Source organism: Trachurus japonicus, chromosome 5 (assembly GCF_045865225.1).
Source record: "Trachurus japonicus isolate A0001 chromosome 5, Traja_1.0".
Classification (NCBI taxonomy): Eukaryota; Metazoa; Chordata; class Actinopteri; order Carangiformes; family Carangidae; genus Trachurus; species Trachurus japonicus.
Genome location: NC_140911.1, coordinates 29,785,385 through 29,842,178, shown reverse-complemented (window position 1 = coordinate 29,842,178; position 56,794 = coordinate 29,785,385). Strand labels below are relative to the sequence as shown.

The 56,794-nt window shown below is 40.6% G+C and overlaps 6 protein-coding genes across 7 annotated transcripts; 4 read left to right on the top strand and 2 right to left on the bottom strand.

Moving 5' to 3' along the window:
- Positions 1 to 12,353: 12,353 nt before the first annotated feature.
- On the top strand, positions 12,354 to 20,305 carry p4htmb (prolyl 4-hydroxylase, transmembrane b). Its single transcript, XM_085777299.1, has 9 exons — positions 12,354 to 13,314; positions 13,402 to 13,483; positions 14,966 to 15,156; positions 15,243 to 15,339; positions 17,682 to 17,844; positions 18,023 to 18,208; positions 18,457 to 18,547; positions 18,713 to 18,836; positions 20,074 to 20,305. Exons 1-9 carry the CDS (start codon positions 12,979 to 12,981, stop codon positions 20,289 to 20,291), a joined length of 1,488 nt encoding a protein of 495 aa, XP_085633425.1. The 5' UTR covers positions 12,354 to 12,978; the 3' UTR covers positions 20,292 to 20,305.
- A 551-nt stretch (positions 20,306 to 20,856) lies between these two features.
- Positions 20,857 to 28,122, bottom strand: slc26a6l1 (solute carrier family 26 member 6, like 1). Of its 2 annotated transcripts, none has more exons than XM_085777297.1 (19): positions 27,925 to 28,122; positions 27,610 to 27,749; positions 27,306 to 27,416; positions 27,054 to 27,232; positions 26,804 to 26,968; positions 25,894 to 26,046; positions 25,512 to 25,594; positions 25,276 to 25,423; positions 25,052 to 25,165; positions 24,528 to 24,605; positions 24,302 to 24,397; positions 23,315 to 23,421; positions 23,107 to 23,176; positions 22,932 to 23,024; positions 22,548 to 22,658; positions 21,941 to 22,363; positions 21,416 to 21,470; positions 21,191 to 21,336; positions 20,857 to 21,096 (listed from the first exon to the last, which is right to left on the bottom strand). In XM_085777297.1, the coding sequence occupies exons 1-19, from the start codon at positions 28,062 to 28,064 to the stop codon at positions 21,070 to 21,072; spliced, it is 2,439 nt and encodes an 812-aa protein (XP_085633423.1). In that variant the 5' UTR covers positions 28,065 to 28,122; the 3' UTR covers positions 20,857 to 21,069. The 2 variants fall into 2 exon arrangements, with proteins under 2 accessions (XP_085633423.1, XP_085633424.1); XM_085777298.1 differs by having other exon boundaries at positions 21,191 to 21,225.
- An 830-nt stretch (positions 28,123 to 28,952) lies between these two features.
- On the top strand, positions 28,953 to 33,721 carry kbtbd12 (kelch repeat and BTB (POZ) domain containing 12). The gene is made up of 6 exons (XM_085777296.1): positions 28,953 to 29,084; positions 30,167 to 31,330; positions 31,402 to 31,672; positions 31,853 to 32,003; positions 32,123 to 32,320; positions 32,423 to 33,721. The coding sequence occupies exons 2-6, from the start codon at positions 30,258 to 30,260 to the stop codon at positions 32,590 to 32,592; spliced, it is 1,863 nt and encodes a 620-aa protein (XP_085633422.1). The 5' UTR covers positions 28,953 to 29,084; positions 30,167 to 30,257; the 3' UTR covers positions 32,593 to 33,721.
- Positions 33,722 to 34,175: 454 nt separating this feature from the next.
- On the bottom strand, positions 34,176 to 37,362 carry iho1 (interactor of HORMAD1 1). Its single transcript, XM_085777946.1, has 8 exons — positions 37,252 to 37,362; positions 37,025 to 37,090; positions 36,422 to 36,560; positions 35,826 to 35,962; positions 35,540 to 35,588; positions 35,361 to 35,445; positions 35,008 to 35,123; positions 34,176 to 34,916 (listed from the first exon to the last, which is right to left on the bottom strand). The coding sequence occupies exons 2-8, from the start codon at positions 37,075 to 37,077 to the stop codon at positions 34,176 to 34,178; spliced, it is 1,320 nt and encodes a 439-aa protein (XP_085634072.1). The 5' UTR covers positions 37,078 to 37,090; positions 37,252 to 37,362.
- A 1,375-nt stretch (positions 37,363 to 38,737) lies between these two features.
- Positions 38,738 to 45,935, top strand: c5h1orf159 (chromosome 5 C1orf159 homolog). Its single transcript, XM_085777295.1, has 9 exons — positions 38,738 to 38,901; positions 40,231 to 40,311; positions 40,405 to 40,489; positions 41,007 to 41,096; positions 41,221 to 41,277; positions 42,133 to 42,267; positions 42,434 to 42,459; positions 42,773 to 42,797; positions 43,099 to 45,935. The coding sequence occupies exons 2-9, from the start codon at positions 40,240 to 40,242 to the stop codon at positions 43,200 to 43,202; spliced, it is 594 nt and encodes a 197-aa protein (XP_085633421.1). The 5' UTR covers positions 38,738 to 38,901; positions 40,231 to 40,239; the 3' UTR covers positions 43,203 to 45,935.
- A 2,014-nt stretch (positions 45,936 to 47,949) lies between these two features.
- On the top strand, positions 47,950 to 55,056 carry perm1b (PPARGC1 and ESRR induced regulator, muscle 1b). The gene is made up of 4 exons (XM_085777294.1): positions 47,950 to 48,055; positions 50,826 to 53,455; positions 53,558 to 53,674; positions 54,618 to 55,056. Exons 2-4 carry the CDS (start codon positions 50,851 to 50,853, stop codon positions 54,695 to 54,697), a joined length of 2,802 nt encoding a protein of 933 aa, XP_085633420.1. The 5' UTR covers positions 47,950 to 48,055; positions 50,826 to 50,850; the 3' UTR covers positions 54,698 to 55,056.
- The last annotated feature ends 1,738 nt before the right edge of the window (positions 55,057 to 56,794 follow it).

Sequence of the window (56,794 nt, the reverse complement as noted above, 5' to 3'; positions counted from 1 at the left end):
TATGACTGAATATTGAACCACTGTTAAGGACCTGATTGTTGCTGCGATGCCTCTGACAATTGTGTTAGCAAGCAAGATTAAGTATTCATATTGGCACTGTGGACTGGCATAATCATGGCAACAGGTGAGCCAAGAGGAAAGAACAGGGTCATCCTTTGCAAGTAACTTTACATGGTGGAACAAATTCCCTTCATTTGCCTACTCCCTGCCTAGGAAGATACCTGACAGCACCCATTATTTTCTCCAGACAATACTGTGCTTCTTTCTGCTGTTTAGCCAATGCACTTGATATTTGTGTGTGAATTGGAGTTTGCCCCTGCGCATTGATTGTGACTGCATGATGGTGTGCTTTGCTGGCTTGGTGACGACTAAAGCAAACTGTAACATTCTTCCAGTTATTGAAACCTTTCATACAGAAGGCAGGGTCATTCTCACTGTCAAGGTCAGGGTCACTGTTTTTTTTATGGTGTAGGCTTTAACACATTCAAAACACAGAACCTTTTTCAAAGCTGGACTGTAGTGAAGCCAGGAGTACTGACTGTACCAGCTTGTCTGAAACCACAACACCTTGTTTGGGAGATGCTGTACTTCTGAATTTTGGATTATGCTGGTATGGCTTACCCCCCATGGTGCTGCTACAGCGACTTGCTTAGGGTCAGATTCCACTCACTGTCTCCTAAAGAGAAAGCAAATCAATATTAGCAATTTCAGAACGTATTTTATTTTCATCATGTTATAATAACTTACAACTAAGTGAACATGTGAGTTGCTAATTTACAATTAATCCACCAGAGCATATGTTTAATTGTAGTAGAATTTTAAGACCTCACCTGAAGCCCTGAGTTTCCAGCTGCTTCTCCGTCAACCTGCCCTGAGTTTCCAGCTGCTTCTCCCTCAATCTGCCCTGCCACATCCTCTCTGGATTTCTTCTGATTTTCCTTTTGGTGATAAATGATTCATGGATGAAAAATATAAATGTTTCGTTGGACCTGGTCCGTGTACGAAGTATAATTCAATTGCGTTGTTCACTTCGAACCATGAGAAATGTCATTTTTAGGGGTATTTCCTATTTCATTGACGTAAGACGTACAACGCAATTCAGCGCACCGAAGTGCCCGCTTGTTCCTTTCTCCAACTTGTACAATGAAAATTGAAAAAGGAAGTCGAGAGCCGGAACCAGCCTTCAAAATAAAAGCTCCGCGTTTTGAAGCATGTTGGCTACAGCGCCGGACAATTTAAAAGAAAAAAAAAAAACCCGAAACGAATTAAATACAAACTCACAACAAATCGCCTAAACGATTATCATTTCATAAATGATATAAAGTGATATTTCGGCTACTTTCCCCACAACTGTCAGGATCCCTGGGGATTTTCACAATAAGGGCACTGGATTGCACTGAGATGCTGTCAACGACGTGAGGTGAGTGAGTCAAACTTTGTTGTGGTTGATGACTTCATCACTGCTGCACTCATGAAGTAGGTCACACGTTATGTTGTTTTTAATTTTTTCGACCTAACTTCAAGTTGTTGACCTGTAGCTAACGGTTAGCTCCAGAAGATAATCAACGCTAGCAATGCTAATTGTTTACAGGTAAACTAGCTAGCGGTTGTAGCTAAGTAACAGCTGTTGGATGCTAACGTTACGTCTTTTGTTATTATCAGCTCTTTAACGCCACCTCATTTGAATATTTTCTTCTCTAAGTCTGTGAGAAATGTCCTCATTTATGGTAGAAGTGAATAAATACGCGTTTTTGATTTATTAAATGCTAGTTGTGTTCACAACTGTGTAACATAACTTATTACCAGCATCATGTTTGTCCACGCAGACTACTAAGCAGTCTAAACTAAGTCTAAATGAAATATGAAATGTCATGTGTGTCTCTATTTGGCAGATGTGGGTCCACCGTGAGCTGATGCATGAACTCATCCTATGACAGCACCAGGATCAGCTTGAAAACAGCTGGTAAGTTGAGAGTAACCAGTGAGTAGAGTCCATCATTTAGACACATTTTTAGGGCATTTTGATCATCACATTTCCACGGACATGACTCCCTGTCATCATTTCATCAATTTATAATGTTTAAAGTTTGAATTCAGTGGGGAAGCTTTTAGTCTTCTTCTTTGATGTGGTGCATTTGTGTGGCAGCGTTATAGCGCCACGCCAGCTCCACACAGGCCTGGCACAATACTACAGTATTTTGAGTCGTGTATACACAGTCTGAAAGACCTCATCATTCCTTACTGTCCAACCAGAGTACTCTGCTCCCAGAATGCAGGTCTGTTAGTGACTCCCAGTATCTCTAAAACAGACTGGGAGGTAGAGCCTTCAGTGACCGGGCTCCTTTACTGTGGAACCAGCTCTCTCCATGGGTCAAAGAGACAGTCAGACACTCTAACTACATTTAAGTCTAGACTTAAGACCCTCCTCTATGACAGAGCTTGTAGTTAGTTCTGGTTCAGGTAGCTCTGAACCATTTTATAGCTACACAGCTACAGTATAGGCTTAAACTGCTGGGGGACACATCATGTTACAGGAAGCCCTCTCCTCTCCTCTCTTTTTGTGTTGTCATTATCTGTTGTACTTTGGCCTTGGTCTTACACCCTCTCTGTGTTTTCCACAGATTTCTCTAGAGCTCCACCAGCAGCGCCTGCTTTCCTCTGCCCCTACACCAACCAGCCTGCCCATCAGTACTCCTGCTCTCCTGTGGATGGAGTGTCACTCACCTCAGATGCTTTTGAAGGAGCTTCAACATGTCTGCTTTCTGAGTCCCAAACTGTACCTACTAAGAATGGCTTTCACAGCAAAACACAGCCTGCTTTCTAGTGCAAAGGATAGTACTAAGACACAGACATGCTGGGTGCTAGGATTTTACAAATGTTGAACAATTAATAAATTAATTTGGAATGTATATTACCTCCAGAACTTCCATTGGCTCACAACTCCTTATCACATTCAGTTCAAAGTCCTTCTCCTCACCTTCAAAGCCCTCCAGAACCAGGCCCCATCCTACCTCACTGACCTTGTTGGACCATCACACCCCTCCCACTGCCTCCACTCCTCCCAGTACCAAGCACAAAACCTGGGGTTACAAAGCCTTCACTATCGCTGCCCCCTCCCTTTTGAACTCTCTCCTCAACACATCTGTGACTGTACGGGCTGAAATGCTCTCAAATATTTGCTCAAAACCCACCTTTTCAAACTTGCTTTTTATTTTTAAGTGTAATAAGCTTCTGTGTTTCATTGTTCATGTATTGATCATCTTCTTTGTTGTATTTATTTCATGTATTCTTTTATCTTGTTTGTTTTACTATGTAAAGGTGACTTTGAGTAAATAAATAAATAGAATGTTTTTATTATTTTTATTAATCAGTGATTGACACAGTGCTTCAGACAAGAGGCTCATGAGGTCAGCAGAAACAATCATAGGGTCACACTACCCATCTACTTCAGAGTTGGCACAACAATGCTGTTTGTCAAGTGCAGAAGCATCGTTAGAGACTCCTCTCACCTTTTGAACAGCCTCTCCCAACTCCTTCCATCTAATCAGAGATATTGCAGTTGGAGACGCAGTACTGTAAGACTCAAGTCACAGTATGTAAAGTGTCTGATGACAATAAAGAGAACCTTCACTTTAACCATAACACATCATAACTTAATTCTTCTGTAGCAAAAGAGTTCGAGAGCATGACAAGATATCTCATATGTGTGAACAATTGTAAAAAAAGAAGTAAGAAATCCAATGCATTTTGAGTGTACAGCAATATGAACAAAGGCTCCCGCACACTGTCTTTACCTGCATAGGTTTATTAAACAACGTTTCGGTCCCGAGACCTTTGTCAGGTTCACAAGGACGGTCTCAGGACCAAATGTTGTTTAATGAACCTATGCAAGTGAAGACAGTGTGCGGGAGCCTTTGTTCATGTTTCTCAACCACACAGGTCTTCTCCGACGCACCTGTCCGTCTGTGCCGGTGTGCATGAGTTTCAGCTCAGCTTTGAGTGTACAGCAATAGAAGTTATAGTTGTAGTAGGGTACATTGATTCATTTTCATATGTAAACACTGCCTTTTAATTTACTGGATGATGATAAGAGAAGATATGGTTATTCTTTGCCCAGTGCCCAGATGAAACATGCACAGTAGCTCATACGGGTCACAAAAATCAAAGTCATCATAAATCATTGTGGTATTTTTGTTGTTTGTATTCATCAGTGATGGTGTACACAACATGGCCTAATTCTGTCAGTAAAGCAATGCAACAGTTCTTGAAGATGAGATCATTTTACTTGTGCAATTGTCCCCTTTCTTGCCACACTCAAAAGCCTATCATAATGCTAAATGTCTCCAATAATTGGAGGGTGCTATAAAATATCCACTAACCTAAAGAAATGGTGTGTTGTAGGATGGGTACATACTGTTATGAATCATGGGTGGTAATTAAATGAAATACATTTACAGTAAATTGATGTATAAATGTATTACAATAAGTGACAAGATGCTAAGAAATCTGAATAATAAGTCTGTTATACAGCCTCTCCAGTGCAGGTCAGTGAGGTTAGGACTGAGCAAAGTTTCATGCTTCATACTGTAGTTGTAAAAAATAAAATGTCAGTACAATGCAGTTAACAAACACATCAGAGTCAGGTTGTGAGTTCCAACTTACAACATTTAATTCATGAACACAATGTATCAAAACAATAGAAAGTAACTCATTTCCAAAAACAAGAAGAAGAAGAAGAAAAAAAAAAGAAAGATTCAGTAAGTTCCCCTGATGACTTGCATGCTCCTGACTGGATGGGGCCTGGTTCTGGAGGGCTTTGAAGGTGAGGAGAAGGACTTTGAACTGAATGTGATAAGGAGTTGTGAGCCAATGGAAGTTCTGGAGGTAATATACATTCCAAATTAATTTATTAATTGTTCAACATTTGTAAAATCCTAGCACCCAGCATGTCTGTGTCTTAGTACTATCCTTTGCACTAGAAAGCAGGCTGTGTTTTGCTGTGAAAGCCATTCTTAGTAGGTACAGTTTGGGACTCAGAAAGCAGACATGTTGAAGCTCCTTCAAAAGCATCTGAGGTGAGTGACACTCCATCCACAGGAGAGCAGGAGTACTGATGGGCAGGCTGGTTGGTGTAGGGGCAGAGGAAAGCAGGCGCTGCTGGTGGAGCTCTAGAGAAATCTGTGGAAAACACAGAGAGGGTGTAAGACCAAGGCCAAAGTACAACAGATAATGACAACACAAAAAGAGAGGAGAGGAGAGGGCTTCCTGTAACATGATGTGTCCCCCAGCAGTTTAAGCCTATACTGTAGCTGTGTAGCTATAAAATGGTTCAGAGCTACCTGAACCAGCCCTAACTACAAGCTCTGTCATAGAGGAGGGTCTTAAGTCTAGACTTAAATGTAGTTAGAGTGTCTGACTGCCTCTTTGACCCATGGAGAGAGCTGGTTCCACAGTAAAGGAGCCCGGTCACTGAAGGCTCTACCTCCCAGTCTGTTTTAGAGATACTGGGAGTCACTAACAGACCTGCATTCTGGGAGCAGAGTACTCTGGTTGGACAGTAAGGAATGATGAGGTCTTTCAGACTGTGTATACACGACTCAAAATACTGTAGTATTGTGCCAGGCCTGTGTGGAGCTGGCGTGGCGCTATAACGCTGCCACACAAATGCACCACATCAAAGAAGAAGACTAAAAGCTTCCCCACTGAATTCAAACTTTAAACATTATAAATTGATGAAATGATGACAGGGAGTCATGTCCGTGGAAATGTGATGATCAAAATGCCCTAAAAATGTGTCTAAATGATGGACTCTACTCACTGGTTACTCTCAACTTACCAGCTGTTTTCAAGCTGATCCTGGTGCTGTCATAGGATGAGTTCATGCATCAGCTCACGGTGGACCCACATCTGCCAAATAGAGACACACATGACATTTCATATTTCATTTAGACTTAGTTTAGACTGCTTAGTAGTCTGCGTGGACAAACATGATGCTGGTAATAAGTTATGTTACACAGTTGTGAACACAACTAGCATTTAATAAATCAAAAACGCGTATTTATTCACTTCTACCATAAATGAGGACATTTCTCACAGACTTAGAGAAGAAAATATTCAAATGAGGTGGCGTTAAAGAGCTGATAATAACAAAAGACGTAACGTTAGCATCCAACAGCTGTTACTTAGCTACAACCGCTAGCTAGTTTACCTGTAAACAATTAGCATTGCTAGCGTTGATTATCTTCTGGAGCTAACCGTTAGCTACAGGTCAACAACTTGAAGTTAGGTCGAAAAAATTAAAAACAACATAACGTGTGACCTACTTCATGAGTGCAGCAGTGATGAAGTCATCAACCACAACAAAGTTTGACTCACTCACCTCACGTCGTTGACAGCATCTCAGTGCAATCCAGTGCCCTTATTGTGAAAATCCCCAGGGATCCTGACAGTTGTGGGGAAAGTAGCCGAAATATCACTTTATATCATTTATGAAATGATAATCGTTTAGGCGATTTGTTGTGAGTTTGTATTTAATTCGTTTCGGGGTTTTTTTTTCTTTTAAATTGTCCGGCGCTGTAGCCAACATGCTTCAAAACGCGGAGCTTTTATTTTGAAGGCTGGTTCCGGCTCTCGACTTCCTTTTTCAATTTTCATTGTACAAGTTGGAGAAAGGAACAAGCGGGCACTTCGGTGCGCTGAATTGCGTTGTACGTCTTACGTCAATGAAATAGGAAATACCCCTAAAAATGACATTTCTCATGGTTCGAAGTGAACAACGCAATTGAATTATACTTCGTACACGGACCAAACCTGAGGTTATTTTTTGAGCTGATGAGTAAACAGAATTATGAAACCAACTTGTTCTGCTATAATATTTTTACCCCAAAATAAAGTCGTTATCAATTATCAGGTTTTTTTCTATCATATAAGACTTAGGTGCAACACCGAAGTATTTCCACACAGCACCTAAGCAAAATGAAAAAAAAAAGGCTTAACTAAACTAAAACTATATAATCCATTCATTTTATTCCAAGCCTACAGCGGTTAGCTTGTAAATGCAAGATAAGTTACAATTACATTGTTAACCAACATCAGTTAACATTACTCTCCACAGTTAGGTTACGTGAGGTAGCTTGTACCTTTTCATATTAAATCTAATTGGCTATACTGGCTTGTTAGTTCACTAGCTACCTATTCACCTACTCTCTGGGCAGTGAAGAAACTTCTTATGTGCACTGACTCCGTACCCCTTTTTGGTGGCATTTTACAGCATATCTACATTACAAAGTGGAAAATATACCGACAAGTTATGCACAAGGTTACATTGTGTGCTGTGCAGTGAATTATGAATTGATGACTTACGATTTTCAGCCACATATATCACTTCAATTCTCCTCCAACCGTTGCTGCCTCAGTCTGAAATCGTGTATGTAAGCGCTCTCCCTTTTAACCAATAAAATGTTAGCATAGGGCTCTTTCTTCCGGGGCAGTTTAACTAGACGGGTGGAGGATCAGAGCCCAGAAGCAAGCCCCAACCCGCTGTGACGCACGTGAAGGTGTACCTGTATATCAAACTGATCCCGCTGCACCTACAGAGCTGAGCGATTGTTTTTTTGTTGACTTCTTTAAATTTGTAGGACTTTGCAGACATTATTGATGAAAAAGTAAACAAAACATTTAAATACTGTCACAGGTACTGTGCTAGTCAATAAGTTTTATTATAGTTATAGGCAACTGACCAAACATATAGTTTGAATGCTGAATATAACTTTTGCATTTCAATAGTTTGATACTTTATACCTCGTTCACAAACTCCTTCTCCTGATCAGTTAAAATGTGCTTGGGCACTTCAAACTGATAAATCTTCAGAACGCGTTGGGACATTTCGGCATTTTTTGACTTCAGTGAATATGCCTGTGGCCACTGCACAATACATACGTATGTACTGGTACATTTTTGTAATATTGTTGTTGTGTCATTGATGCATGTGCTGTGCATGTATTGACAGACAGCTCAACACTTCACTCTCATCAAAACACCGATTGCAATTTTTCCTGGCAGATGATGCAGGCTAATAACAACAAAAAGCTGCCACAAAACATTACCTGCCGCACCAAAAAGAGTCAGTAGGTGGCAGTGTTGCCCTTATAATGTTCATATACAGTGTGCGAAATACCCATCAATATTCGGGGGGGTCCCTAACTCGCGATTGTTGCGCAGTACCGTTATTTTTTTTTCTTTTTATAAAGTAGGACTATAACATTACAATAAGCCAAGAAAATTAGCCTATAGCCTAAAAAGGAGAGGCAAAGTTGTGCATTACAATGCAGAAAGTAATTGATAATAAATAGACGATAATTCAATAAATAAAAGACAATAATTGGCACCACACTGGCGCACTTGAACAATGAATAAATGCCAGGTATAGGAGACTGGCGCGCGATCAGGGCAATGCAGAAACGAATAGACAATAAATAAAATACAACAATTAAAATGAATGAAAGACACCAAACTCGTGCACTCAAATAACCAACTGTATAAATCTGGAGATCGGAGACTGACGTGCAATTATGTGCACGACGAGATCCTCAGCCTGCAACTATGACCGATCATGTAGCCTTATCTAACCATCCATCTGGCAAATACGTTTAAACACAGCATTGAACACATCCACAAATCACATTCGTATAACGGGCCATCATGAAAATTGAAAAAGCACAGACAAATAGCTCACAACAGGCGCCTGGCCAAACAACACCACTGGGGGTTCAGGCCATAGTATGCTGAAGCAGGCTAGCCTCTTACCTTAAGTTATTTTCCTGCCTTAATGTCAAGCCAAGGGTTGCGGTATTTCCATTACCCCACCTGCTTAGGTGTAAAAAAAAAAGAAAAGAAAAGAAAAGCGGCCAATCACCAGTGCTAGCAGCAGGGGCTGCGGCTACGTCTTCAGAGCACTCGGCCTCAACTTCACTTTCTTCGGCAGAGGGTGGGAGAGGAACGGGATCCTCTGTTCTGATAGCGAGTGGGCTCGACTCCTGGCTGGGCTGGCGCACATGGCTAATTTGCATAATGCGGAGGTGACACGGTTCAGCTTAATGTTAAACGAATAAATGTTTTGAATTATGAATACTGGACATGGTGATCTTAAACACATTTAATTGACCACAATAAAATTATTGTATCATATTATATTATTTATTTTTTTGACAAGATTGAGACCCCCCTCAGATTTTGCTTTTGAGTCTTTCAGGGGGTCTCAAGGGGTTAATCGGGGGGGTCCGACCCCCCCAAACCCCCCCGTATTTCGCACTATGTTCATATATCTACAAAATGCAATGAAATTAACTCCATCAAATGCTCTTTCTTAAAGCAGAAGTAAGCGGAATATTTGTGTTAATATAAGTCTTAAATAGTTACAGTAGGCTATATCTTCAGACAGCAATCACTTAGTGTTTGGTCCGAAACATGGGTCTGTCAGTCACTCTGCTCTGCTGTAAAACGAGGAGAAAACTTTCCTTGTATCTAGAGCACTGGAAAAAAGAGTAACGACACGCATTGGTTCAATGGAAGCGCCTCCTGATGGCAGAATATGGGTATTGCAAAAACGCCCAAGAACTGACATCTCTGCATTGTTGGTGAATGAGCAAGTGTGGTATTTTCAATAATTTAAGGACATTTATAGATCACCCACGTTAAAAGCATCATTGAGGATCCTTTACAGATAAACATGAACACATAGGCGAGTAAAAAACAAAACAAAAACAAAACAGTTGTCTACATTAATGTTTCAATCTACATTTTGTAATAAACAAATTATAAGTGCAATTTGATATGACCAAGACACCTAAAAACAAAAACACGGCCGTTTTCATCAATTTACAAGCAAGTGGGCAACACACATTGGAGTGAATGGGTTTTCTGGGCGCTTTTGCCATACCCATATCCTGCCACTAGGGGCGCAAAACCCTTACCACGGGAGTCTATGGTGGTGTCGTTACTCTCTTTTCCAGTGCTCTACTACTTGTATCCTACAACCTTTATCCAATGAGGAGAGAGAACGGCATAAAGGGGCGGTCCTCTCTGTGTGTGCAGCCAAGGGATGCACGTGAATGTGGTGACGTAGGGACGAGGGCGGGGACTGCTAACTCCATCGGCTGACAAGAAGTTAACTTAGCCAAAGAGATCGGATCGCTTACTTCTGCTTTAATTCAAACATCAAATCTTGTAACAACCAGAACAGTAGGCTATAGAACAATTGTCTTAAGTATTTTGATCTCTGTCAATAAATATTTTTGTCTACAAGTTAGATAACACAAAAACAACATTGTGTAGTCCACCTCATATTGGAACTTGCCTGGCACTGCATACACTGACTCATCTGACTGAAAAATGTATTAATTTGAATACTGTTATGTAGAGCTCATGCAAGTTTCTCTTATCATTCCAATGAAATGTGTTTGGGTTTTCAGCATTGCATCACATATAAGCTAAATAGCAAAACTTTAGTAGGCCTATAAGCAGAATTTTTTAAGGAAGAAAGGCAACATTTTTTGTGACCAACAGAAAAAATAGAGAAACGTGCTCATAAATAAACCAAATAAAAGACAGAATGAAATTTAAAGGAGTAGGAAATAGCAGACATACTGTATTGTAAAATGGTTTAGATCTTCACCTCATCGGTCCATGTTCCTGAAATACTCCCAGTCGTGGTAAACAAGTTTTTTGTCCTAGGAGGCCACTGCCACCATCACTTTGTCGACGAGAGGGGTGGAGACTTTATAGGAGGGGTGAGCGCTGTAATATAGAATCTGAACGCTGGATGTCACGGTTTCCCCCCGTTTTACACACTGGACCTTTAAGCACCTCAGTGGATTCCTGCTGGACCGAGAGTTGTGGCTGGACCAGGGCTACCCAGACTGAAAAGTAGCGCGGGCTGCCCTCTAGCCACGGATAGCGGCTGTAGCTGCTAGCTTGAAATGTGCCTGCTAGCTCAAGTTAGCTTGCACCAGGTGATTTCAAGTGTCTCCCGAAAAGGTAATAATCCAGCAACCACACGGGTTTCTTCACTAACGTCCACCACTTCTCTATGTCGTTTAATTTGGTCTTTTTTTTTATTTATTTATTTTTAAATCCTAGCTCACTCTATCTCTGACTTTAGCAGTTTTTTTGTTTTTTTTTCCGCTTACCTGGTGCCGCAAAATTATTCCGCCCACAATTTAACGAAATATGATTGGCTAAGACACCTGTCAATATCAAATTCAGGTCCACATTCACTTGAAATACACAGGCCTTCGTTACAACTACTGCTTCGTTACTAGCTACTAAAAGCCCTGCCTGGCGTCAGATTAACCCAGATACCTCTAGAAGAAAAATTGTGATCCAAAAGTCAAGTCAAAGTAGCCTACTTGTTTCCCATAGGAGAGATTTTGCTTAAAAGGGAACCACTGCATGGACGAGAAACATAAAAAAATAGAAAAAATAAATAAAAAACAAGATCACAGAAATCTAGAAACATATGGCACTGTACAAAAGTTTCTAAAAAAAAAAAAAAAAAATTAAGACAGTAAAACACAACAGAAACACTTGAGACAGGAAAAACATTGAAACAATAAGAAACAATGTAAACTCAACCAAAATTGATTTTAAAAAAAAAATCAGTGTGCAAAGAGAATGCTAAGAGGCTGTGCAAAAAAGTAGCTATAGCTACATTCATTCAGGTAAAGTGCTTGTGCACTTCATGGTATGAATGACCATTGTGTTTACACGGGGGAACCCTGTACCTCCTCCCTAGTTCAACAATACTTAGGACATGAGACCTGTCAGTCAAGATGTTCTTTGCCTGTAAGATGACTGCCTGGTCAAAAAGCTCTTTCTGATCCATATGGTCCATTTTCCCTCTAAGGTTATAACAATAACCTAGAAGTGATTACTGTTTATTTAATGAGTAAAAACAAACAAATAAATAAGACAATTTAGATTACAAAGATTCTGACAATAGTTTTACACCACACACACACACACACACACACACACACACACACACACACACACACACACACACACACACACACAGTCACAGAGGCAGTATGCCTACTGAGATTGAGGATTGAGGATCTGTTAAACGAGGCAGAATTTCTCCCAGCTTCTCTGTTATTCCATAATAAAGGATAAACAACTTGGAGAACAGGGAAATCAGACGAGCATCATGGAAAAGTAGGCTACACAAATAATAAGAACTTTTAAATGATGAAATCCGGATATTAGTGCATTGATTCAGTTTCGATTTTTCCTGGCGTATCCCGGCCAATAGTGAAGGTCTAATGTTAACCTAGGGAATGGGATGTGTTATTGTTGCAGGTCACCAGAGGTCAGCATTGCACAGCAGGCAGGCTGTTGACTGTCAACTGGGAATGACGTTTTTAAACAGACGGATAAAGCGCACACATCAGTACTGTTGATATGTCCACGAATGCATCACTCATTTTAAATGCTCACAGTTTTAAGTAGTGGACACTGCATCAGGTTTATGGTCCAGTTTTTTTTCCTCTGAAAGTGGTTCCGCTCGCGGTGGTTTGTGATGCGCAGTGCGCTTCGCTGCTGCCGCTCACTGGTGCTGCTGCAGTGTAAACAACCCCGACCGAGGCTGCAGCGCTGCTGCGGTCTGTGGGTGAAAGGAGAGTGATACGGCTGCGATCTAACTTCACATCTTAAACGAGGACAGTCTCACTATGCATCATCGGTGGTCTTTTTTCAATGCGCAACGACCTCAGTGTCATTTCTGCCGCAAAGAAGCTGGCCTGAGTGACCTGTGAGGATTTCTCTCCTTTTTTTTTTCTTTTTTAATCAAACCGGACATCAGTCAGTCAGCACATCTGACACTAATGAACATCCAGCAGACGTTCATCTTGTGGTTTGATTAGATCAGATGGACTTTGCGGCGGAGGAAAGCCTCAGCTCCTTGTTGAATCTCTCAGGATTATGAGTGACAAGCAGGAAAGCCCAGATTCTGATTCTGAGGACACGACACCGTCCGGGAGCGCGACCTTGCCGCTCCAGCCACCGTGCGAGCGCCTCTCTCACAAGGGCAGCGTGTGTTCCCGCTCCTACTTCGTGGTAGTAATGGTGTTCTTTCACGTTTACATCATTAATGTTATAGCACTGCTGTTTTACGTGCACTACATCAGTGGGCAGGAGGATGCGAGCCAGAGTCGTGATGCTCCCAGCGGGAACCAGCAGCGCCCCGAGCCGCGACGTCCGCCATCGAAACCCGAGTTTCAGCGCGAGCTTTTCCTCACAAGGATCGAGGGAATACGGGTGAGTGACGTGATGATGAATCAGAAACAGTGGCACTTTTTTTTCCATTTACAACCTCTGTTTGTAACCACACCATCACTCCACCAGGTGGGACATGTCCAGAGGGTGTCACTAGTGCCAGGCAAAGTGCATGAAATGAGGACTCTGAGTCTGAAACCTCTGCTGTTTGGTAAGAACCAAAACACCCGTGGAGCAAAACAAACGTACACCACACCCGCAGAAGCCTCTAGTGGCCAAGCAGGTCTTTTCATTTGGTGAAAACAAACATATGTTACATTCACCATCACCATACACATCCAGTGTTAGATCCTCAGCTCCAGCATCCCCCAAATATAAAGCATGTGTGCTGAGATTGATCAGAAAGGACCAAGAAGATGTCCTGAGGCAACTGCTCTCAGCTCTGCACTTCTGGTCCAACTAAAGCAGTGTTTTTCAACCTTGGGGTTGCCACTCCACGTGCGGTCGCCTCGAATTCAAATGGGGTCGCCTGAAATGTCTAGTAATTGATAAAAAAAAAAATTCTGATAATTTTTTTTTAGAGGAACTATGCAGGACTTGTATCTTAACTCTTATCTTAACTAACCCTTACCCTATCTTGCGTAACTCCAGCTCCATTTGTACCTTAATGAAGCAGCTTCAGAGTAATAGTGCTGGTTAAATAAATGACTTCTAACTTGTTCCAGGGAGAATGGAGGCTCTCCTTCCACCTAGCGTCTCTTGGCAGAAAACCTTCAGAGCCTCCGACCCGGTGTCCCAGCTCTCGTCTTGGTGGCACCGCGACACAAACGTGCCCCATAACCCGTAATCTCTTGTTCATGACAGATAAGACTACGCAAATATACACATCGTATGTGATAAATAACGTTATCCACCGCTCCATGGATTAATTTCTCGACGGTTTTGTTGAAAACAAACTCACATGGGGGAGAGGAGGGTTAGCAACACAGAGGAGAAGAGACCGGATAGTTCCTCTTTAACTAATTATTCTTTTTAAAATTAGGATTAAAAACACCAAACACAATCTTAAACAACTGTATCTATACTTTCACTTTCCCGATTGTAAATCGAGTTCAAATAAAATGCAGCATATAAAAATATCTGAGCTGGTGCATCTTAAAGCAGAAGTAAGCAGAATGTTTGTGTTAATATAAGTCTTAAATAGTTATATCTTCCGACGGCAATCACTTATACAGAGTGTTTGGTCCGAAACACGGGTCTGACTGTCAGTCACTCTGCTCTGCTGAGTGACTGACGAGGGTCGAGGGCGGGGACTGCTAACTCCATCGGCTGACAAGAAGTTAGCCAAAACGACCGGATCGCTTACTTCTGCTTTAATTGACAGCTGCAGTCACGTGACTGCACAAGTGTCTCTGGGGTCGCCAGAAATTTGTAATATCAAAATGGGGTCACGAGCCAAAAAAGGTTCGGAACCACTCAACTAAGGGGTTAATGAGCAGAAATACCAAAAACCCAGCCAAACATGAATCAAAATACAGTGTGCAGTCATTACTTGTACTGGGGTAATGATGCTGTGCAAACATTTTTGAAAAAAAAAATCCATAGTATAGGCTTCAGCAGGTCCATAAAAGCTGCCACTGATGAAGTAATTGTCTTTAAGGCTAGAGTCAAGAGTTTGTATATGTTTCTGCAGAGATCCCTGGATTTCTGACGGAGGATGAGTGTCGTGTTGTGATGCAGCTGGCCCAGCTTAAGGGTCTAATGGAAAGTCAGTTAATGGTGCAGGACGGTCAGGAAGAGCTGGCCAAGGAGCTCAATCTCAGCCCAGAGGAGATCTTCAACCTTCTCGATCTCAACCAGGATGGACAGTTGCAGCTCCAAGAGGTGTATGTCAGTTTTGGTGGATTGTGAGCCACAGTGAAGCCGTGGTACTTGCAACTCACCCTCTCCTCCTGCTGTACATCCGACAGATACTGACACATTCACGAGTGAGGGACGGCATCTGGCTCACACCGGAGAACCTGCGAGAAATCTACGCTGGGCTCAAAGCTGACAAGGATGGGAATGGTAAGAAAGCAACTTCATTCCTTCACCACTTATAGTTTCAACCAAGACTATTCAACAGTGCCTATTGGTGTCAAATAAATAGCTATCTATTTTTTTGCACACTGTCTTAAAGTTATATTATAAAAGTTTGCAGATGTGCAAAACATGAACACCTTTATTCACAATTATCCTTAAGAAATTGTGGTATAACATTACAATATAACATACAGTATAGTCACAAACTGTGAGTATAATTTGTCGGAAAACTTTATACACAGTATTAAAGAGGAACTATGCAAGTCCAATTGCTTTTCTGCTGTTTTGCTAACCCTCCTCCTAGCCATGTGCATTTGTTTACAACAAAGCCAGTGAGAAAGCAATTAATACAGTGGTACATAGAGTTTTATATCATATACGATGTTACGATGTGTATATTTTTGTAGTCTTATCTGTCATAAACAAGAGATTATGGCACATCCTGTCCTCCTATGTAACTTTTTGCTGTGAAATATGACTGAAGACACGAGTGGAAGTCTGCACGTGCGTTAAAAAAAATAAGAATGATTTTAAAAAACGGCAGTAATTGGTCAAAGATATTGTTATCAGTTAGCGGATAGTTTGTGAACGTGTTTGTCCTCGGCGGCCACGTCACTTTGCCAACGGGAGTAGTGATGGGATCTGCAGTTCTTTTGACTGTCACTAGAATCAGTTCATTAAAATGAGTCGTTCAAAAAATTCGTTCACCGAATCACTCAGTGCTTATGGAGCCCTGACTGCAAAGTGCATTATTCTCCAACTTCCTGAACTGATACACAGCCAAACAATCCGTCACTAGGTCATGATTCAGCCCTGAGGTTCATATTCACTGTGTAACACATTCACTGCACTTAATGAGGGACGGTGCAAAAAAAAAAAAAAAAGGGACGTGCGTAGTACAGTGTACAGTAGGCTACAGTACATTCGCGGGAGAAGCAGCAAATATTACTACACGGTGAACGCGAGTCCTCTGTGCACAGTACATTTACTTAGTATGTGAATCAAGTCCCCTGCTCTGTGCATGTAGTACACTAGGCAGTGAGTGACACAGCGCCACATTCAGCACAGTACGTGAACCTGAATCACGTCTGCAGCAGCAGTTCTCTGTGTGTGCAGTAGGTTTGCGAATCGTGAGTGAGTGGCAGCGCAAACCTGAATCACGTCCTCAGCAGCAGTTCTCTGTGTGTGCAGTAGGTTCGCAAGTGATGAGTGAGTGAGTGGCAGCGCAAACGTGAATCACCGTGTCAGTACGTTCGCGAACAACACGGAGTGAATGGAAGGCCTCAGCCCCCAGTACATGCAGTGAACGACGCGCGCAGTGAGTGAACTGGAGCCCTCAGCCCCGACTGTCAGTGAACGCATCACTGAACATGCACCGTTCCCTGGCAATGAGAGTCTCCGCCACCAGATTCGCAGGTCATTCAGTGATTCACAGACCACACAGCAGTTCCACTGTCGGCCTGCACGCTCGCTGCTGAGCTCAACTACTGAACTGAGAAAGGAACGAATCAGGTCAGGAAGTGATTCGAGTCAGTACGTTCACTTAAATAATTCGTTCCTTCGAACGAATCATTCGCGAACGACACAACACTAAACGGGAGGGGTGAGTGAGTGAGCGCTGCAATCTAGAATCTGAAAGCTGGATGGTACAGTTTAGCCCCAATACTACATACTGAGGCTTTAAGAGTAGGTTCATTACCTTTAATTGTCTGTGCAAGATGTTTTTAGATCGCCGGGGGAGAGACGGAGGCTCATGGTATTTCTACATTTCCCTCATCAAAACTAAATACACAATCCAACAACTCCAAAACACTCCTGTGGACAAGTTGTGGCCTGCACATTCACCACGCTATGAAATAATATCGTATATTTATGTAACATTACGACACATGAAGCAAATACTCAGAACTACTTGAGCTTTTGAAATCACTCTGCCCAGCAGCTGTGTCTGAAATGTAGTTTCGGTTATGCATTTGCTTTGAAAACAACTCCGTCTCATAACGTTCCATTATTATTTCATAGCGTGGTGAATGTGCAGGTCACAACTTTTCCACGAGAGTGTTTTTGAGTTGTTGGATTGTGTATTTAGTTTGATGAGGGAAACGTGGAAATACCGTGAGCCTCCGTCTCTGCCCCGCCGATCTCAAAACAGCTTGCACCGACAATTAAAGGTAATGAACCTACTGCTATGACTATAGGGATTATGGCAATAGGCAAATTTTCCGAAATGTTGAAATATCCCTCTAATGATTTCAATTGTTTTAATTGAGCCATTCATGTTAGTTATGCTGAAAGGCAGTAGGATTTATGCTGATTTTTTTGGGCAGATTTGTTGAGTCTGGAAGAGTTCAGGCTTCTGAGCAATGACGCCTTTCAGCGCTTCCTGCTTCAGCAAGGGGTGAAAAGGAGTCAGCTGGTGAGGAACAGCAGACACACCTGGCTCTACCAGGGCAAAGGAGCACACCAGGTCCTCCAAGACATCAAGGCGAGGTGAGGAGTCCACACCGGTGCTAATGATTCATTGTGTCGTTTTATTTTTGTGCTCCTGCCCTTTCTTGCCCTATGAATTAGAAGTTTGGTCATCTCTGAGCATGACAAACGATCAATATTTCTCTCAGGCTTTCCAATCCGTTTGATCTTCTAATTTATCTCTCTCTTACCACCAAAGAGTGACTCGTCTCACCCAGCTCCCACCCACCTTAGTGGACCTCAGTGAGCCGCTCCAGGTGGTTCGCTATGAGGAAGGAGGGCACTACCACGCCCACCACGACAGCGGCCCCGTCTATCCTGAAACCGCCTGCACACACACACGGCCTGCAGCCAATACTTCCACTCCTTTTGAGACGTCTTGTAGGTAAGATGACTGAGGTGCATGATGTTGACAAAAAAAAATTGAAAAATTCATCTGTCTGTTGTGATTACTAAACTGTGTATTGGTGTTCCATTGTGACTACTGGCACGTTTGTGTGATTCTATGTTGTCAGTATGGAAAAAATGTGTGTGCTTGCCACTTTTTTGCAAAGTGTACAGTATGTGTGTATGTGTAGGGGTTGTTTGCATCATACATGTGAGTGTCAATTGAAATCTGTGTTGCACACTTAGGTACATCACAGTTCTCTTCTACCTGAACTCTGTTGAGGGGGGTGGGGAGACCGCATTCCCTGTGGCAGACAACAGGACCTATGATGAAGTGGTGCGTAATTGTGTATTGGTCTGGAAAGTTTCAGGGAGCCCTGTAAAAGTAGTGTGTACATACTGTGCATGTCTCTCACATCTGTGTTAGCTCACTTGTTTGTCAGTACGTGCATGGGCCTGACGTTAAGCAAACTGTGTTGCTGAGTGTGTGTGTGTGCTCTAGTCTCTCATACAGAACGACGTAGATCTTTTGGACACCAGAAGGAATTGTGACAAGAGCAACCTGAGGGTGAAGCCCACCAAAGGGACGGCTGTTTTCTGGTACAATTACCTTTCTGATGGAAGAGGTAGGATTCAAGTGAAAAATTACAATTATGCAATTACACAGAAAATTATTATACTACTGTTTAGTTTTAAAGTTTTATTGATGCCAGTCTCTGTCCATACAGTAAATATGACAAAATATAGCTATAATATAGCTGCTGGTTAGCTTAGCTTAGCATGAAAATTGCAAACAGGAAGAAAGCCATGGCCACACAAGGAAGAGTCTACTCAACTCTCTGCATGAGAGTGAATAGTGTAGATGTTAAACTTCTCCTTTAAAGGGGTATTCGGGTGTGAATTTAACACACCATGACACGAGAAAGACCCCCCCCTCGTGAGATCAAGTTTGCTGACTGCTAGCTTCTCTAGCTGTAGCAACTTCAGCAAAGACTGCACGATAGCAAAGACTGCTGTCTATTCCGCCACTAGCAAATCACCATCAAAAAGCCACTCGTAGCCACATGAGTCTCGGTGCTGGGGGGATTTGGTGGTGTGGCTGTGGGCTATGCCTGCCCATGGCCACTGCAACTGAATGTTTGTGCTGCCAGGAGTCGGATGTGTTTTATCAGTGGACGCAGAAAGTTGCTGCATAACGTATAACAGGAGAAGAGTGGAGGAGTTGTGTTTTTGTCTCTTTTCAAGAGAAACCAGGCAAAGCTGACAGATGTTTGATGTCACGTATTATGGGCTAGGACCCTGTTTGTACTGTTGATGAAGTTTGGTGCTGTTCTGAACATTATTTGTAGCTATGAGTGGCTTTTTTAATGGCGGTTTGCTGGTGTAGGAATCGACAGCAGTGTATTGCTATCATGCGGTCTTTGCTGAGTTGCTCCAATAGAGAAGCTAGCAGTCGGTAAACTTAGTCTCTCGGGGGGGGGGGGGCATTCAAGAATGCCAATGCAATTTCCGTTTTAATGGTTATTTTCTCATTATTCAAGTGCTAATCTATGGAATAGCATTTCAGTTCAATTCATCTTGTCATTTAAAGTTAAATATTCATGTTTTGGAGGCGCAATGCATAAACACAACATGGTTCAAACTACCATGGGTAGCAGCAGATATATAATGTGTTTAAGATTGATTTGTGGCTCATGTAAAACAACAGTTACCAACATGTTAATTGTGGGAGGGGGGGTGGAACTATTCAATTAACTTATCTGGACCACTCAGTGTTTGAAAGCCACAACGTCCTTTAAAAACAAAAATCTCATCAAGGATGTTGCTAACTTCAGTTAAATGAGTTGTTTTTCACCTCACTAGGTTGGGTGGGGGAGCAGGATGAATATGCCCTGCATGGAGGCTGTGTGGTCACCCATGGCACTAAGTGGGTCGCCAATAAATGGATAAACATTGATCCGGATTACCAGAGGCAGGTTCGCTACCAGCAGCTGGTGTCACAGCAGCCAGAGGAGGAGGAGGATGAAGGTCTGACTCTGAACCCTGACATACAGAGTCACGATATCCATCAAGACTTGTAGCTCATAAACCAAAATTTAAAAAAAAAACAAAAACAATCTACCTAGCCTTCCTCGGTCCTGTGCACAAAGATTTTGGTAACACCCACTGTGACCAGTATGTAGAGCAAAAGATTTATTCAGGGAATGAGGTCACAGTGGGTTTATGCAACTGTAAAGAGATGCTTTTGGTAAAGTGTTGCTAGGATATTGTTATCCTGTTATTTTTTGACTAATTATTATTTCCCATTTTAGGAATGTTGCACTAGGAACTCTTTAAAGGAGTTGAGACAAAAAAAAAACATTCCTTTGCATGTGTTAGCTTCACAGGTTTTGCTGTTGCTATGAGCAAAAAATTGCACTTGAAGATTGAAATGGCTGCTGTGAACATTTCAATGTCCTACCTTGTTACTGCTGCCATTACCAAAAAAGGCTCACACGTTCTCAGTGTGATGCATGTTGCCTTGTTTTTGTTCCTTGAATTCATCCTTATTTTACACCAGATTCTTAGATTAAAATGCACAGTTGTTTGGATCTTTCATTGTATTCATTTATTATTCATTTAATTTATTATTGTAAGACTCTCCTTCATGGAATAAAGTTAAATTAAGCTTGTGTCACAATTCACTTAGTTGTCTCTTACATACCTTGAAGATAACATGTATAAATATCAATGTGAGTGATTTGTTTTGCAATTCACTCAGTGCATAAACTGATTTACAAATACAAGTTCTTAGCTTGTGTTATGTTCAGCTGATGGTTTTCCATAGTCTGGGCTGGATTTCCTGTTTGGCTTCAGTCCTCAAAGTTTTGTGCTGCTGTGCATGTCCTGAAATGAGAACAAATCGTGAGGTTAATTTGACATGATAAAACAGGTCCTTGTTACTGTAGTTACTTAACTGTCATCTGATGATCACACTCACCACTGATGGCTCACATCTGTTGAAGGAAGTTGCTCCTCGGTGGTTCAGACAATAGAGCACGGCATCATGAACGGAGGCAAAAAGATGTCTCTTAGTTATTGAATCGGAGAAGAATTCACCCAGCTCCAGCTGCTCCACCACAGAGGCTGAAGAACAGATAATGTGTATTACAAACATAATACAACCTTTTCATAACCTCAGTGAGGTGAGAAGGTCTGTACTTACCCTGACAACCAGCCATGTAGATATCCACATCAATCTCACTGAAGTCCTGGAAAACCTGTCAGTATAATAAATAGTTGTATTCTTCATCATCATCAAAAGTTACCAGTGCACCAAACTTTACATTGGGGCTGTCTATCTTGAAACAAAGGGTATCATAAAGGTGTCATAAGAGCGACATGACACAGTCATGAACGTGTCATAAACGTTATGTCAATGTCATAACGTTGTCATTAAGTGTCATTCGGTTAACCCTAACCCTAACCCTAAACCTGACCCTACAAAAACCGAATGACACTTAATGACAATGTTATGACATTGACATAATGTTTATGACACGTTAATGACTGTGTCATGTCGCTCTTATGACAGTGTCATGTCACTCTTATGACGATACCTTCAAGTAAAGTGTTACCAAATAAAGTCACACTTGCATCATTTAGTAAAGGGATTTGACACTGGGTGATGTGAAAGTAGGACGTGTTCACTTTAGTCATGTCTTATATTCTCTGTACCTTTACAACTTACATTTTTCATAGTCTTGATTGCCACTGTGTCAGTGAAGTTAGCTGTGGAGAAGTCAAGAATGATGGAGTGAATGTCCCAGGTCCACTTGCCCAGAGAACCCAGAGAAACTCTCTCCAGGTCCCGACTCAGTGTGTCCTCACTGCTGGAGCCCAGGGTGGTGGTGTCCCCATCTTGCAGTTCAGACATCCACCCTAAGCTTGTGCAGTCTGGATCTCCTCCTTTCAGGTATTCCCATCTACAGTGGCCGTCCGGTGCTCGGGGAGAGGTCGGAATGACAAACACTGTCCCGTTCTCTCGCTCGGTCCAGTCTTGTTCTTCATTGTCTGTCACGTCCCCATCTATGCATGTGTCCTTCCAGCCGGCCTCCTCCACAGAGAACACTGGTGCAGCAGACAGCTGTGTAGCTGCCTTCTGTGCTCGTCTCTGAGGAATAGTCAGAAAAAGAACATACAATAACATTAATGTAGACTGGTTTGTAGAATCACATTTTGATAAGAAGACTAAAGGGCCAAACAGCTGCAGAGAAGTTACTGTGGTCCTTCTAATGTGTTTGTGCTATAAATAATGAATGTCCCCTCAGTGATGTTGAGCATCTCCTCCATATTACCTCTCTCTTTGCCTGCCTCTTTGCTCGCCTCTCAGCTCTCCTTTCTCTACGTTTCTGTTTGGCCTCCTGCCTCCTCTTATAGATAATCATTTTACTGATGTCCAGCCCACTCTGAAGACAGGCAATGGAGAAAAACAAATCACCATTATGTAAAAATATAGCAAAAGGGACCAAGAGAAGGAAATGTATTTAATTCACTTACAGACAGAAAACCATTTTGATAATAAATCATTTCAGTCAACATACATTTTCCGGGTTCGCCCTGGAATTTTAAGTAACCACTTTGTACTGTTTTTTCTATGTTCTTACATTTTATGGACTAAATTATAAATTAATTAATAAAAAATAACAAAATGACTCAAAAATGAAAGTAATCCAACAAACCTTTTCTTTTAGGGCCTCGAGGTAGAGCTCAGCATTAGCAAAATATACAGTAGCAGAGGAGCGGAATATAGTAACACCTGGAATCTCTTTTGCCTGCCAAATAAAGAAACTCTCTTAGCTGGTGCTGCAGTCAGCATGAAAAATGTTGCATATAAGACTCTCCATTGTGTTTTACTTCTCTGTGTGTCTCTATATCCAAGTACAATTCTGTACCAGGAACATTTCCCAGAACAGAGTATGTTGGCCTAAGAAATGAATAAAAGAATAGATGAAATCTCATGATGTGTGCATTGTTTTATCTTATCCAGCAGATTTTGCAGCCAAATATTAGTGACTGATATTGAGACAGAAATACAGAATACTGAGATGCAGCTGAGACTTACAACTGAGTCCTGAAAATAACAGTAAGGACAGCAAACATGATTGATGCTGCAAGACCCAGATCCAGGTTGAGGAGCAGCGTTGACACCCAAGTGACCAACCACACCACCTGGGGAGACACCATGACATCACACATTGTTTAGCAGAACAATGGGTAACACTTTATTTGACGCCTATCTCTTTAACGCATTATAACCATACTTTTGAGTTATAATACAGTTATATCACTGTATAACTATAGTTATAAACACTCACAAATGATCGTAATGCTTTATAACAATAATTAAAACACACTATAAAGCATTTTATCATGACTTATAAGGTCAGGTATTATAATACGTTATAATTGTTAGTACCTTGCTGACAATGCCCACTTCGATAATGCATTATAAATATAGTTATGTGTTATAATTGGCTTATAAACGTGTATAACTATCATTGTAAACATTAATAAATTATCACAAGGCTTTTAACAATATGCATAACATAATTTTTAAGCATTTTATAATGGCTTATGAGGTCAAGTATTATAATAGAGTTATAATGCTCTATAATGTGTTATGCTTATTGTTATAAAACCTTATAATAATTTATGAGTGTTTATAATGATAGTTATACACATTTATAAGCCAATTATTAACACATTATAACTATATTTATAATGCATTATTGATTTGGGAATTGTCAGCGAGTTACTAACATAACATATTATATTACCTGACCTTATAAGTTATGATAAAATGCATTATGGTGTGTTATGATTATTGTTATAAAGCATTATGATCATTTATGAGTGTTTATAACTATAGTTATACAGTGCTATAACTGCATTATAACTCATTATAAGTATGGTTATAATGCATTATAGAGATAGGCGTCAAATAAAGTGTTACCGAACAATGATAAGGAAAATCACCTAGGCAGATTCTGTTACAGTCATTGCCAATCCCTTAAATTGCATAATAAACATAATGTAACTTCTTTCTCACCAGATCAATCTTGTTGCGCCTCCACAGTGTAACAATGTCAGAGTACTGCTTGAACATGCCCTTCAGATTTACAAAGACAATCACTGCGAGTACAGCCTAGAAAAGAGCACCCACACTTTAACATGATGCACTGTGCACCAAGAAAAGAAAAAAAATCTAATCAAATCACACAAAATCTATCATGTGTCGCAAACATTGTTTATTATCAGTGAACAGTTAGCAGAACCTTGGGCAGCTCCTGGAACAGTGGTCCAAGTTTCAGTATGGTCACCAACACAATTATACCCGAGGCCACTCCAGCCATCTGCAAGAGTTACACAAAGGTTGTTTGTTTGTGTTCAGCGGGCGTGATTACATCAGCAGAGATGAATTATGTAACGGTGCATATCTCTAACATTTAGTGGTAGCCTAGCAACTGTTATGTCTGGTGTTTAGTGTAGGAATTGATTTTGTGTGTTGTTTAGGCAGATCATAAACACATTTGGTGAATTGCTGTAAGGTAAATTGTTGCTTTCTTTGGGTTTTTAATTTCAACATGGGTCTTACATAAGGTGGTTATATTTGTTAGGTCAGGTTGTTGAGGCAAGCTTGTTATATCATTCCTTATGTAATTATTAAACATTATTTCAGTTTATCAATTGTCGTTAAGTATGTCTTATTCACAACATATTTACAGTACAACTATTGCACAATATTTGCACTGTAAAATGATGTGGACTGATAGGTACTTGTAATGAATCGTTCACTCACTTGTGTTTTTCCCCCTGTGGTCTCTTGGATGAGACTTCGAGACATTGAAGGGCAGACAGAGTAGCACTGAAAGAAGCCTCCCACTACATTACTGAGACCCAGTGCCACCAGCTCCTGCAGCAGAGTGATGACAGAGACAGAAAATGCAGAGAAAGAATTACCAACCGTGAAAAGGATGGGAACAGCAAAAGTTAATGAGGGATCAAATGTGAATTCTAGCTCACCTGGTTACTGTCCACCTTGTATCCATGTTTCAGAGCAAATGTTTTTCCAAGAGAAATTGAAATAGCATATCCAACAATAGCCAGTGCAAAAGCATCACCGATAACATGTTGAAAAATGCTCCCATCTGGGACACTGGGAGGACTTAAACTGGTGCAGAGAGGACGAGAGGGTCAATTAGCACTTAACACGACACATATGTAATTAACAGAAGTATAACTTCAGTACAAATGCTTACCCACAAGGAATTTCTCCCACAACTGAAATAGTGTAGTTGCTGTTCAAGTAGGCATAGTTTGATATCAGTGTTACGCCCACAATCTAAAGAATCACAGACAACACGTAGAACATACACAAACATTCACAAAAATCCAAATTTCACAAACACTTCAAACCTTTAATCATTAAAAATCTGGTAAATCATATTGTGTGGACCTAATTATTAACCATCTAATTTTTGCTGTGAAGTGCAAAAATAAAGAGACCCTGACACTGCTGCTGACTCAGCTGCTTGGTCCCACTGCTTTTTAGTGCTGCAACAGCAGCATTAACACAGAGCACTGAGCACAGAGGTGAAAACACAAAGTGAGTCCAGAGAGTGTGTCCTCGTGTCAACTGACTGTGATGAGCTCCACTGGGATAGGAACTGGCAGCTTTGGACTGAGGAAGGAGTTGAGTTCCTTTGCTGCAATTAGGAACACCATAGACACGGCACTGACCACGAGGGTGGGAAGATGAGTCTGTGGCAGCAGGGAGCAAACATCCACAAGAGTCTGAAAATAAAGACACAACAGCAAGTCAGTTCAGCCATTCATAAAAACAATCATGCTTTGCTATCCATAATGTTTCTCACCTTGTTGATTTATTCTTATGATATTTTGTACACTTACAATAAATAATCGTTATTACAAAATCAATCAGCAGTCAGTTCAGTAGACTAAGGTCTCTTGTGTGACATCATTAGGTTACAATAGTGAACTATTTCACTATATTCTAATTCTTTGAGAATTTGGTTTTCATTAAATGTAAGCCATAATCGTTACAATTAAAAGAAATAAGGACATTAAAGACTTTCAGTCTGTGTAATGAATCTATATAATATATGGGTTTCACTATTCGAACTTAACTACTGAAATAAATTAACTTTTACATGATATTCTCATTTATTGAGATGCATCATGCACCTGTCTTGTATATTTCTCTCATTGCATCTGTGAATGAAAATGTTCTCAAATATGAAGTGATGATCCATAAGAAATGTAAACAGACTTTGATAAATTAAAGTTGGTAGGATAAATGAAAGACTAATGTTTGGAGAATTAGAATAAGTGTGTGCAAAGGGCTTCAAAAACTAGGATTGCTAAAGCACTTGCGGCCCTTTCTGACATTATGTAGTAAACTTCTTACCTAGTGGAGATATTGCACTTGGATGTTGCAGTTTAACAATTAGATTTTTATCACATTAAACTGCTAATGCAATCAGATCAGTATTGTGGTATCAACAAAAACAAAATACCTGTCAGTACTCACATACACCAGTGACAGCGGACCACTAAACCGTGTGGGTGAGACGCCAAAAATGTACTTCAGTTGGGCCACCACAGCGTGGGCTGCAGCAGCTGTTGTATAAGCCCGTACCAGAGGCTCAGACAAGTACGTTCCCACAAATCCAAACTTTACCAAACCCAATACCACCTATACAAACAACCATGAATGCATACGTAAGTTTGGCAGCTATACCAACAAACATTATTAGTCTTGCGGGATGTTGTTATCATACCTGAATAAGTCCTCCTAAGACGGTAGTAGCAGCCGCCACCTGTACTCTGTATGAGTCCCGGGCAGTTATGTTCACCTCTCCTGATGTGATGTTTGTCCCATTTGTTATGAGAAAACATGTATCTGGAGCAAGTCTTTCTGTCACACTGCCTACCATGATGCTGAGCACAGTGAATGTACCTGGACATAATAAAAGAAAAAACATTATTAAAGGTAATGATGGACATTTTACAATGACAGGCCCTCTACTTACCTATGGATATGTGACGTGATGTTCCAAAAAAGAAGTAGATTAAAGCTGGATAAAGAGACGTGTAGAGCCCAAACACAGGTGGTAAGGAAGCCAACAATGCGTACGCCATACCTGTGGAAACAGGAGTGAACACAAACATTTGATGCTGAGCTATTTTCTTGAAAAATGTAATATTCTCCGAAAGGACAGTGAATGCTTTCACAAAAGCCTAAGTTGTGCATGACAAAAAGGTCTCTGCAATATCCCTTATCTCGTTTCTTAAATTTTGATTATATTTACTTGACCATGACCGACCATGTCATACCTTGAGGCAGGTGAATTATACCCACACTGATACCAGCAATTAGGTCTGGCATGCCATAATCCCAAACTGAGTACTTGGGCAGCCAGTATAATACTGGAAAAGTGCTCAACACACTTCTTTTGAGCTTGGGTACCGTACATCTGTAAGGGATTTAAAGAAGACAGAATCACAAGTTAAAGTCTTAACATTGATGGATATCTTAAAGTCTAAATTTACTAAAGATGGGTCATCCTTGACAAGAAGATGAGAGCCTCTGCATCAACAGTATGTCATACAGTGAGAATGAAATTCACAAAATCATGAAATATACATTACCTTAAAGACTGTTTAAGCCATTCAGTTTGAGAGGGGTGAGTGTCAGAGTGTGTTTTTCTCTGTGTTACCTCTTCCAGTCTCTGCTCATCCAGCACTTCCCTCTCCACTCTGTACCTCCCAAACCTGCGTGTGGAGTCCATTGTACTGAAACTGACTTTTGTTAACTACAAACTGTTCCCCACGAGAAGATGCTTCAGTGCTTATGTCACTAGACCAACTGAATCTGAATATATACACATCATTTTGTAGAATTATTAACTATAGTCAGGATGTTGTGGGCAGAGCTTCTTAATGATTACAACAGGTGACCGGAAGACACCAATGATTGTGTGGTTTTGAAGAGGAAAAAGATTACGTGTACGGAATTCCAAATTATGTTTGACAGGTTTATTTCCATCCTTTCCGTTTTTCCATTTTCTAGCAAAAGAAAACCTAATGGACCACAAAATGTCAGCTTCTTGGTCAAGTGAGCAAGACAAATGGGTTTGTCAGCTTAACAGTTTTTTTGGTGTCTTGGGAACTCACCAGTGATTTGTTAATATCAAAGTCAAGTAAAAATAAAAGTTAGATACTGTATACATTTCCTAACCCTATTTGTTGTACACAGTCATCTCAAGAATATAGATGTTAAAGAGCAAACATAACCGATAAGGTCTGACTATCAGAACATGTGGGCAAACCATATACTGGGCCTTTAAGAGGGGTGCCGTCATGAAATCTGAAGCTCAGCTGCCTGATTCATTTCAGTCATACCAGGGCTGCATGCACGTGACTCAGGAAAAAAAAAACTGCAACAAAGTATTGTCCAAAACAAAGTACAATAACATGTATAACAGTGGAATTATGAATGTCAAAATATGTCAGTATTTTTCACACTCGCTACTTTAAAACCTACACAGTCCAGATCACTAGGACCTTTTTGACCCAGTTACTGTTTGTCACAACACAACACTGTCTATTTTTGGGTTAATGGCTCAGAGGGCCATGGCAGTGAAGGGGGTACATATCTTTTCCTCTCGCAATTGCTCAGACACTCAGTAACCCCACTGACTGACACAGTCAGCAACGTCAACAATACTTGCAGCCTGATGAAAAACATGGATATTTATGGGTCTTGTTAGACAAAAGACAACAGCAGACAGGAGGCACTGGTGACTTTGGTAAGTCTTCTTTATAAGAGGTCTGTGTATTGCATGATAAAGTCAGATATGGTAATTTGTAAGAGAGCACATGCTATAGACCAGTGGTTCTCAACTGGTGGGTCAGGACCCAAAAGTGGGTCGCGGAGCCATTCTGGATGGGTCGCGGACAGCTGGTCAAAAAAGTAAATAATATTTAATGCACATTACATCTGATGTTGGACATGTGTTTTATTTCGAAAAATAACTTATTTTGAAAGGCACACGAGACACGTGAACACATGCAGTTGTAATGCTCCTCAGTTTCTTATTATTTGCTCCATTTGCTCTGAATGCAAAGCTATCAGTTTCTTATTAATGTGGCCTGAATGCAGTGAAAATACCTTGTTTTGTGGGTCTTTATTTTGTGCAATTTGATATTTATTCACTTTTGTGAATATGCTCTGAATGCAAAGATGCATTAGAAGTCAAATATATCATTTTGTTGGTCTCCATTTTGTGCAGTTTGATATTTTTTATTCACTTCTGTACATGCAGTTGTCATGGTCCTCCTCAGTTTCATTCATGTGCCCTGAAATGCACTTTGCTCAATAAAGAGCAAAATGAGTTTTTAAAGGCTTTAAAAAAAAATTCTTGGTTTGAATTCTATAAAAGTGGGTCGCGACTTAATAACCATGGGAAAATGTGGAGCCCAGAGTGAGACTAGTTGAGAACCCCTGCTATAGACAATGGTCTCACTTTGCTAAATATATAAAGCTAATAAGGTTACAGTACATTAGAAAGTAAATTAGTAATTAGGCTGCTGAAATATATGTTCATTAAAGTTTATGTATATTTTATCTGATAATTTTTCATAAATGCCCTAATAATGCTTGGAAGTCATAATCTTAGGGCTAGAATGTTGTATGGGTTGTTTTTGGTAATCAAATAAAAATTGCTTCACACGTCATGTCAAGAGCATGTCAAGACCAAAATCATAAGAGTTGTTATGTTTAAACAGTTTAAGGACTACAAACAAATTACACATTTGTGTACACTTAAGGTTTGATTTGGTGCTGATGGCAGCTCATCTTTCTGATTATGTTTTCCTTTTTTTTCCCCAGACACAATCTCTGCAGTAGTTGTTTATAAGAGTTTAAAAACCTACAAACTTTGTGAATAGTTTTATCGTTACTCCGAAAAAGCTGAAATAAAATGGATCTGACAGCCAAACATGGGCTGGTGCTGCTCGAACAGCTGAAGAGGATGAGAGAGACAGAGCATCTGACAGATGTGGTACTGGTGGCTGAGGGCATCAGCTTTCCCTGTCACAGACTTATTCTATCCGCCTTCAGTCCTTACTTCCGTGTTATGTTCACATGTGGGCTTCGTGAGTGCAACAATAGAGAGATATTTCTGCGTGACACCCCTGCAGACAGTCTGGCTCTCCTCTTGAACTACATGTACTGCTCTGAGCTTCCCCTAACAAATGCAAATGTTCAAGGCATCTCCATTGCAGCTTTTCTCCTACAGATGGATGATGTCTTTGCTCGCTGTCAGCTGCACATGACTGAAAACATGGATGCCTCCAACTGCCTTGGTGTGTACTACTTTTGCCGTGACCTCGGTGCAGAGGATCTGGCTGACCGTGCTCAGCGCTTCTTGAGGCAGCACTTTGTCCAAGTCTGCCAGAATGAGGAGGTCCTGGAGCTGGAGGCTCATCAGCTCGGGAAGCTCCTAAGTTGTGATGACCTCAATGTTTCCAGAGAGGAGACCATCCTGGATGTGGTCCTTCGCTGGGTCAAACACAATCCTCTGCTGGATGGAGAGATTCGTATTCGGCATCTTCCAGAGCTCCTGAGGAAGGTCCGTTTGCCACTGATAAATCCGGACTATTTAAGTGAGGCAATGAAGAGAAACACAGCCCTGCTTGCCGATGCTGAGTGTTTAGAGATGATGAATGAAGCACTGGAAGCCACAGCCATGCATCCTTCAGCTGCACCACGTAAACTGAAACTGCGCTATGGCATGGAGACGACAGAAATGCTACTCTGCGTTGGTAACGACGGTGGAGGAATTCGGTCAAGATATGGGAACTACACTGAGCGCAGTTTTTGCTATGCCCCATCCACAGGCCGAACCTACTACATCACTTCGCCTCGCTATGGAGAAGCCCTGGGTTATGTGGGTAGTGGGCTTGTAACTGAGAGAAATGACATTATTGTTGCAGGAGAGACAGGTGTACGGCGAATGGCCCGACAGAAAGTCATGAATGTTGAGATTTACAGGTGAGATGAAACTGGAACAATTGCTTGCCCCACATACAGGGGATGGTACTGATCCTTGTCCTATTGTGCAGGTACAAAGTAGAGGCCCAGGGAAGCTGGGAGCGCCTGACTTCAGCAGAGTACCGTGATTCTTATGCCCTGGGGTCAGTAGGGGACACCTTGTACCTGCTGGGTGGGCAGATGAAGCTCAAGGACCAGTTTCTCATCACTAACTGTGTGGAGAGGTGGTCTCTGCAGGGCGGGCCCTGGCGGAGCGCAGCACCCCTGCCCATACCCTTGGCCTATCACAGCGTGGTCAGGATGAAAGATCGTCTTTATGTGATGGGTGGTCGAACCCCACAGGTGATGTCATAAAACCTACACACGTGCTTACATTTTAGGAATTATTCAGAACCCTTTAGCTCTTGTGTAATTAATAATATAATAACACATTTTATGATCAATCTTACAGTATAAATATCTGACTCATCTCTGATTGCACCTGATGTACTGTCACACCCTCCCTCCCCTTCAAACATCCAGTCATACAGGATGGATGATGAGCCTGACCGTCTTAGTAACCGCCTTCTGGAGTATGATCCAAATACAAACAAGTGGACAGAACTAGGTCCGATGAAGTACTCGAAGTATCGCTGCAGTGCTGTGGTACTTAATGGTGAAATTTATGTGATGGGTAAGACTCATTTGTTGCTCCTATTTTAGTACTAGTACATGCACAGATGCAGTGTTGTCAGGATTCTGCTGAATTATTTGGATTACACTGATTTTGGTAACACCTTTTTGCACCTATAGGAGGCATTGGTTGTGAAGGTGTTGACCGTGGGCAATCGCGTCACTGTCTCAATGCTGTGGAGATCTACAATGCAGATGGTGATTACTGGAGGGATGGCCCTCCCCTCCCGTGTGCTCAACTCTCACTGCACACCAACGCCTCTAATGCAGGAGCAGTGGGAGGCAAGATTTATGTGTGTGGATATTACAAAGGAGCAGGTAACGAAGCATAAGCATATGAAATATACCCATATAGAATGAAGATGTTGTTTTGAGTGAGTGTGACAGTAATACCCCTCTATACTTCCTCTTAACCCTCAGGTCGCCATGATGACATAACAAAGGACATTTTAGAGCTGGACCCTTGGGAGAACCGGTGGACAGTGGTGGCTCGTCGCGCTCTGATGCATGACAACTATGATGTCTGCTTGGTGGCAAATCTCAACCCAAAGGGACTCATGTCCCCACCTGCAGACTTAGTGAAACTGTGACACCCCTGTCAGATCAGATCAAAGTCTGTTTGGGAGAATTAGTGAAGCAAATTAAATATTAATTATTAATGCACTTATCGCTGGGCCAAAGGCATTAACTCTTTCAAGCAGAAAAGGTCTTAGTGCTCTGCATGAGAGAAGACCTGCAGTTAATGGTTTGCACATTCTTTAACAAGAATAGATAGAATGATCATTTGTAAATAGTCTTTTTGTTGCAACCACACACTCATACATATAAATATAACAGTATGTATGTATGTGTTTGTTGTAAATTGGCTTGTTATGTTATGTTATTTTAGGTTTGCTTTGGAAAAGCCCGGTCTAACTGTTTTTGTGCTAATAAACGAGCACTTTAGTGACATTATGGCATGGTTATGTTTTGAGCACAGAGACTATCCTTGTCCATTTATAATTTAAATGTGCACTTTTTTAGGTTTAGTTTTTAGGTTCACCTTGCTTACTTGAGTACTGCAGTCTTACACAACAGTTCTCAAAATCTATTTTCATGAAGGTTATAGTGTTTGTTTAGTTTGTTTTTAAGCCAAAGGAGTTTCAATAGTTCATACGCTATAATTATAACATAGCTACTGTGTGAAGACCTAAGTAATGGCTTGTCCTTGACTCCATTTTACCAGATTTGGGGAAATTGGATGATAATGGAGATATTGTACATGCAGGTTAGGTAAATTGGTGACTCTAAATTGCCCCTAGGTGTGAATGAGAGTGTGAATGGTTGTCTGTCTGTATTAGCCCTCCGATAGACTGGCAACCTGTCAGGCCAGGGTGTACCCTGCATTTCACCCTACTGTAAGTCAGCTGAGAGGCTCCAGCCTCCCCTCGACCCTCGTGCAGGATAAGCAGTATAGAAAATGAATGAATGAATAAACTGCATTTTGTGAGGCCCAGCTTGATATCATTGCCAAGTTTACAGATGTTCCTACGGGCTGTTACTGAGATATCGTTGAAGGCTGAAAATGATTTGTGAGGTCACAATGCCCTTGACCCTTGACCCAAATACATAATCATTTCATCAGCAATGGTCAAACAGATATATGTACAGACCATCTGAAAACAATATGCCTATGATATTGACTACTTGATCACCTATTACAAAATTCTGTCTTTAAAAGATCAAAATTCAGGAGTCACAGAAATTATAGGATACATTACCATTTATACCATCTGAAAGATTTTTTTACTTGTGTGCAAAACCTTTTTTTCAGAGTAAAGTCAGCAGTACATGTAATGCAGTTCATTTGAAAGCAATGGAGTTCATTTGAAAAGATCAGCAGAGTCACTTTACTGATGACTGTAATATCTGTAATGTCAGCACAGCAGAAAAAATTAACAAGATTAAACACTTTAAATATGTACATTTCTTTGTGGGTCACTCCTTTACTTACTTGTCATTAGTGACAGTGTAGCTTTTCCACTTATTGGTCAAAATGTATTTAATTCTTTGTAAAACTGAATGTACAACTAACAGAACATTGGTCAAAATTAATAAATATAATTATGAACATCTTTGGCCTATATTGCCCTAAAATTACAAACACTGAACTGTTCTGAATCCTACACATCATCTACAAGTCAAACCCAGAGGTGCAATCCATGTCAAACAGCTGCCAGAAACCATCAGGCTTGACTGGAGTGCTTGTCTTGGACTCAGCTGACATCTTGTCTAAGATGGATTCAATCCCTGTCATGCTCAGAGAGCTGCAGCTGTCTGGAGACCAGCAGGTCAGAGGGGTGATGAAGCTCTTCACAGGTTCACTGGATCTTTTCTCCCTGTTCAGTGGCTTCAGGCAGACTAGGTTAAGACCACCTTGGCCAGTTACATTGTTGCGCTCATGGTGAGGTGCTGAAACGTTTGAAACAAACATCTGTTTGTTACAGTTCATCAGAGGTTGAGTGTTTTCATCTGGCACATGACACCCTTTCCTCTGTGACGGCATCAGCCTCCTCCTGCACCTCCTGTGGCCTTTGAGAGTGAGTTTCTTCTTCCTGATGCTGCGGCTGGGCTCCTGAGAGCGAACTTTAACCTGCTTGGGCTCGTTGCATGATCTACACAGAACTGGTGTGCCTTCAAGATTTTTGTCCAGTAGAATGTCAGAGCTTGACTGTTCCACTGGTGATGTCTGGATGGCACTGTCCATCAGTCTCTGAGGACTGGCTTTGGCTGAATGCTCTGAGACCAAGGTAATGAGCAGTCCGAGGACCTCCTCAAGTATGTGGTGCTCTCTCTCCTGCTCTTCTCTCACACTCACAAGATTACTCTTAAAGCTTTGCAGATTTGAAGCAAGTTCTGCTGTAGTGTCTCCATTCTTTCAGATGAAAAGAGGAGCAATTGTCATCATCACCAATCAAGAAATACCAAAAATGTATTTTTGTCATTGCGAGTGACATGGGTTTCACCTTTTTCAGTTTTTCCTCCAGTGCTGTCATCACATCTTTTTGCAAATTCACTTTATTTTCCAAAGTCTCAAGCCTCTGGGATATGTCACTCTGAAGATCACTCAGATTATTTTGCACTGGGTTTGATCAATGAAAAAAATGCAATCAATAAACAAAGAAGCTTATGGAACCATATTGCACTTTTTACAAAATTGGATGTGATGAGTGAACCAGTGTTTTCTCACTGGACAAAGTGCACCATCTACTGGTGAAAGGAATTAGCTTGCTCACTGGCTTTTCAAAATTGGCTGCAACTATCATGTGTCCACACTATTGTAACTATAACTAAGACACCTCTTCTTTAGTAAACTTACATGTTGATGCAAAATTGTCAAATTTTTCAAGGGCAGCTTGACACACAGTCATATTTCTGTCTGCACCAGCAAGCAGTTGTTGGATCTGAAAATGTATTTTTATATTACTTTATACATTAAATTATCAAGAGAAAGAAGCTGTATGAGCTATATAAATGAAGAAATGCTTCATCACTTACGTTGTTGAGAGTTTCTCTAGTGTGTTGATATTCTTTGGCAAATATATTGCTGTAAAAGAAAGAAGACACATTGTTAAAAAAAAAAAATGTATGTAGTCTTTTCCATATCGTCTTTTTCAGTTTCTTTTCATCAAATTTTTAACTGTATACAAATAATTCCATTTATCTAAATGTGTTTATAAACAGTATGTATTATATATGCTGTGATGTGAAGCACTTTGGGATTTGTGTTTATATAAAATATACAAAGCTTTATATTGTGAATATTATGGACATTATGAAGAACCTGTCAATTTTTTCTTTGGCCTTTTTCCTGTCCTCGTCAAATTTCCCTAGTACTCCAAAACCTCTGGTTTTGTCCTTCAATTCCCCGAACAGGAGAGGCTTGGTTTGATAACTGTTTGAAAACTTTGGGTCACTCCCCTATACAGAGACAATTATACACAAAAAACACACATGTTAAGGTTGCATTTTCCCATTAAATGTTATGCGCTGAATTGTGAGTTTATCAGTATTAAAACATCTGAGCTTCAAAACAACAATAGCAACAACAAATTGTTGCATGTAGTACACACGCTAACAGATTTGCAAAATTACACACAATGGCCCAGAAAACAAAGACATTATAGGGATAAATCTGTAAAACATACATGGCAAAATCTCATAGGACAAATAGTCAAATTTAGGTTTGCATCATGTTAATGACAAACTTACTACAGAAACAAAAGTATGGCAACCCCCCTTACTAACATAACTCATTTACATAATTTTATTCTTACAGTAATACCCATGCCGATTTCTAGAGCTTTAGGCCTGTTACTCAGGTCACATGTCCTACAGTATACTGAGAATCACCTACAAGAAGAAGTGGATATATCTCACCTCTTGTGAACTTTGCAAAGAGGTTCTGGATGACAAACTCATCTCCTGAGATGCACTTAGTGAGTTTTCAGGCCAAAACTGAGACCCAGTGAAAAGCTGACTGTCTGTCAAGCTGTTGTAGCCACAGGTAGTTGGATTCCTGATGATTATTTTGTCCCCATAAGGTTGAATAAGTGAAGAAAACACAAACACATAATTTGTGCAAATATTTTGTAAATAAGCAAAATCTTGTTCCTTATGACTGCAGCTAACACTTATTTTATTATCTACTAATCTACCACGTATTTATACATTTATGTTGCCTATACAATATCAGATGAGTGTACTCCATGACAACACATAACAATCTCCCTCCAATTTCTTATTTTGACCTGCTCAACCTTCAGTCCAAAACCCAAACACAATTCTTTTATAGTCCTGCAGGATGAATCTAACAATTTTATAAGGCAGTAATCAAAATTAAATTAAACAACTGACTGATTATCAGTTTAGCTGGCAATTCATTATATGTTCATCAGCTAATTGAGTAAAATTATGTACTTATTACGTAACTCTAATACAGCACAGCAGTCATACTGTACAGTAAGTAAATAACTAGCCTACCTCTTCCCAGTTGGGATGCTCAGAATTTTTTTTATGTTCTTCAAATGATTCATTGTTTTTTGTTTCCTGTGTGAAAAGATAACATTTATCAGCCATTTTAGCCACATTTGTCTCATAATCAGCACCCGACAGACGTTATGAGGTCATGAAAATTAGCCTGGTTAGCACTGACCTGATACAGACAAGGCCTCGTCAGTAATTAGCACAGTCAACTTGAATTAAGTTACCATTAACAGTTAGGTCAGGAATTTTACCACACGTTGTCGTGTCAAAGCGTATCGTGTTAAATTTTGTCGTGTACAATGGTTAGCTTAGTTTAAATATATTTTTATATCAGAAACAGGCAGCTAGTAGCGATGGTTTAAATCTCCCGCCGTACGTCCTTCCAGAGCTGCATTCAGGTACCGTCGGAAAGTCCATGGGATAACCTCATAGTATCAAACCAAACGCCAAAAAAACATGAGAATTAATCTATTTCAGGAGGACATTGTAACTATTATTTATTTATTCGTGTGTTATACGGCTTTATTAACATTTCCGTCATTTGACGTTTGTATAAAGTACGAATCAATCAGTTTCTGATTGTCATTGAATGCATACCACACCTGTTGGTGGCATTTAGCGGAGATGTATGATAAGGACACATACCTATATATCGAGTCTGACTGGATTACTAAAAAGGGCAACCGCTGTGGGGCCTTCAAACAGGTTAATCCAGCTATTGTAGCTGTAATCTCAAACACCATGACTTTTTAAACACACCTGGTAAGGAAATTAATTCATCTGTCGTGGGGTGAAGTAAATCCAGTGACACTGTAGCTACCCTTATTTTTATAGTCTATATGGCTGTACCCTAGGCCTACTACATCCTTCCTTGGCAGTTCCTCAGCAATCACTGTGCTCCTCCTATTGTAGATGAAGTCTAGTATTGCAGGAGTATTATTTCTTATTTTTAGGACAATACAATATTTTGTATGTTTATTGAAAACAAGCAATAAGATCAATAGTACCTGCATAGTTAGCCATCTGGGCCAAAGAATATTAATATTCTTAATTTGAAACCCCAAACCTAACCCTTTTTAATTCAAGCCATTTTCATTCACATTGCAATGGCATTAATGTAGGAAACATAATTCAATGCCACTCTGTTGTGCATATTGTCATTGTCAACATGCCCATTTTCTCTACAGTTTTCTGATATTTTTGAGGTCCCAGAATATTGATATTCCTATATAATCTCAATCTCATATATTTTACATTAACATTATATATTTTTGACGAATTGAATAGTTGTTATCCTTGTATACAATTTAATTATTTGTATCTGTTTTTTATTCAGACTTACGCTGATTTTGCACTTATAGCTGCAAGTAACATAGTCTAGTTATTAACATTTATAATATTTATTGACAGCAAAAGAGATATAGACAAATAACTTTTGGATCTCCACCTCACTAATATGTAGCCTAAAGTATGTGTAATATGTAGTCAGTGGTCCTAATCCTCCAAAACAGTTTCCATAAAAACAAAACAAAACAAAGAAAAACATACTTCATCAACCTTTATGAAAGCGATGGTTTTTGCAGGTGTGTTGTACTTGCCTGCATTATTTGTAGAGAGAGAAAACACATGTGAAACAGTCAGGGTTTTATTTTGAAAATCATACCCGGAAGTATATATTCCTAATGAGTAGCTGTAGCTGCGAGCTACTGGGCTGCATGATTATCTGTGTCTGTCCTCCAGGGGTGTGTGCTGATGACAAATCTGCCAACAAATATAAGTGACTGTCTTGTGATATCTCGGCGGAGGACGGAGCTGACGTTGAAAACAAACCACACCTAGGAGTCTGGACAGGGCCACAGCCTGGTGTTTGGCTGGTGAGTGAACTTTTTGTGTCTCTATCAGCGCTGTGCAGGTGCCTCGGTCTGTGCCTCTAAACGTGTGCGATAATGTGAAACAGATTCAGACAGCTTAGTGCATGTGTCTCTCTAACGCTGACATGGTTATTTAAACGCTGACTGCGGCCACACTCACGGTTCAACTTCATCCCGGGTGACAGGTGCTAGCTAGCTAAACACCTCGGCTGTGTCACTCGACTGAGGTCTCAGGACCATTATAGTCGGTAACGTTATGTGAAAAGGTATGAACATGTTGAGAAGCTGCGTGTTGCTGCTTCTGCCCCCTGAACCAGTTTCTCCGCAGTGGAAAAAACAAAGTGTAAAATCTGTGAACACCAGTACAATCACTCTTATTGAACACTGCCTCTTCATGAATATGGAAGTTCTCGTGATTGTGGGTGACTCTGGACGGACCCTCCACCAAATCAAACAGTCTTTGTTCTTCTTGGCCCCAGCCTCAGAGAGGACTGGACTTGTCAGATGTATTGTGTGATACCAGCTAAGTTAGGGTGCAGTTTGTTTTGGAACATATTTGGAGGTAAACCCTTTATGTGGACTTTATAGAAGTAATTCACAAGTGACATAGCCTTGCAGTACTTGTCTAAACTCTTTATGTCTTAGTACCCTTTAAGACTTTGTAAAATATGTTAATATAATGTTCAAGAGTTGATGACATGAACAAACTGTGCCTTTGATTACTTAATTTTTAGTGTAGACATGTTTATTGTATTTTTTGGTACAACATTTTTTATTTTATTTTATTAGCAGAATAAGACAAGCTGGCAGCAGCAGGCCTGTTTGATTGAGGTTTTTAAATCAAAGCTTTTAAGACCCATTTATTCACTGTTGTATATGAGTCTTTTTCATCAGTGATGTCCTGTTTCAAGTGTGCGTTGTGTTTTTTGGTGTAGTGTATGTTTCTGCTTGTGAGCTGCTTGCAGTTTTTGATGTTTTTTGTCTTTGTTTTCATCAACTTGTACAGCACTTTGATGTAAAGTGCTTGATAAATAAATGTATTATTATTAAGTTAATATAATACCTGTCATTTCAACAAGGGACAGTGTCCACTAAATTAAATGTAGCCTATGAATAAGTTCTCATTGAACTGTACACGTTTGATAAAAGAGTATGATTGCATCTGACCAGTTGTCAGTTTGAATCTTGTTTGATCATTTCCTGTTTGCTGTGGTGTTAATGGCTGAAGGTCTGTTCCACCATAGCTAGCTATATATCTATGTGTTCCACCATGTGCCGCGTCATAACGATGTTTGGCCATTATGGGTAATTCTAGTCTGTTTGATCTCTAAGGGTTCGATTATGGCTCTGTCATTCCTGCTGGTCTTGGCTGCTGTTGTGATTCTGATCAGACCTGAGACACCTGTAACTAAGGTAAGAGAATGAATGCTAACGGCCTGTGTGTGTGTGTGTGTGTGTGTGTGTGTGGCTACGCTGATTTGACAGTCTGTGCTGTTGTGTTCACAGGCCTTACATCCAACCCCCCTGGAGTGCTGCGGTGACAAACAGAGAGTCAACAGTTCATGTTCAAACGACACTCGCTGTGAACCAGGTAATGCGGGTGTTAATGAATCACTGAATGACCAGTGAGTGACACGCATCTGTGGTTGAGGTCATCAGCTATATGCAGAACATCACTGAGAGTTTTGAAATTAATTTATCACCACTTTGAGATTTGTGGAAGTGAAAGAATATTCTGGTCACTGTTGACCAGTTTCTGGGCGTTTTTACCACTAACCAAATCGGAGAACTATAAAGAACATCCATCCATGAACCAATGAAAAACAGAACAACGCTGATGCATTGTAAAAAAAAAAAAAAATCTACATGGAAGAGCCAAGGACAGATTATAAGTGATTCAGTTCAAGCATTGTCTGGTCAGTTTCTTTTGATCTGTACTCCTCAAAATGAAAGAGAAAGTATGACAGAGGGGTTTTGGAAAATAAACAGCTGCTGTCGCCATTGGTTTGTTAATTTTTTCAAGCTGTACTTGAAATGACGAACACATTACGGTACATCGGAAATTTAATGAAATGATGTGGAATATATTCTTCTTTTGAATCTTTCAGGCTGCTTCTTACGCGTCCTTGAGAACGGCAATACTGTTTGTATATTCTGTGACTCAGCAGCTGAGGAGAACATAACAGTCTGCACCTACAGTAAGGACCAGGAGCTGCTCACTCACTGTTCTGTAGAAATTAAAATCTCAATATTTTGGGCATGTGTATGTTGTTTTTATTTTTTATTTTTTTGAATTTGCATGTTTTTTTCTGTCCACATTAGATGATACAGTGGAGCGGAAGAATCATACAACTGTAACTACTGTTATTCCTAAAATTGGTAAGATATCATATCTACAGTCACTGATTTACTAGTATGTTTTACCTTAACTGTCATATGTTGAAATTATTAGAAAAACTAACAAAGTTTTAAAGGGATATTTCAACATTTTGGCAAATATGCCTATCGCCATGATCCATATAGTTTTAGCAGTAGGTTCCTTACCTTTAATTGTCAGTGCAAGCTGTTTTTAGATCAGCGGGGCAGAGATGTGAGCTGCTCAGCTGACGCAACTAAGGCTGATGGTATTTCCACGTTTCCCGCATCTAACTAAATACACAATCCAACAACTCCAAAACACTCTTGTGGACAAGTTGTGACCTGCACATTCGCCACATTAACATTACGACGCATGAAGCAAATACTCAGAACTACTTGCGCTTTTGAAGTCACTCCGCCCAGCAGCCGTGTCACGAATGTAGTTCCAGCTACGCATTTACCTCGAAAACAACTCTGTCTCGTAAAGTTACATGATTATTTCATAGCGTGGTGAATGTGCATGGGCCACAACCTGTCCACAAGAGCGTTTTGGAGTTGTTGGTTTGTGTATTTGTTGAGTTTGATGAGGCAAACGCGAAAGTACAGTGCCGTGCAGAGCTTACGACTCTGCCCCACTGATCTAGAAACGGCTTGCACCAACAATTAAAGGTAATGAACCTACTCCTAAGAGTATAGGGATTATGGCAAAAGGCAAATTTGCCAAAATGTTGAATATCCCTTTAAAGATCACTGAGCCAGTTTGAAAGTCTAGTGTAGCCTTCACTTACTGTGAGAAGTTTGAAATATTAGATAAAGAGAGCAGAATATGTGACGTGGACATTATCCTAAACTGTTTTGTCTTTTACTTTTGAGCAGGAGGGCCCGGTGTGGCAGCCTCCCTTCTTCTGGGAACACTGTTGATCAGCCTGTTCCTGATCCTTTCTGTCGCCTCCTTTTTCTACCTCAAACGCTCCAACAGGCTGCCGGGCATCTTCTACCGCCGCAACAAGGGTAAGCACTGAAATATGCACCTGAAGTATGAGGCTGTACAGCTCCTGCTCACCCACCACACCCACTTAACCCTGCTTAATAAAGCATGCAAGTGAACATTGGACAACGAACATGGGGTATTATGTCAGTAAGCCCACATGTAACATTATGTTTTGTGCTTTTACAGCCTTCATTTTCCAACCAAGTGAGACAGTAAGTCATTTTATTGTTTACAGTACATTCAGAGACTCATGTAGAGGCTGTGATTCTGTCTACTGTAAAAACAATTGAAAACAAAATATTTTTTATTTCCTTGCATCCACTTTTACAACAGTAGTAATTCAACAACCGTTATCATTTTACAAGTGGTCTTAGTACACAAACAATCAGCATTAGTTTGTTAATATGTGTGTAAAAAATAAATCAGAAAATCTAAATTTAGAGTAATCAAATACTTTAAGAAAGGAAAAAAAAAACCTTAATTTCTAAATGTTTCTCCTAACTTCTCTGTTTTTTGTTTTTTCAGGCTGTCATGATCCCGTCTTCATCAGGTAATACGACAACACTGTCTCTGTTTGCCAGCTACCTCTCTGACCTTGCAGAACCGGTTATAGAACTGTGCAGCCATTGAGTAATGCTACGCAGTCAAAACATGACCCAGTGCTCTGATGGCATTTTATTGTCTTACATCTTCAGCAGTTATAACAAGACTGTATGAAAGACATTTTCTCCTGGATATTTTGCAGCTGTTTTATTAAAAAGTTTGTAAAGCAATAAACATATTAGAAGTTAGCTCTACAGCGCCGGCCTCTTCATGTGTTTCTCACATATAATATGTTTTGTGTTTTAAAGTGAGGAAGCCAAGATACGTCAGAAGGGAGCGGCCGTCGGCGACATCGACAGCGAACAGTGCCACCGTTCTCACCACATCCACCACTCAAGTGTATAATGTGTAGGAGGACGGGTGGGGGCAGGTAGGAGAGAAAGCTCAGGAATGATAGTAGATTATTGTCTTATCTACTGTGAAGAAAGACCAGTTGACTTGTACAGATGTGGCCAAATGTAACTGTAACTTCAACTTTGTTTATTAGTTAGTTAGTTTTTTTCTTACGCAGAGTACGCAGACTCTTGACGACTAAAATGTTCCAGGAAAATATCATCAGTATTTCTCTAATATTTGAAACATCAGAGGTCGGTGTGTGTGTCTTCACCCTGTGACCCTGTTGTGGTCACAGTCAAGATCACTTCCTTTTTTCTTTTTTTTTAAGTTTAAGCACTGTCAGGATGAAGTTTTTATCAGCCGTATGACTGTGTGTGTGTTGTGTTTTAATGAGCGTGTGGATCTGTCTGTTGAAGGAATAGTTTGACATTTAGGGAAATGTTGGCTCTGGAGGCCACGAGTTAGATGAGAAGCCACTCGATGCTACAGCTTGCACCACCAACATTCCCCTGCACTGATTTATAAGCAGGTCTGTTGTGACCTTTAGATTTCTTTGACTGTCACCGGAAGTTTTCTTAGACAGCTCCTGTCTCTTCCCTTAGGTAGAAAAAAAATCTCACTCTGATTTTGAATGTGTGGTTCTCTCTGCTGGCGTGGTAAAGAGCAGGGTCTGTTGTGTGTGTTCATCCCCCACACACACAGATTCAGACAGAGCCAACAGAAAAAATGCATCACAGATAAAAATGAAGATCCAATTAGTCACAACATCTAACATGAAGTAGTTTTTCTTACATTTTGATTTGACTGAGAGCAGACCTGCTGACGTCACAGCTCATCAATACTCAGGTCAGCACCCATCCCTAAGGGAAAGGATGAACTGATTTGATTTTGTGGTCAAAGGTCAAGGTGACGACACAAAACACATTACCGGCCTCTTGAATGTGAAACCCTAAGATTGCCTCGTGTGAAACACTAATTATGACACAATTTAAAGGGATATTTCAACATTTTGGCAAATAAGCCCATTACCATAATCTCTATGGTATTAGGGATAGGTTCATTGCCTTTCATTGTCGTTGCAAGCTGTTCTTCGATCGGTGGGGCAGAGATACGAGCTGCTAACGCTTTGGAGGCAGATGGTATTTCTGTCTTTCCCTCATCAAACTCATCAAATACACAATCCAATGTGAAATGCCGCGCAGCTTACGTTTCTGCTCCGCCGATCAAAAAACAGCTTGCACCGACAATTAAAGATAATGAAACTACTCCTAAAACTATAAGGATTATGACAATAGGCGAATCTGCCAAAATGTTGAAATATCCCTTTAATCAGAAGTCTGATTGGACCCAAAGATGAGGTGATGATGCTTTATGCCCCAATGGTCAAAAGTCAAACTTGACTGTGACATCATAATGTTCTGCCAAAACAGAGGAAGGGGAGATTGTGACCGTGTTTCCTGCTACTTAGCTGATATTATGCTAAATTAAACTAAGCTAACGCCCTCTGGCTTTTTAACTGACAGACATTAGACTGGTATCAGTCGTTTCATGTTGGCTGATCTTATTAGCAGCAGGTCCAAGACATCATAAGGAATCAAACTAGCGACCAAGCTGGGTCAAGGTGACCATGATCTCTGGAACAGACTGACAACTGTTTTTTCCTGAGTTCAGTAATTAGGATTTTTTTTTTTTTTTTTTTTTTACATGTGTGGTATTTATTTTGTATTTTGTAACAGTGCACTGAATTTTAGTGATTTAAAGTTGGGCCAACAGAATAAATAATGTGTTTGATAGCATCAGACTTCCTCTGGTGGACCGGGACATAATGAGTTTCTATAGGTGTTGTGTTGATGATTGTTTGTTTCACTTTGTATTTTTATTGTTGCGTTTGTATTTATTATTTCTGTGAGCTCAACGAAGGTGAATGTATTTCACAACAAATCAAGTATAACAGTTGAAAGCATTATTTATTACATTCCACAGCAGAGCCACTCACACTGACAGAGGTAACATTCAACAAACCATCATGGTTTCTCCATGGACGTTCTAAACCTTTTAAAATGCTCGATTTGTTCTACGAAGTTCAATTTGATTTTCGATTCCTCCTGCACTTTATTCATCTGAGGTCAACAGCTAATGTCTGACCTGACTTTACGAATGCTCATGATACGTAACTTGTTGCCATCAAGTGTGATTGAGATCATTCTCTTGTATAACTGGCAACAGTGTTGTTGCATTGTTAACATTACTTGACTACTATTACCTTTGCCAAATGTTGTCTGAAGAAAATGGCTTTTACTCTTTGCCATTACTGTGATTACTGTGCCATTATGAGCTTTAAATGCAGCTGTGCAACATTTGAACGTGGAGATGATGAGTATAATTGGGTATTTGGAGAATATCCAGTGGCCTTTACTGTGCACAATTTGAAACCAAGGCTGGTTACCCAAGTTTTATTTGCTTCGTCGTATGTTACTTCATATATTTTTATATCTTGAAAACACTAAGTCTGTAAAATGTTATTTCCATCTCCAAATGAAATGAACCATAAACAAGGCAGTGATCATTCCATATGTTCCCCTCTTCGCTTCATGTCTCCTGTTGTGAGGACAAGGTGAATACATGTACATATTGTTTTATACAAATGATGTTTTGTTTTTGTAATGATGAACATATTCTAGTTTCAATGCCATGAAGAATGTTCTGAGGATGTATGTATTGTTTTCAGGAATAAAGCACCTTTCCATAATCACTGTCACCGTCTGTGCAGCTGGATGAACTGTCACATTGTTATTTCCTCTTTAAATGCCACAAGTTAACATGAATTACATTTCTTAATAAACACAAATTTCACTCATTTTGACAGATGCTCTAAAATGATAATGATTTGTTAGTAGGTGGACTGATTAGCTCATATCAGTGAAAATTCTATAATAAAAAGGAAATAAATTTATCTTGATTGTTCACATCATCAGAAATGAAGTTAATACATGCCTTTATTTTCACAGCAGAATATCTTTATCCATATTAAACCCCTCCATCTTGGTCCCCTGCTCTGCTATTTTTAATGAGTTCGAACCTGTTACTATGTCCCTCCTACAGGAGATTGTTGGCCATCTGAAACCCTCCGGGTCCCCAAGTGATGCGGTCCCTCCTCGACTCTTTAAAGAGGTCTTTCCCTCTGTAGGTCCATCTGTCCTCGCGGTTATAAACAGTAGCCTGCACTCTGCAATTTTCCCGAAACAGCTTAAACATGCAGTGGTCCAGCCTCTAAGTAAGAAACCAGCCCTGGACCCCACAATCCCTGCAAACCTCAGGCCTATCTCTAAACTGCCATTTCTTTCAAAAATCCTTGAGAAGATAGTGTATAGTCAATTAATGGCCTTTCTGGAAGAACACAACATTCTCAAAATATTCCAATCTGGTTTTAAAAATCTCCACAGCACAGAATCAGCCCTACTGAGAGTTTTTAATGATATATTTTTAGCTACCGATGGTGACTCTGGTGTCATTCTTGTGCTTTTAGATTTAACGGCAGTGTTTGATACAGTGGACAACAAAATTTTAATATCACTGGGTGGGTATTAGGGGTTCTGCACTGGAGTGGTTCCGATCGTACTTAGCAGACCAAACCTTCTGTGTCAACATTGGCGACTTTATGTCTTCTTGTGCGACCCTCCTATGTGGCGTACCACAAGGTTCGGTCCTAGGCCCTCTTCTGTTCTCATTATATCTGCTCCCACTGGGGTCCATCTTACGCAAACATGGTATATCCTTCCACTGCTATGCAGATGATTGCCAGATTTACTTGCCCCTCAAAAAGAAAAATGCGTCTTCTTTGAAATCACTTTTTAAATGTCTTAATGACCTAAAGGCCTGGATGGCACTCAATTTTTTAAAGTAAAGGCCATGTTCTCCATGGCCTTTGATTACGTTTAAATTGATGTCTTTTAATTTGCTATTATTTATTTATTTTTGACTAATTTTTACTAATGCGCTATGTTTTAAATTGTTTTATTGGTTTTATATAGTGTTATTTTAATGCATTTTATTTGTATTGGTTTTATTCTGTTTCGTTTTATGTACATTTTGTGTCTTATGGCGATTGTATATTTTATGTGTAATTTTGTACAGCACTTTGGTCCACTGGGTTTTTATAAATAAAGTTGGTATGGTATGGTATATTAAAGAGAAAATACCAGTAATACACCACAGCAAGTCTTGATGCTGCAGTTGTCAGCTAAGGAGCATGTGTTTACGTAGAAACTGATGCTGCAGTCCAAGATCACAAGACTGTTTTTGCTTAATGATGGATTTAACAAACTAAAACCTTCCTACATAGACCGACATAAACAGTAAAATGTACTGTATATAAACTAGGACAGGTATGTTTTGAAACTACTACTAAGTATTTAAAATTATTATTACCCTTTAAATATTTGTGATAATAGATTTATCACAATTTCTAATTAAACATTTTTATGTTTAAAATGTAATTTGTTAAACTCGAGCAGTAAACTATGAAGGACTGCATTGAAAAACGTGACTTTAAAAATAGAATACAATATAGGCTAAATTTAAACTATCAACAGGTGTGTGAGTACCTGTTGTCTGATAAATGATCCTACCTCTGATGAATGTTAGAGGGCTTGTACTTTAGGTTGCTGAAATGTCACACCTCTGCTGGTGTAGGGAAGGACGTTTGACCAGGATCTCCATGTGACTGGACATACTCCTCTATTTATAACAGCTGAGTGCAAGGCCCCATTCTGACTTATGCAAGGACAGAGTCACATCAGAGCTGAAATGCTGCTGCTGGGGAAGAAGCACTGACACCTTCCTACTGGACGTCTGGTCCCCGTGCAGCAGGTAGGTGCCTGTTTAGTACAGGAACACAGTGACAGTGATCCATCGAGCGGGATGTGCTTTTTGTTCTGTGTTTCTGATACAGTAGAAAGTGCAAGACCTTAAATGACTTTGAAGCAGGGCAGAGAGAGAAAGAAAGAATTTAATCACAACAACATTCATTAAGATGAAACTTAATGAAATTTAAATATACATTTGACCATAAAGCTAAAACAATAGAGCAAAATATGAAAATAAAACATAAGCATTGAGGAATTATTACAGGTGGCACAGTTTGCAATACGATCATGTTCCTGTGTTTATGTAATCTGACATCGGTTTCATTCTGTTTACTTCGAGTGTGTCTGCTGAGCCAATACGCTGAGTTGTTCCCTGACACTGGACATCTGAATCTTTCATATCAGGTCATATGACATGTTTTCTAAGAGCAGGCCTGAGGAGTATTTTGGGGCCTGTTATGGAGCCTGTGAGCGAGGTGCATTAGTACTGCTGCTGCTGCTGCTGCTGCTGCTGCTGCTGCTCTCTGAGATCGTCCCTCTGAAAGCTTTCAAACTAATACAGGACCCTGTTTGTTTTCTCCCGACAGCTGATTACAGCAATGTTAAGCTTCTGGCGCTCTATATTTAACTCCAATCTGTTGATGCAACTTCAACTACAGGTGCATCATAATACATCAGAATATCATGGAAAAGTTAAAGGTAGAGTGCGGAGGATTTTCCTAAAAAACGAAATATCCTGCTTCATCATCACCTATGGGCTTCTACTCATGTGTGGCAGTGACTGTGTCTGCAGAGTTCCTCCTCCTCTGTCTGTATTTTGATGTTTTGGTGTAGTCAGGACATTTCTGGGCGGGGAGTCGCTGAGGTTTCCCCAGCCAATGACAGAGCGCAGGTTAAGTCGGGTGTGTGGCGCTGTGTGAACTTGCATAAAACATAGTGACTGGAGCAAAGGATTTAAGGATATACGTCCTTTTCCTCACTGCCAAGTGTGTAACCACTATTTTTCCCGGGTTGATGGCATCCAGTCTCTGTCTTTGGTATAGGAGCAAATATTCAAACGAGAACTGTGAAGGACGAAGTGGAGCAGGGTTCAATGAGAACAGCAGTAGAACATGACAACTGCTGTCAGGGGCAGGGGGCGTGAGGCAAGGTTATTACAGTACAGTTTTCAAAATTTCATTAGTTTTTATTTTTATTTAGATTTTCAGTTTGCTTTTTTATTTCAGTTTAGTTTTAGTTAGTTCAACAAGTGATGATGCAGTTTTTGTTTCATTTTTATTAGGACACTGTTGTATTCCTAGGAATTCTTTCTTTCTTTCTTCCGAAGAAGTCATACTGATCAGGCGTACGCATCTGACCAGGCTATCTGGTCAGATGCGTACATGAACTGATGAAGCCTCTTAGGTGAAACGCCTTCCTAGACAAATAACCAAGTCCAGTTGCATTCGATTTAAATTTCCTTGAGATTGTGTTTACAAACTGCAATAAACCTACAGTACAGACTCAACACAGACTGAAATATTTCATGTCTTTATTTCTTTTAATTCTAATGATTGCTTACAATTAATGAAAAGCCAAAATTCAATATCTAAAAACATTAGAATGTTGTAAAAAAGTTTGCCATTGTAACCTATTGGTGTCACACTCTCATCAGCTGATAAACGCCTGCAAAGGTTTCCTGAGCCTTTAAATGGTCTCTTAGTCTGGTTCAGTAGCTCCACTATCATGGAGAAGACTGCTGTCCTCCATCATATTCTACTTTATTCAAATGCACCTGTGCTGTGTGTGATGTTGGTCTCAGTTAAGTTGTAAACGTTCCTCACAGCTGACATGTTGTTTTGTTTAGGTGGCCATTGGCCAATCACACTTCAGCAAAGTGAACAAGGTGGGAGGAGGGACTCCCTAGCCACAGACAGCAGGTGGTTGGCTTTAAGGTCATAGGAGCCTTGTGGTGTTATTTCAGATCTACTAATCACGCACTTATTTAATGCTAATAATAATATTTGATAATGGTGATATCCGTCATTTTGCCTGTGCAGACAGGTATTTAAATGTTGTTCATAATGTATTTGTTAACGCCATATTTTGTAATAATCTGTCACATTTTGTGATTAAATTCTTAAAGGTACAGTATAAGAAATCTAAAGCAACTGGCCGTAAAATCCTCCTAATATGTCACAGAGACTCAGGAATAATGTTCATATAACATGATGAACTCACCAACAACAATAGTACAGCCAGAGTATTCGCATTAAAAATCTTTTTTTGCAGACTGCAAATCATGTTTATGTTTTGAATTTACGTGTTTACATGTTGCGCCACCTGGCGCTCTCTCCCAGTCAGGGCAGCGTCAGTGGCATTTCAGCCTCCGGTCTGGTCCACTGAGCTGCCGCTACGACTGGGAGAAAAAATGAGATCGCTGTGTTTTGAATTTGACTGCAGTAACCGTTTTTGGCCACATTCTTACATATTGCACCTTTAAACCCAATAGGTAATACATTTTGCTGCATTCTGTAATACGTTGTTACATATTGCATTAGTTATTACAAAATGTGAGTGTTGCACCTTTTTATTATATATAGAAAACGTAATAATTTGGTGCATTATGTAACAGCTTATTACAAAATGCTGCAAAGTTTATTACATATTGCGTTCAAGAATTTTATTACAAAATGTGGCATATTTTACAAAATGCGACGTTATTACATAATGTGGCGCTATACACACCTGAATCTGTGGACACTCACCTTTATATTTCGTCTGCTTGTCTTCAGGTTGAAGAGCATGTGATGTAGCAAAATGGATGATTTAGATCACAGCATGCACATTGCGGAGTTCGACTGGAGCAGCTTCTATGATGAGAGTGAGGAGTGCTGTCTGCTGCAGGCGTCGCTGGCCTGCCCGGACAACCTGAGCCTCAGTGACACAGAAGAATCAGAAAACCCAGGTCAAGAGCAGCAGGAGAACCAGCAGAGCCCCGAGGTGACGAGTGATGGAGCAGAAGAGAGCTACATGAAGCTACTGATGAAGCTGACTGGGGGAGGAGAAGACAGTGTCACACAGGTGGACACGCTCTCACTGCATGAGAAGACGGCCGAAGACGATGAAGAGGAGACGGGTGACATTAGAAACACAGAGCAAACTGGTACAGAGTGTTCAGGAGTTTCTAAAGAGCAGAGAGAGGAGGAGGGAGATCTGCAAACACTAGTAGATGATTCCAGAAATGAATCTGATCCACTGAGCCCCCAAACAGGTCTAAATGTGAATGAGCCCCTCAGGACGGACGGGGCTGTGAGCAGTGTTGCTCCAAGAGCGGAAAAGGAGCGCTGGTTCGTCACAGTGAATGACAGTCCTGCACGGCAGCGGACCAAGGCCAGCTCCGTGAAAAAAAAACGAAGGCAAAAAAAACCCTGTAAAGACAGTCACAGCCACATGAAGATAAACAAAGAGAAACGGGAACCCAGGGGAGGGAGGGGCGCCGAGGGGTTTGTCCAAACAAACCATGACACGGAGATTCAAAAGTCAGGAGGGCAAATAATAAACACAGATTCTGGCGAAGAGGACAACGTGTCCGAAGTCTCAGCGATCTCTCGTCCCCCCAAAGGAAACACCACCGAGCCCACGAAGGACAAACACCGAGAGGAACCAGCATCCACGTCCCACGCCACCTTCACACCAAAGTCCAAGCAGGTGGAAGGAGCTGAGTCAGAGGAGGCGGAAGAAGGCGCGGAGTTCTTCTCCAGTCACAGTTACGACTCTGAAAACTATTTATCTGCTGCTGAATCCCTGGAGGAGACTCAGCACCTTCTGGTGGAGAACTACCAACCTGTAGCTCTGGACGCTGAGTTTCCATCTGCTGGTCCAAGAGCAAACAAGATGCCAGATGATGATGACGATGATAACATGGCCGTCCACCTGCAAACACACACACCCGGACTTCAAGAAGAAGACACACCGAATATTCGAGCATCCGGTGGCTCTTCAGGAGATCAGCTCAGTCATCTCGACCCCGTCCCCGATTCAACCTCCACACCTCGCTCTGTGGCCGACGACCCAGAGGCGTACGCCAAAGCCTCAGGCCACCCTCAGCCCGTCTACGCCATTTCCGCCTTCTGGGACGAAATGGAAAAACTGACGATAAATGACATCCTGCAGCTGAGATTGGGTAAAAGCACGCCTCCCTGGGAGAAGCAAGAGACAGGAACGGAGAGCAGAGATGATTCTCCGGTGAGTCAGGGCGCTCTGATTCACACGGCAAAGGACAACTCGCCGGATGGTGGTCTGATGGATGCGTCAGACGCCGCCGACTCAGACTATTTCACACAGACCGATGAATCCAAGCCAGATCGCTCAAGCTGTGAGTTTTCCACATCAGATTTTGAAGAGGAGTACTGGCAGTTTATTGGCGCCAGTAGGAACCCTAGTCCCGATCCTCATTTCAAGAACCTACGAAGGACTAATGACTCTCCTTTTTCATCACAGGAGGAGGAGGAGGAGGAAGAGTCCACCAGCTCTGACGGAAAAGAGACACCTGTACCTGTGGAAGACTTTGAAGGAGAGTGTTTTGAGGATCAGGAGTTAGATGCTTTGACCAAAGTTGCATGGCCTAGTAGGAAAATAAAAAGTATGCACAACGTACAAGCTCTTCTTAATGAGGATTTAACTCAAACGTTTAGTAATGACATCAGCAGCCTCCTTCTCAGGAGGAAAGAGGAAGACATGGTGCTGGAAGTGAGTGATCGCCTGGAAACACTCATCCCAGCGCCGTTCCTACTCAACCTAGACATACTGGATGAACATTATCAGATATCCTTCCCAGAAGTGTTTGAGTACTTTTTCACAGAGGGTAAAGCAAAGATGGAGCCAGGGTGTGTGGCTCTCTACAGTCCAGAGGACATCTCAGTGGCTCCAGTCTTTGACTATCCTCTTTGTACATTCAGGAATGAAATGTCCTTCTTTTCCCTCCATGATTCCCAGTGCAGAGAGGAGGAACCCATCCCTATCTTCTCTTGTTCCCCTCCTAAGCTCAGAGATCTCACATTCCCGACACCAAACTATGTTTTCTTGAGCGCCGACTACAAGGCGGACGAGGACGTGGACGGCCTCTCTCCCATCAGAGTGGTCTCGCGCGCTTTCATCCAGGGTGGACACGGGGCGTCTGCAGGCGGGCCTCGCAGCTGGAGCCGGAGTTTTCTGTCCATGCGGAAGATCCGTTTCCACGACAAAGGGAGCATCTGGTGCCGAAGGTCCGGCGCCTGGGTGTTTCCAGTCCAGGCTGAGAGGACAGAGAGACGGGATCCACCGGTTGGTGTCCTCACGCAGGGAGGAGGCTCCTCAGATCCTTCTCAGATGTTCAGGGAGCTAGCACTGCAGCAAAGCATTCTGGGAAATGTACAGACAACGAGTAAGTCAGAGCTCTCTTATGCACTGTTGCATATAAAAGACAACAAAAACACCTGCTGAATTGAAGGAAATCAACCTTTCTGGATGTTTCTGTCTCTTACAGGACAAGAAGGCGTCTTCTCCACACTGAAGCAGGCCGATATGTGTCTGGTCTGCATCGCCTTCGCATCCTGGGTCCTGAGATCTTCTGATCCAGAGGCTGCCGACACCTGGAAAGCAGGTATGAATGTAATACTTATTATTCAGCAAGTCTGAAATACAATATCAAAATGGCTGAGAACATAATTTCTGAGCCTCTCCAAGAAGTTAAAAATTACATAAAAATATTATGGAAGATATATTCAACACATGGGCATAAAAAAGCAAAAGCAGGTAAAAAAACAAACAAAACGGCAGCCATGCTTCCATCAGTCTGCCCCAGGACAGCTGTGGCTACAGATGTAGCTGACCACCAATGGGGTGAATGTGGTATGAATGAATAATGGTTTCTGTAAAGCACTTTGGGTGTTGGGAAAAGCGCTATATAAATGTAATCCATTATTATTATTATAAATAGAATAAGATGAAAGTGAATAAATGACAAAAAAAAATACATATGCATACACACATATATAAGTAATAGTAAGTAAAGTAATCATAAACATAAGAAAATAAGAATAAAGAAGGGCTGGAACACAATAATGGTAAGATAAAATGTATATTATATAGATACTTTTATTATATATAAAGAAAATTTCATGTTATTGGCCAAACATTTTTTTCAAGTTTGTAAATGACCCAAAAAGTAGTTGAAATACTTGATGAGGCACAAAATATGAATGTAGTTTAACTACCAGCAAGTTACAGCAAATTGTAGTTAAGCTATGTAGTTCAACTACATGTAGTTTAAGTCTCCCCAACACTGCTAACAGATGCCATGATGAAGTGTTACTGACTGTTATTCACTTCACCTCAGTGGTCATAATGTTAGGCCTGATCGCTGTATATTCATGAAATTGATGAATTGATGATGAAAATAATCTCAACAGTCATTGACTTTCTTGGTAGCAATTTGCTTTAACTGTAACTTAGAAGTACCTTTTATTGGAGACAGTTTTCAGTTGCTGTAAGTCTTGAACATGAAGAACTGTGTTTAACTCCTGATGATATGAAATCCTGTTCAGCTCTACTGGCCAACGTGAGTGCGCTGTCAGCCATCCAGTATCTGAGGCACTATGTGAAGAAGACGACGCCTGATCCCTGATACTCAACGTACACACGAGAGAAGTCATTTCCAAACACCCTGGGTCCATCTGCACATATACATCCACTCCACTGGATGAATATGTCACACCTGTTTCATTTCTACTGTGTTTTTCCAATCCATGATGAAGCTCACAAAGAAGAACTGATGTTTCAAAGTCTTTTCAGCTTGAAATTCGTTGGACTAGTGATACTCTGATGTGCATACTCATAAAAACATAATATAAAGGATAAAATGTCATAGATAAAAAAACCAAAAACTATAAGTTATACCAGAATATATGCTATATCAGAAATGTTAACATGCATATTTCAGTATATGAAGATGTAAATTGTACATATGGCACATTTCTAGGCAGACTGTGAAAATAAACATGATCACAGCTGGTGTATAGATCAGCTGTGTCTGGTCAATGTGCACAATTAGGAGATTGTTGAAAGCCGATGTAGAGTAGTTGTAAACAACTGACATCAATGTGTTATGTTTGCATTGTGCTTAGTCAGTTTCAGCCTGTTATCTGTTTGCTTCTCTAAGCTCACATATACAGTATACAGCCTAATTCCCAATAAAGATGTCCCAATTTACACACTTTTCTGCTGTCAGACAACACAACACCAAGGAATGGTGACTGGGATGTGGCCCATGAAGATACATGATAAATTCAAAGCCAGTTTCCAAGATGCTTCTCTGCACAAAATCCAGATTTATTTGCATTTATATTATTTAGTCATTGTCCGATGTTACAACTGAGGGGCATCAATAAAGCTTCAAATTGTCTCTTCAAAATAGACAGAATGAATAGAAGAGACAGAATATCTGTCTTATTTTATCTCAGAGCGCTGAAGCCAAAGTGATGCAGAGCTGCTGCAGAGTGTAGGGAGCACATTGTTAGTTTTGCTCTTGTCATGGAATTAGTTCAAGGCTAATGCTGCGATCCTTCAGCCTGTAAGGCTTTAAAAAAATCTTTTCATGCTTCAATCACTTTAGTTTTATAAGTTCTGTTGAAACTGGTTTTCATATATGGACCATAATGTAGAAGCTCAGTGCCATTCTGTAAATGTCCTGTTGTGCCTTCATCACAATTGTACGTTTTACAGCTGCAGTCAAGCTGAGAGGTAACAGAAGCCTGTAGATTTTTGATGCGCCGTGTAAGTGTGTGTGTGTGTGTGGTGTCTTCAGAGGGAAAACAGCTGGTAGAAAGTCATGCTGTGGTTATTGGTCTGGTTTGTATGTTGTAGGAAAGGATAATGTAAGTGAGCAGTTGGTCTGTGTGTAACTGGAAAGCCTAGTTTGACTCAGTAGGTTCCTCACCTGTGTGATCTTTCTTCTACAGAACACTTCGTTTGAATAATTGCTGAAAAATATAACAACACAGGATTAAACAGTAAGAAGAAAGCAGATTAGCACAACACATCTGATACCCACATGATCATTATCTGTGTGAGATTTGTATTTCTTGCTGCTTTATGACCCTTTAGGGGCGGGGCAGCTGTGGCTTCAGATGTAGCTTACCACCATTGGTATCAATGTATATGAATGAATCATGGTTTCTCTAGAGCTCTTTGGGTACCGTGAAAAGCAATACATAAATCCAAGCCATTCAAATTATTAGGGGGCTGGGAACTGATGGTCCAAAATACTAATAGGTGTTTTGGCGCAGGACCTCTCAAGAAGAAATGTCAAGCTCAACTACTGTCTAAGTACAGTAGTAAATAGCTTTAACGTTTTACATACATTTATTAATGGCATTTCCATTCAGCATCGTTGTGTCAAATGCTTTTCAGTTTTCATTCTGAACGGTTTGCTGTTGTCGGTGCCACTGCTTAGAAACTATTTTAGCAAGCAAATAATTGTTGTTAGAGCACAACATATCTCTTGTTATATTTCCATTTATGAAAGTTTTGGTGATGTAATGCAATAAAACCATGACTATAACTCTCATCTCTGTTAAATTTGTGTGTGTAGCACTGGCCTGATGTACTACTGTATTAAAGGGATATTTCTACATTTCAAAATACACAATCCAACAACTCCAAAACGCTCTCATGCACAAGTTGTGACCTGCACATTCACCACGCTATGAGATAATAACGGAAC

Excerpts from the sequence above, each read along its gene's own strand:
- perm1b (XM_085777294.1), top strand. The coding sequence starts at position 50,851 with ATGGATGATTTAGATCACAGCATGCACATTGCGGAGTTCGACTGGAGC. Across the intron at positions 53,456-53,557 it reads GGGAAATGTACAGACAACGA|GACAAGAAGGCGTCTTCTCC; the intron begins GTAAGTCAGAGC and ends TGTCTCTTACAG. Across the intron at positions 53,675-54,617 it reads TGCCGACACCTGGAAAGCAG|CTCTACTGGCCAACGTGAGT; the intron begins GTATGAATGTAA and ends AATCCTGTTCAG.
- iho1 (XM_085777946.1), bottom strand. The coding sequence starts at position 37,077 with ATGAATCATTTGAAGAACATAAAAAAAATTCTGAGCATCCCAACTGGG. Across the intron at positions 35,124-35,360 it reads TGACAATTTTGCATCAACAT|TGCAAAATAATCTGAGTGAT; the intron begins GTAAGTTTACTA and ends GATCAAACCCAG. Across the intron at positions 34,917-35,007 it reads TGGAGGAAAAACTGAAAAAG|AATGGAGACACTACAGCAGA; the intron begins GTGAAACCCATG and ends TTCATCTGAAAG.
- p4htmb (XM_085777299.1), top strand. The coding sequence starts at position 12,979 with ATGAGTGACAAGCAGGAAAGCCCAGATTCTGATTCTGAGGACACGACA. Across the intron at positions 15,340-17,681 it reads AGCTGACAAGGATGGGAATG|ATTTGTTGAGTCTGGAAGAG; the intron begins GTAAGAAAGCAA and ends TTTTTTGGGCAG. Across the intron at positions 18,209-18,456 it reads CCTTTTGAGACGTCTTGTAG|GTACATCACAGTTCTCTTCT; the intron begins GTAAGATGACTG and ends TTGCACACTTAG.
- slc26a6l1 (XM_085777297.1), bottom strand. The coding sequence starts at position 28,064 with ATGGACTCCACACGCAGGTTTGGGAGGTACAGAGTGGAGAGGGAAGTG. Across the intron at positions 23,422-24,301 it reads GGCGCAACAAGATTGATCTG|GTGGTGTGGTTGGTCACTTG; the intron begins GTGAGAAAGAAG and ends GTGTCTCCCCAG. Across the intron at positions 21,471-21,940 it reads CAATCAAGACTATGAAAAAT|GTTTTCCAGGACTTCAGTGA; the intron begins GTAAGTTGTAAA and ends TTATACTGACAG.
- kbtbd12 (XM_085777296.1), top strand. The coding sequence starts at position 30,258 with ATGGATCTGACAGCCAAACATGGGCTGGTGCTGCTCGAACAGCTGAAG. Across the intron at positions 31,331-31,401 it reads ATGAATGTTGAGATTTACAG|GTACAAAGTAGAGGCCCAGG; the intron begins GTGAGATGAAAC and ends CCTATTGTGCAG. Across the intron at positions 32,004-32,122 it reads TGGTGAAATTTATGTGATGG|GAGGCATTGGTTGTGAAGGT; the intron begins GTAAGACTCATT and ends TTGCACCTATAG.
- c5h1orf159 (XM_085777295.1), top strand. The coding sequence starts at position 40,240 with ATGGCTCTGTCATTCCTGCTGGTCTTGGCTGCTGTTGTGATTCTGATC. Across the intron at positions 41,278-42,132 it reads TACTGTTATTCCTAAAATTG|GAGGGCCCGGTGTGGCAGCC; the intron begins GTAAGATATCAT and ends ACTTTTGAGCAG. Across the intron at positions 42,460-42,772 it reads TTTTCCAACCAAGTGAGACA|GCTGTCATGATCCCGTCTTC; the intron begins GTAAGTCATTTT and ends TTGTTTTTTCAG.